At 46.3% G+C, this 72,089-nt stretch overlaps 1 protein-coding gene across 1 annotated transcript; it reads right to left on the bottom strand.

Moving 5' to 3' along the window:
* Positions 1-27,431: 27,431 nt before the first annotated feature.
* LOC146186994 (uncharacterized) lies at positions 27,432-39,305 on the bottom strand. The gene is made up of 2 exons (XM_084608158.1): positions 35,207-39,305; positions 27,432-27,444 (listed from the first exon to the last, which is right to left on the bottom strand). The coding sequence occupies exons 1-2, from the start codon at positions 39,247-39,249 to the stop codon at positions 27,432-27,434; spliced, it is 4,056 nt and encodes a 1,351-aa protein (XP_084464284.1). The 5' UTR covers positions 39,250-39,305.
* Positions 39,306-72,089: the final 32,784 nt, after the last annotated feature.

Here is a 72,089-nt window from a genome sequence, read left to right as displayed (position 1 = left end):
CAGCAATACGCAGCTTTGCCATATACACTGAACATGTTTCGTCCAATTTAAATTGTTATAAAAAATGACTCCACGATATTTGAATGAAGCCAGGGATTCAATCATGTTGTTTTGAAGAGATAATAATTAGATTACGGTCGAAATTATTGTTCTTGTGTAAAAGACAACGTATTTAGTTTTAGCTGTATTTATTGTGAACTTATCGCCTGTGAACCAGTTACAAACGGCTATTAAATATTTCCTAACTTGACTTTGCCTTTCAGAAGTAGGCCTACTTCTGAATTTGAAAGTGGTGTCATCTGAATACACTAGAACCTGGGAAAACTAAACTGCACATGGAAGGTCGTTTATATAAATGGAGAATAATATAGGCCTGAATTCATACCTTTGGGGGCACCCCAATATTGCTATATCTTGAGTCAAAATTATCAATTACCACTTTTTATTGTCGGGTAAATAAGAAACTAGAAAAGATTTCAAGGTGCCATTAACAACCCCATATGCAGCTAATGTTTTCAGTAATATGGAGTGCGATAGTGGGTCAAACGCATTTTTTAGGTATAAGAAAATACCAACTGTGATTTCGCTATTATTGAGCGCTGAGTTTATCAGCTGGGAAAGCGTTAGAACGGCTGTAGAGGTGTACCTATTTGAGACAAAACTACGTTGCTGGTGACAGATTATATTATTTTGATTCAGAAAAATTTCCAGTTGGATGGAAATTAATTTTTCAGAAAGAGTTTGAATACTACTTAATACTGATATTGGATGAAAGCTACCAGGATCGTTGTGGTCCTAGACTTGTAAATTGGAATAACTTCAGCAATGTTTAGAATCTTCGGAGAGCAGCTATTTCGAATCGCATGGTAAATATGTGGTGTAGTGGGTTGGACAGAATATCGATATTAAACTTTATTATCGCCGTTCGAATACCGTCATGTCCCACTGCTTTATTATTCGGTAGTTCACTTACAACACATGTGATTTCATCGACAGCGATTGCTTTTAGACTGAAATTGATTTGGACTGTCCTAGATAAATTAGTGGGTGTGGATCAGATGGGAACAGACTAGGAAGGGATTCAGCAACATTTGTACAGTAGCTATTGAAATCATCAACAATCTGTACGAAGAGGTCATCAGGGGACATTGGTTCTTTCTGTGCGAGTCCTGTGACATCTTTAACAACTAATCATACTTCATTCGAGCCAATGCCGGGCTTCGTGACTAGGTTGCGGCAATAACTCATTTGCTGTCCTCATCATCGCAAACACTTCTTCCTATAAAGCTTGAACTGACCACGGTAATAGCTGTTTCTGTTATTTTGCTTGAATTTTTGATAAAATGAATCTTTTTTCCTGTAGTGCAACAAGTATACTATGAGTAACCCATGAGCACGCAGCTTCCTTATATTTGCAACGGTATCATTCATATGTAGATTTCGGTATTTAGTTTGACACAGAACAGATGAAGTTCTCGCCTTCTGTATTCACGTCACTGTCGTACGATGTTTCGAAATGCATGCCATATAGGAAGTTTCGAACAGTGGCACAATTCACTCGAGTCCTCACATCCTTGAATTGCGTTTTGCAATGCGGATACACGTAACAACGTGGTAAGAACATAACGTTGAAGATTTATCTGGGACAGGCAGGTACATCACAAACGCCAGCGCGCACCGTCGTATCACTGTTACAAAACGTATGATGAATAAGCGACGCAGATTTGTGTGTTATTCGAGTTAGTGAGGAAATAACATTTTGAAGGTTAAATGACTGCATGAGAAGCAGGCACTTGCATTCAAAACAACCATAATTCAAGAGATAAGTATTAAAATCCCCCCTTATAAACGAGTGGAGAATTCGAAATTATCATGGGGTTAATGAATGATGCCATATCAGATAAAAAGTATTTTACACTCGATTTAAGAGGCCGGCAAACTGCACCAACAGTAACACTACCCCTGAGGTGAGCAAAGAGTGATTCGACAGTACATTCGCTCAAGTACTATTCGCGATGTATTTCAAATCTAAATATTTTTTTTTATAAAGAGCGATACGCCCCTGCGACACGTAGTAGCGCACCTCGGTAAAGATATCAATACATATCCTGGTATTCTAGCAGTTTTGTTTTCTTAAAACCATGTTTGAGTAATTGCAATGCCATTATAAAGGAAAGAGTGCTGAGATAAATAAACAAGAAAACAGTCTAAATTTCTGCGTACACTGCTGACATTGTATTGTAATATTTATATGTTTGCCCTTTTATTCCCGATTTGTTCGATCTCCGTAATACCTAAAGCTATCGTCTTCCAAGTCGTCTGCACTTGTCACATAAAGAACATGCGTATTGTAATCCGTCCATCACAAAGCCCCTGGTCTTCACCAGTGGTGCTAGTGAAAAAGAAAGATGGCTCGTTTCGCTTTTGTATCGACTACCGGCGCCTCAACAAGATTACCCACAAGGACAACTACCCCCTTCCGCGTATAGACGACGCTCTTGATTGCCTGCAAGGTGCCGAGTACTTTTCATCTCTTGATTTACGTTCAGGTTACTGGCAAGTACCAATGGCCGCCTGTGACAGAGAGAAGACCGCATTTGTGACGCCGGATGGCCTCTATGAATTTAATGTGATGCCCTTCGGTCTGTGCAATGCGCCCGCCACATTCGAAAGGATGATGGATAACATCTTGCGGAAGTTCAAGTGGCACATCTGCCTCTGCTACTTGGACGACATTGTTGTCTTTTCCACCGACTTCGCTACGCACCTAGAGCGCTTGCGGCAAGTTTTGGTTTGCCTTACAGACGCCGGCCTGCAACTGAATCTCAAGAAGTGCCACTTCGGTGCCAGGGAGTTGACTATTTTGGGGCACATCGTCTCTAAGGAAGGTGTTCGCCCTGATCCGGCCAAGCTGCGCGCAGTGGCGGAGTTTCCTAAGCCGGTTTCGCTCAAGCAACTTCGAAGCTTCATAGGTCTATGCTCCTATTTTCGGCGCTTCGTGCAGAATTTTGCTTCAATAATTGCACCCCTGACGAAACTACTCGGAGGAAACAACGACTTAACTGCGTGGTCGGTCGAGTGCGACGAAGCGTTCAACGCATTGCGCCGTGTTTTGACTTCGCCACCAATCCTTCGCCACTACGACCCGACAGCACCCACCGAGGTCCATACTGATGCGAGTGGCGTTGGCCTCGGAGCTGTCTTGGCACAGCGGAAATTCAATTTTGCGCATAAGAATTTTTCCATCTGACACCCATGTAAATTTCCAGTTTCTGTCCTTCTTAGCTTTCAGAGCCATTCCGAGGAGCACTTTGTCTGTACATAGGTGATTATTAATAGAACTTTGTGTCTCGCCCTGAAATCCCATGTCCGAAACATTCAAGTTTATCCCGCACTGTACGAAAAAAAATGTGACAACTATGTTTTGTTCGTCTTTTTTCTTAGAGGGCATAAGATTAGTGACTTAAATTTCAGACTCATCCACCTCAGAGCTCAGGCAACCGGATATTATTTTCACCGTGGAGATAAGATACTCGCCGCAACCACAGGAACACCTTTTATCTCTATGTTGTTTCTCGTACTATATTGTTGCAGACCAGTCAACGCCTTCCTGGAATTTCTTTAATTCTGTTTATTTATTTACTTAAGAATCTTTTTCAGGAATCTCAAGTTGAAATGCATAAAGGAGTTCGGGTTATGTGGTTTAAAAATTGTGCATAGTACTAATGCCTGGATTTCCAAAGAAATTGTATGCTCGAAGAGGAAATAAAAAAAAAGAAAATTCTGCCAGTATTCCTATGCGGCTAAAGTGTTAAAGCATTCACGCATGCGCCTTAACCTTAAATAATGCCTAACTGAGACAAAATAGAAATACTACACTATAACGATGAAACATTTTGTTCTTTCATTGCCTGCCAAGTTCTGGCGGCATTTTTCACCTAGACAGGACTTCTTTTGTGACATGAATATGGACGAAAAGATGTAACAGGCAAGTTACAAATTGCAAATTTCTTGAACAAGTTCTTTTCTTCCATATTTACATCTGATGATGCCAAAAGCCCACATTGTCGTATATGCCATGGCAACAATCCTGCTATCAATACCGCATGTATATCAGAAAAAGACGCTCTATCGCTTTTACTGAACATTGACACAAAAAAAGGCACAAGGAATTGACGAGATATCAAACAATTTGCTATACAAACATGCTGAATGGTCAATTTTGCAAACACTTTATCCCAAGCAGCCCCACCCATAGACTGGAAGTATGCGGAAGTTATAACCATACCTAGAGCAGAGAACAAATCACTTCTTGCATTGTACAGGCCAGTTTTGATTTTGTGCTCAAGGTACAAAATAATGGAATACATCATTCTCAATCACATATCGGCTTTTTTGGGGGAACGCAATCTAATTGATCCTCGGAAACACAGTTTCCGCAGGGGGGTGGCCACAGTCACACAACTGATTCAAGCAGTGCATGACTTCGCTGCAGCAATAGATAACCAGAGCCAGATAGATATTATAATTCTTGGACTTCGGAAAAGCGTTTGTTTGTGTGTCTAACCCAATGTTATTAAAATTGCTACACGGAATGTCACACTGTTCGCATGGATTGCCGCATATCTTTCTTGCAGAAGTCACTGTGTGTCTGTTGCGGAGTGTGCTGTGATTCTATGTTTGTAAAGTTAGGTGTTCCACAGGGGTCAGTTCTTGGGCCTCTCTTTCTAGTTTTTATCAGTGACATTGTCAACAGGGTGTCCGAGAAAATAAACCTTTTTGCAGATGACTGCATCTTATACTAAGAAATTAAAATTTCGAATGACCAATCTCTACTAAATTCATCATTAGCAAGAAAGAAAACTGGGGCACAACGTGACAAATGAAAAACAAAACAAAAACAACACAAGCAATGACAATAAACGCAAAAAGAAACCCCTTCTTTTTCCGTATTCCGTTAATTGTCACCTTCTATCGTCCGTTAAAGCAACTAGCACTTAGGTATAATTCTCACTTCTGACCTCAGGTGGAATGAGCATGTTCAGTATGTTAAACAAAAAAAAATGCGCAAAAGCTAGGTTACATGAAAAGGACGCTGTAGAAATCTACTCCCGATATAAAACTCGCTTACGAAACTCTTATAAGACAGGTTCTTGAACATGTTTCGGCTGTGTGGGTAGCTTATATTGAACTGAATATTACGAAACTCGAAACAACAACAAAAAAAAAAAAAAAACAGCCCGATTCATCTAGACCTCATACAGTTGGCGCACCTCATCAACTGCTCTAGTGGAAAAAACGTACTTAGAAGCTTTACAACTGCGACGGCATTACGAGAGAATGAAATGTATGCATTTATTCGGTAATAGTTAAGCCGTATAAACAAGCACATATATGTCGAGTCTGTTACACGGCAAGCGTCTGGTCTGCTGATGCAGCAGTACACGCTCGCGATAACCACCTTTGTGCTTGCTTATCTGCTCAAGGGGGCGAACCTTCAATGTGTTCTCGCCTTTTTCATCTTCGATGTTTCTTGTAACGCTTTTTTTTTCTGTTTTAATTTAATTGCTTTGTATACTCACCTCTGCCTAAGGCCTTCTGTAAAGACTGGAAGCATGCGAAGTAAATAAATACTAATGTGTCAAATTAAAAAAAGTTCTTCGTTTGCTTAATTATATAGTTAGCATTATGAAGTTGCGCTGAAAAGAAAACATAAGTTTTCGTTTGAAATATTTCTATACTCACCGCCATGAAACCCCTTTTTTCAAGCGGTAAGAAAAAGATCTTAGTAATAGCAAAAAAAAAAAAAAAAATGGCAGTCAGCAACTGCAGCTTTAGGTTTTCTAGCAATAAAGATGGAGTTTTGAAGCAGCCATTTCAGCTTTTGTAGCAGAAAAAATTGCGATTCGTAGCAAGATGTCAGTTCTTGCACCATAAAAAAAAAGGAAGCTGCATCAAAATTTCGGCTCTTGGAGACAGCCAGTTCACATGTGCACTATGACAGAACAAGACATCCAAAATATTACACCATAAACGATTGCTGTCATTATAGCGCTCCTCAGAAAGCGAAAAAAAAAAAAAAAGAAAGATCCGCAAAATGTATTGGGCAGAGAGCAAGCACTCAGAGTAAAAGTAATAGATATGCAAAAATATAAGCACAAAGCGCAACAATATGATTCATAAAACTAGACGCTCCACCCTTGACGTTCGATTCATCGTCCTTTTTTAAAATTATTGTTTGACCAATGCCGCGGGCTGAACGAACGACATCGGATATCGCCATCTAAGAGTCCAAAAATATTGCACTTCTGGCCAACAAAATGTGACAGTTGGCCAAGCGAACAATACAGGATATTTAGCTTTTGCTTTCACAGTCTTTAAAACCGATGTTTTGAATTAGAAGCGCACGTTTATGGCACATCATTGTCAGCAATGTGGTACATCAGAATGAGTTAAGACGCTGTAACTAGTAAGCTCTTTAATATTATCGAATAAAACTATTTAGCTACTGCAGTTAGGCTCCTTAATTATTCAAACACATTTAGCTTACGGTAACAAGAAGAGAGTGAGAAGTTTGGGCTTAAACTGGACATTAAAAAGACAAAGATCATGAAGTCTTGCCCTATCAAGTCCCGGAGCATCAAGGGACAAGAAGTGGAAGCTGTGACAGATTTTCCCTTCTTGGGCTCCAAGATTACCCCGGAAGGAGACTGCAGCCATGAAATTAGGAGACGCCTGCTTCTGGGAAAGAGAACCATGGCTAGCCTTGACCGCCTAGTAAAGAGCAGAGACATTGCACTGCCAACCAAGATCCGTATAACTCGTGCTATGGTCTTTCCAGTTGTGATGTATGTATGCGAGAGTTGGACTGTGAAGAAGGCTGACCGCCGAAGAAAGGTTGAGGGTTACCGGAGAAGGGGTAGGCAGTGAACGCGATGGTTAGATGGCATCCTCGAGGCGCTGCAGATGAAGTTATGTGATGTTAGGAAGATAGTGAGAGACCGGAGAGCGTGGCGTGATATGGTCCATAGGGTCACGAAGAGCCGGACATGACTAAACGACTGAACTGAACCGAAGTAATATCTATATCAGTTCTTGAAATTTTGAAAATGCGCTTACCCTCGGCGCTGTGGGCCAGCAGATTTTGTTATTACGACGAGTTGCATGCCCGGGATAGGCTGCTTTGGCTTCAAGCCTTTCAAAAGTGCGGGCACTTTGTCGCGATAGGATCTTTTATGTATAACAAGGCGAAGAGTGCATATGTTAAGCTAAGTGCGGTTTAGAGACGCCAGTTTCACTGCGACTATGCAACATCAGGAAAATCTACAATTTTTGGCTATACTTTGGGTACTTCAATAAGAAAACGAGCGGTGCTACTAAGATCTAACTGTGCACTACTCCCACACGATTCAAAATGTCACATACAGTCACATGCCTGACAATGTCATGTAAGGACCGCGAAGTTGACATTTCAAAGCACCGGCTTCAGTTTTGGTCGCGTTCTCGCCAAGATTTCAATTGCCATCTAGCGCAAAAATAACCGAAAAATCTTAGTTGTTATAAGCATATAACACGATGTACCTATTGGCGCAGCATTTTCACCCTTCTATTTTACTGCTTACTTTCTTTGTTGGTGCTGCGTGCTACTTTGTGTGATAAATCGTTCCCACAACTACGTACTTGACGGAAACGCAGTGAAAAGGTGGGACAAAGCAAGGCGAGGACAGGATGGACACGCTCCTAAAATGGGTAGCGTCTGTCGCATCCTCGCCTTTGTCCCGTCTTCTCGCTACGTTTCCGTTGATCATTATGTCTGACCTACTGTCCCTGCGGTTTACACTGGGGAATTTTTTGCGCATTTACTGATATCTCAAATAATGAAGATATGTATACAAAAACAAAATGCTATCCCGTACTTAAGGTGAACATGCTGGTTCTCGCAAGTCATGGACATTGCAAAAAGCATTTTACAATAAGGACTATGAATTTCATAACTGCTCCCCCCACCAAAACAAATGCCACGGTGAATTCAGGTGTTGAGTCTTGAAATTCGCTACCGGATAGATCTTTTTATAAAGTATTCTACAACAAAGCTTCCCTATATAATGCACATATTTTAAAAGCTGCCGCCTTTATTCTTTATTCAATGATTACCCTGATTACCCCGAGGGCGTTACAGCAGGGGGTTTACAGAGTGGAAAGAAACACATCTTCATTTATGGAGCACACTTGATGACTTGAAAGCCGATTCCATTCACTGATGGATCGAACAAAAAAGGAACTGGCATACATGTTAGTTCTGGCACTGTATTCCAAAATTTTAAAACAATGATCTGTGCGAGCAGAAACATAATGTGGCCTATGTAGGTATATTTTCTTTCGAATACCTGTTTTGTTGTGGTAAATTTGGTACAACAGTTTAAGTCGCAATTTCCTTCTTCGAGAGGATCTTTGGGATCCCTGTGCATGGGATGTATTTATAGGAAATTTTCAGTCAACGAAATTGTAGTACGAGTACCAGCATAACTACGTCGGAATCCTCTTAAAAATATGGGAGTTTAAAAATGTGCCAAACTTGCTATGGACATGAAAACCATTTGAGCTATGAGATTTTAAATGAACGCTGAAATGATACCGAATTAAAAATAATTTAGAAAGAAAAAACTAATAAAACGTCTCTCTACAGTGACATACAAAAGTATGAAATAAAGTACGAACTTCAGTACAAGTAAAAAAAAAACATGTTAAAGCACAGTAGGTTACAAGAATCATTTATATCTATATGAAAGAATGATCCACTTGACATATCAGGGACTGAAAGGTACAAGCAGTCAAAGGACACAAGGAACACACAAATTAAACTCATACTACACAAGGCAGTAGACATTTATATGCAAGTATAATATCGAAGATACAAGTAGGAAAATAGAAAACTAAATTCTAATAATCACTAACACTCACCTGCAGGGCTACTCACAGGACCAATGCAAAGACTGGCTTGTACAATAAAAAATAAATAAATATGCTCTCGCTCACTCTCTAAACTGAGTTCTCTATGGGGGATTTAACATCACTTTAAGCAACGTGCGACCAAAATTCCTAAGTTTTAACTAGAAGAAACGGCTACAAAAATGAGGTGCTCATTAAAACATACATATTTAACAAGCAAAGCGACACTGAATAGGCAAAGGGGAAGTGGTATTTTTTCATTATTCTGCTGAACAAAGTGACAGATGAGGAACACAGTAATCTTAGGCAGAAGATTAGTGCAAAAGAGAGCAGTGGGAGGCTGCCCTGTTCATGCTAACATCGAAGAGGTGCAGAGTCTAATTAACCGGGCCAGAGAAGCAGTGCAAGCCTTTGGCATCTTGGAGTGGGAAAGCTCACCACTAGTTTTGAGAAATAACTCTTTTAATTCAAAAAGCTTCTATCTACAGAAAACACAAGAAAAAAACAATATGCTATTAATGCAAAGCGAACCTTCACCTTCGTGAAGTATTACATTACATTCCACGTATATTCTTCTGGTTCAATTCGGCGCTGGTGAACATCCCCAAGGTCTGCTTGCCTTATGTGTGACTGTTTGGTTGTGTGATGTACAAATGAATAACACAAATAGACAACAATTACAAGGCTACACAGTCAGTGATGCAGCTCAGTTGCTAAGCACCATGGGAGGTGGAGGCCATAGATTTGATCTCCACTGCCAGCATGTGGCTACCTTTTACTTTGCTTCGAAAAAAAAAATTATGTAGCATCTTGAACTTTTCTTGAGAATCTAGAGAAATGGAGAAGTTTTCCAGAGGGAAATACCATAGACTAATAGGGGGTCTTTTAGTAGCTTTGAATGAGTTTGGTCAAAAACATTCAATAACATGGGTAGGGAGAACACAAATATTATCTAAATTCATAACACAGACGATGCAAAGGACTTCAAAAGTTATGGGCCGTTCAGATTAGTATCAATTATGCACCATGGATCACTGCCTTGTCGTGGCGAAGGGGCTTGCGAAACTCGATGAAGTCGTGACCTCTGCTGTGTAGGGTCACCCAAGATAGACAGGTCACGGCAGAGAGTTCTGACAAAATGTGATTCACTGGAGAAGGTAATGGCAACCGACTCCAGTATTTCCTGCCAAGAAAACCCTATGGCCAGTCACAATACCATTAATGATATGGCGCCGGAAGATAAGCCCCACAGGTTGGAAGGCATCTCACACGTTACTGGGGATGAACAAAGGGCGATTCCTAGTAGCTCCAGGACGAATGAAGCGGCTGGGTTAAAGCCAAAAGGACGCTCATTTGTGGATGTGTCGGGAAGCGACCGGAAAGTCCGATGTTGCAAAGAGATATATCACATAGCAACATGGAATGTAAGGTCTATGACGCAAGGTAAATTGGATGTCGTCAAGCGAGAAATGAACAGATTGAACATTGATATCTTGGGTATCAGCGAGCTCAAGTGGATCGGAATGGGAGAATTCAATTCCGGCGACCACTATGTCTTTTATTGAGGGCACGAATCCAGGAGAAGGAACGGGGTGGCTCTCATAGTAAAAGAATGCCTTCCTGAATATACAGTGCCAAGCAGTTGAGGACAACTGCCAATTCAGGAACACAAGAGGTCTGTATAAGACAATCAAATATATCAAAGGAAGCTTCTGTGCTAAGCTGGGCGTGATAAAGGACAAACGAGGCAGGGACCTCACAGAAGCCTCAAAGATAAAGAAGGGGTGGCAGGAATACACAGAAGGACTGTACAAGAAGGACCCGGATGTGCAAACCCAACATAAGACGGCTGTGATTACTGATCTCGAGCCGGGTATCCTGAAGAGAGAAGTTGAATGGGCCTTAGCCAGCCTTGCTAAGAACAAAGCTAGCGGAATTGATGGCATTCCAGCTGAGTTGCTTCAAAACCTCAACCATGACGACGCTGTTAACGTTCTGCATACATTATGTCAGCAAATTTGGACAACCCTGCAGTGGCCACAGGATTGGAGGAGGTCAGTTTACATCCCCATTCCAAAGAAAGGCAGTGCCAAAGATTGTCCCAACTACCGCACGATCGCGCTTATTTCGCATGCTAGAAAGGTGATGTTGAAAATCCTCCTACGTAGGCTGCAGCAGTATGTGGATCGGGAGCTTCCGGACGTGCAAGATGGGTTTCGCAAGGGCAGAGGAACTAGAGACCAGATTGCCAACCTTTGCTGGATCATGAAAAAAGCAAGAGAGTTTCAAAAACCCATCTACTTCTGCTTTATTGAATATGCGAAAGCGTTTGACTGCGTAGATCACAGCAGATTGTGGCAAGCTCTCCAAGAGATGGGAGTTCCAAATCACCTAATTTATCTCCTCCGGAGCCTGTATGAAGGGCAAGAGGCCACAGTCAGAACTGGGCATGGTCTTACTGATCGGTTTCCGATTGAGAAAGTAGTGAGACAAGGCTGCATACTGTCGCCCTGCCTATGTAACCTATATGCTGAGTGCATCATGAGGAAGGCCGGTCTGGACGAGTCATCAGCTGGAGTGAAGATTGCTGGGAAACGTATCAACAACCTTAGATATGCGGATGATACCACTTTAATAGCAGAAGGTGAAGTGGAACTCAAGAGACTTCTGATGCGCGTACAAGAAGAGTGTGAGAAGTTTGGGCTTAAACTGAACATTAAAAAGGCAAAGATCATGGCGTCTTGCCCCATGAAGTCCTGGAGCATCAAGGGACAAGAAGTGGAAGCTGTGACAGATTTTCTCTTCTTGGGCTCCAAGATAACCCCGGAAGGCGACTGCAGCCATGAAATTAGGAGATACCTACTTCTGGGAAAGCGAGCCATGGCTAGCCTTGACCGCCTAGTAAAGAGTAGAGACATTAGTCTGCCAACCAAGATCCGTGTAACTGTTGCTATGGTATTTTCAGTTGTGATGTATAGATGCGAGAGTTGGACTGTGAAGAAGGCTGACCGCCGAAGAATTGACGCGTTTGAATTGTGCTGCTGGCGGAGAATCTTGAGAGTTCCTTAGACGGCCTGAAGATCAAATCAGTCGATATTGTCGACCATAAACCCTGACTGCTCAGTTGAGGGTCAAATTCTAAAGTTAAAGCTCAGCTACTTTGGTCATCTGATGAGAAGAGAGGAGTCGCTGGAGAAAGATTTGATGTTGGGAAAGGTTGAGGGTCACTGGAGAAGGGGTAGGCAGCGAACGCGATGGTTAGATGGCTTCCTCGAGGCGCTGCAGATGAAGTTATGTGATGTTAGGAAGATAGTGAGAGACCGGAAAGCGTGGCATGATATGGTTCATAGGGTCACGAAGAGTGGGACACGACTGAACGACTGAACTGAACTGATTAAGATAATTGATAGTGGAATCAGGGCGATCTTAGACTTCAATCAGCCAAATGAGCAAGAAGGTTTTCGGAAAGGATGGTCTACTGTCGATCATGCCCATACTATCAAGCAGGTTATAGAAAAATACCCGGAATGTAACCAACTCCTATACATAGAAATCATTGATTACGAAAAAGCGGTTGACTCAGCTGAAACCTCCGCATTCATGCAGGCATTCTGAAATCACGATGTAGATGAACCGTATGTGAAGCTACTGGTAGGTATTTATAGTGGCAACATAACAACATTGAAAGTAATAAAAGTACCGTAAGGAAAAGGTTTAGGCAAGGAGACACGATCTGGCAATTAGTATATACAGGTGGTTAAAGGAAGCATTCAGAGACTTATTATGAGAGCAGTTAGGGATAACTGTTGACAAAAATACCTGAATAATCTGCGATTCGCAGATGGCATGGAATCGCTAAATAACACAGGGGATAAACTGGAAAAAATGATTGATGACCTATACTTGCTAAGATAATATTGAACAGTCTAGGGAAGAAACAGCTGTTTACAATAGGTACCAAACATTAGCAGTGGTAGGCAAATATGTATACTTAAGACATGTAGTAACTGCAGATCCGGACCATGAAAGCGAAATAACCAAGAGAATAAGAACAAAATGAAGCGCGTTTACCAAGTACTCACCGATTAAGACTAGAAGCTTACTGGTATCGCTCAAATGAAGTGCATATAACAGTTGCATCTTACTTCTACTCCTCTATGGGGCTGCAATGTAGAGGGTAGTGAAATGGCTCCTACTTAAGGTCAGGACAATGCAGAGAAAGATGGAATGAAAAAAAGGCAAGTGTAATGTTAAGAGGTAGGATGCGGGCAGAGGGGGGAGAGAAATAACTCGAGTAAATGACATTCTAGTAGAAATCAAGGAGAAATGGGCATGAGCAGGGCATTTAGCGCGAAGAGAGGATAGCTGATGTTCTGTTAGGGTAACAAATTAGATTCCAAGGGAAGGAAAACGTAGCAGGGGGCGGCAGAAAGTTGGGTGGGTGGATGAGGTTAAGAAGTTGTCAAGGATCAAGTGGATGCAGCAAGCACATGACCTGGTTAGTTGGAGTAATATGAGAGAGGCTTTCGCCCTGCAATGGGTTACTAGTGACTGACATTTAGAGCTTTTGAATGTATGCACATTTAGAACAAGTGTCAATCTCCTGTGAAGGAAGTATGAATGCGAAACCCCTGAGAAACGCAACACGATTGTAGGGCAGAGTCCTTTGTTGCAGGCGCAGAAATACCAGTCTTACACCTGCACCACTCTAGAATAGCTCTGATGAGTGTTATTGCTTTTCTTTTTGATATACAAACAAGCTTTTGCAGCTCTTTCTGTCTAAAAATGAGAAGCAAGATACCTATATTCAGCAATATGTCATCAATGTCTCGTGAACAGGAAAAAATACCTATAAAGTATCGACAAATCGGTTTTGCAGGAACATTCTTGTTCAAGTAAATATTTGAGACACCGTAGTGGACCATAATGAACGTTAGGAAAACAAGTAGCGATGCATATAATTACAGAGGGCTAGCGAACAAAAGTGGCATCACGTGCAAGTAAAAAGATGCAACAGTGTGAGCCACATTTCTGTACAAACACTATCGCAGAAATGTGAATGGTAAGCACAACAAGTGTTAAATGTTAGTTATAGCTGAGACTTTGCAAGCAAATCACGAAGGAGGCTTCCAGAATCCCTTTGACTAACACAAGCAAATTAATGTCAGATTTGAGTAGTTCTCAATCACATCTGATTATCTACAATAGTTCGGATACATGTAGAGCAGGGCAAACACCTACGCCATTATTCAGCAAGTAACCGCAGATGTCAAGCGCTAATTGTGGCCACCGTAACCCTGTGAACTTCCTAATAGTAAATATAATAAAATAATGATAACAATAATATATATAGTTCAGGTACATGTAGAGCAGGGCAAACACCTGCGCCATTAATCAGCAAGTAACCGCAGATGTCAAGCGCTAATTGTGACCACCTTAATTCTGTGAACTTCCTAATAGTAAATATATATATATATATATATATATATATATATATATATATATATATATATATATATCAATCAAGGGGAAATGAGGGTGCTCGTTATAATACATGAAGGAAAGAAGCCAACAGTCGGCGAGGCCAAGGAAAGCGTTGGGGATGGTACTTTATGTCTTTTCTTTTTAATGTTTACTTGGATAATCACAGAAATTAGTAATGTAATCTGTTAAGGGGAAAGATAATTAGACACAAAGTAGAAGAAAAAACAACGTGCCGATGGTGGGATCCGAACCCACGACCTCCGAATAACGCGTCCGGTGCTCTTCCAACTGAGCTACATCGGCCGCTGTCCCCCCTGCTACTTTCTTGGGTATTTATGTTGTCTGTATACGAAAATTGAGAGTGTTCACCAGCGCCACCCTCAGCCATAGCGGCGGACGTGGGACGTCCTTTGTTACCGCCAGCGTCACGTAGAACGTGATCAAGAGCGAGGGCGAAAGCTGTACTAGAACCCTCTTACGCTACCTATGGCTTCAAGACTGCCAGAACCGAGACCCCCGTAAGCTACAAGCAGATCAATCAAGGGGAAATGAGGGTGCTCGTTATAATACATGAAGGAAAGAAGCCAACAGTCGGCGAGGCCAAGGAAAGCGTTGGGGATGGTACTTTATGTCTTTTTTTTAATGTTTACTTGGATAATCACAGAAATTAGTATTGTAATCTGTTAAGGGGAAAGACAATTAGATACAAAGTAGAAGAAAAAACAACGTGCCGATGGTGGGATCCGAACCCACGACCTCCGAATAACGCGTCCGGTGCTCTTCCAACTGAGCTACATCGGCCGCTGTCCCCGCTGCTACTTTCTTGGGTATTTATGTTGTCTGTATACGAACATTGAGAGTGTTCACCAGCGCCACCCTCAGCCATAGCGGCGGACGTGGGACGTCCTTTGTTACCGCCAGCGTCACGTAGAACGTGATCAAGAGCGAGGGCGAAAGCTGTGCTAGAACCCTCTTACGCTACCTATGGCGTCAAGACTGCCAGAACCGAGACCCCCGTAAGCAATAAGCAGATCAATCAAGGGGAAATGAGGGTGCTCGTTATAATACATGAAGGAAAGAAGCCAACAGTCGGCGAGGCCAAGGAAAGCGTTGGGGATGGTACTTTGTCTTTTTTTTTTTATGTATACTTGGATAATCACAGAAATTAGCAATGTAATCTGTTAAGGGGAAAGATAATTAGACACAAAGTAGAAGAAAAAACAACGTGCCGATGGTGGGATCCGAACCCACGACCTCCGAATAACGCGTCCGGTGCTCTTCCAACTGAGCTACATCGGCCGCTGTCCCCCCTGCTACTTTCTTGGGTATTTATGTTGTCTGTATACGAACATTGAGAGTGTTCACCAGGCTGAGGGTGGCGCTGGTGAACACTCTCAATGTTCGTATACAGACAACATAAATACCCAAGAAAGTAGCAGGGGGGACAGCGGCCGATGTAGCTCAGTTGGAAGAGCACCGGACGCGTTATTCGGAGGTCGTGGGTTCGGATCCCACCATCGACACGTTGTTTTTTCTTCTACTTTGTGTCTAATTATCTTTCCCCTTAACAGATTACATTACTAACTTCTGTGATTATCCAAGTAAACATTAGTAAAAAATAAAAAAAAGACATAAAGTACCATCCCCAACGCTTTCCTTGGCCTCGCCGACTGTTGGCTTCTTTCCTTCATGTATTATAACGAGCACCCTCATTTCCCCTTGATTGATCTGCTTGTAGCTTACGGGGGTCTCGGTTCTGGCAGTCTTGTAGCCATAGGTAGCGTAAAAGGGTTCTAGCACAGCTTTCGCCCTCGCTCTTGATCACGTTCTACGTGACGCTGGCGGTAACAAAGGACGTCCCACGTCCGCCGCTATGGCTGAGGGTGGCGCTGGTGAACACTCTCAATGTTCGTATACAGACAACATAAATACCCAAGAAAGTAGCAGGGGGGACAGCGGCCGATGTAGCTCAGTTTAAAGAGCACCGGACGCGTTATTCGGAGGTCGTAGGTTCGGATCCCACCATCGGCACGTTGTTTTTTCTTCTACTTTGTGTCTAATTATCTTTCCCCTTAACAGATTACATTACTAATTTCTGTGATTATCCAAGTAAACATTAAAAAAAAAGACATAAAGTACCATCCCCAACGCTTTCCTTGGCCTCGCCGACTGTTGGCTTCTTTCCTTCATGTATTACAACGAGCACCCTCATTTCCCCTTGATTGATCTGCTTGTAGCTTACGGGGGACTCGGTTCTGGCAGTCTTGAAGCCATAGGTAGCGTAAGAGGGTTCTAGCACAGCTTTCGCCCTCGCTCTTGATCACGTTCTACGTGACGCTGGCGGTAACAAAGGACGTCCCACGTCCGCCGCTATGGCTGAGGGTGGCGCTCGTGAACACTCTCAATGTTCGCATACAGACAACATAAATACCCAAGAAAGTAGCAGGGGGGACAGCGGTCGATGTAGCTCAGTTGGAAGAGCACCGGACGCGTTATTCGGAGGTCGTGGGTTCGGATCCCACTATCGGCACGTTGTTTTTTCTTCTACTTTGTGTCTAATTATCTTTCCCCTTAACAGATTACATTACTAATTTCTGTGATTATCCAAGTATACATAAAAAAAAAAGACAAAGTACCATCCCCAACGCTTTCCTTGGCCTCGCCGACTGTTGGCTTCTTTCCTTCATGTATTATAACGAGCACCCTCATTTCCCGTTGATTGATCTGCTTGTAGCTTACGGGGGTCTCGGTTCTGGCAGTCTTGAAGCCATAGGTAGCGTAAGAGGGTTCTAGCACAGCTTTCGCCCTCGCTCTTGATCACGTTCTACGTGACGCTGGCGGTAACAAAGGACGTCCCACGTCCGCCGCTATGGCTGAGGGCGGCGCTGGTGAACACTCTCAATGTTCGTATACAGACAACATAAATGCCCAAGAAAGTAGCAGGGGGGACAGCGGCCGATGTAGCTCAGTTGGAAGAGCACCGGACGCGTTATTCGGAGGTCGTGGGTTCGGATCCCACCATCGGCACGTTGTTTTTTCTTCTACTTTGTGTCTAATTATCTTTCCCCTTAACAGAATACATTGCTAATTTCTGTGATTATCCAAGTAAACATTAAAAAAAAAGACATAAAGTACCATCCCCAACGCTTTCCTTGGCCTCGCCGACTGTTGGCTTCTTTCCTTCATATATATATATATATATATATATATATATATATATATATATATATATATATATATATATATATATATATATATACATATATATTGTTACGGGAAATATTCACAGTACGGCAGTCGTCCCAATCACTGAGGATGATCACAGCACAGCACTCATCTGCGTCTTCTTCTTCTGGGAGTCTGTCGCACTTCTTTTTCGTCAGCACGGCCAGCGAATACTGCTCAGTCACACCACCCCCCCTCGGGAAAAGCACAGTCCCAGTGCGTTCTACCGTTCTGAAACAGAACGTGCATAATATGGCTTTAGGTGGGACACATGCACTATTTCAGAGGATGGCGCTCTGGACGAGGATTTCGGAGGCACAGATTCAACTTCGTATGTGACGTCTGTCACGGGGCGCAAAACTCGGTAAGGGCCTGTGTAACGGGGCAAAAGTTTTTCACACAAGCCCACGCGACGGCACGGGAGCCACAGCAAGACGAGTGACCCAGGAGTGTAGTGGACATCACGGTGGCGACTGTCGTACCGGAACCTTTGAGAGTCTTGGGATGCAGAAAGCGTGGCATGAGCTATCCGGCGGGCATCATGAGCGCGGGCTACGGCATCACTGGCTTAAGTACTGGTGGCGTCTGCCGCGGGTAGTGAGGTGTCGAAGGGCAGTAACGGGTGTCGGCCAAATAACAGATAAAATGGGGAGTATCTAGCGGTAGAATGGACTGATGAATTGTAGGCGAATGTCACAAAGGGTAAATGAACGTCCCAATCCCGGTGGTCGTCAGACACATACATGGAGAGCATGTCTGTGAGGGTACGGTTTAGGCGTTCCGTGAGGCTGTTGGTCTGGGGGTGATAGGCTGTGGTGAATTTGTGACGGACGGAGCACGAACGGAGAATTTCGTCAACCACTAGCGACAGAAAGCAGCGGCCACGGTGAGTTAGTAGTTCACGAGGGGCACCATGATGTAGAATAACGTTTTCTAGGAGGAAGTCAGCGATGTCTGTGGCGCAGCTGATCGGGATGGCTCTGGTAATAGCATACCGCGTAGCATAATCGGTGGCGAAGGCGATCCATTTGTTCCCTGAGGCGGAAACTGGAAAGGGCCCAAGAAGGTCAACACCTACACGGGAAAACGGATCAGTGGGTATGGGGATCGGCTGCAAATGGCCTGAAGGCAAAATTGTGGGTTTCTTTCGGCGCTGACCCAATTCACATGCGGCAATGTATTGCTGGACGGAGCAGTAGAGCCCCGGCCAGTAGAAGCGTCGGCGCAGGCTGTAGTATGTGCGAGAGACACCCAGGTGGCCAGCTGTTGAAGCATCATGAAACTGGTCAAGGATGGTGGAACGCAGATGTTGAGGAACGACGAGCAAAAGGTCTGCGCCGTCTGGTCGCATATTGCGTCGGTATAGGGTGTTCTCGTGGAGTACATTTAAGGCAAGAGATGGATCAGGTCGGTCTCAGGTCAGACGGATGATAATGGAATGGAGCAAATTATCTAAGTGTTGTTCGTCGGCAATGTTAGAAAAGGCCGACACAGACAAGACACATGCGTCATCGTCAGAGTCGGTAGGACTAGGGGAGTCGACTGGATGACGGGACAAGCAGTCTGCATCTTGGTGAAGCCGGCCGGACTTGTACACGACGGAAAATCTATACTCTTGTAATCGAAGCGCCCAGCGCCCCAAACCGCCTGTAGGATCTTTGAGGGAGGAAAGCCAACACAAGGCATGATGGTCTGTTATAACAGTAAAATGCCAGCCAAACAAATAAGGGCGGAATTTTGTAATAGCCCGAACAAGTGCCAGGCACTCTCGCTCTGTGATAGAGTAATTTTGTTCGGACGTAGATAAGAGGCGGCTGGCATACGCAATCACCCTTGTGTGGCCGTGTTGTCGCTGGGCAAGTATAGCTCCAATGCCGTGGCCACTTGCGTCGGTGCGGAGTTCAGTATTGGCAGATGGGTTGAAATGGGCCAAGACGGGTGGAGTTGTGAGAGCAGCAATAAGTTCCGAGAAAGCTGCAACTTGCTCAGGCCCCCAGGAGAATGAAACGTCTTTCTTTAGGAGATTGGTGAGAGGATAAGCTAGCGCTGCGAAATTCGGGCCGAATCGTCGGAAATAAGAACATAGGCCAATAAAGCTTCGAACATCGCAGGATGAACATGGAGGGGAAAATCTCTGATGGTACGAATCTTGTCGGGGTCAGGCTGAACGCCGGCAGCATTAACCAAGTGACCAAGGACTTTGATTTGGCGGTGACCAAAGCTGCACTTTTTGGAGTTTAGTTGCAGTCCCGCGCGGCGAAAAAGCGCTAGGATTGTAGAAAGGCGACGGAGATGGCTTTCAAATGTCGACGAGAAAACTATTACATGTTCAAGATAACACAAACAAGTGGTCCACTTGAAGCCTCGGAGCAAAGAGTCCATCATACGTTCGAAGGTTGCTGCGAAAGGCCGAAAGGCATGACTTTGAATTGATAAAGGCCGTCAGGGGTGATGAACGCTGTTTTTTCACGGTCTCTCTCGTCGACAGAGATGTGTCAGTAGCCGGAACGAAGGTCGATGGACGAAAAGTAGCTGGCTCTGTGCAAAGGATCGAGCGCGTCTTCTATACGCGGAAGAGGATACACATCTTTTCTGGTTATCATATTTAAATGATGATAGTCAACGCAGAATCTCCAACTGTTATCTTTCTTTTTGACCAACACAACACGGGATGCCCAGGGGCTGCTGGAAGGCTCAATTATGTCGTTCGCCAACATTTTGTCGACCTCTGTTTGGATGACGCGTCGCTCGGCAAGCGAAACATGATAGGGCCGCCTGTGGATAGGACTGGCGTCACCAGTGTCAATGCGGTGACTGACAACTGTGGTTTGACCCAATGGGCTGGTATCGAAGTAAAAAACGTCACTGTAGGTGAGCAAAAGCTGTTTTAACTCTGCGGCGAATTCAGGCTGGATATCAGCTGCAATCATGCTTTTAACAGGATCAGTGCGCGATGTAGAGGACGAGGGAGGTGTTGCAGGGACGGCATTTGGATTATCAGTGGTCAGAGCTGAAATGGCACAACCGGGCATCGGCGACAGCTCTGCTAGTGAAATTCCCTCGGGCAGAACTTGAGTTGATAAGCTGAAGTTAAGGACCGGGAGAGTGGTACGGTTCTGGGAGATATGCACAATCAGATGAGGAAGGGTGACGTGCCGCTGCAAGATGACATCAGTAATGGGACACGCGAGATAGTCGCCGTCTGGGACGGGTGGGAATGGTGATATAGGGATGTAGACGGCAGCTTCAGGAGGAAGGCGGCAGAACTGTGCTGATCGAAGGCAGGGTGAGCAGAAGAGGTATTCTGTGCAGAGCGGAAGGTCCAAGCGAAGTAGGCCGGTAGAGCAGTCAATGAGGGCAGAGTGGGCTGTTAACAAGTCAATGCCAAGGATAACGTCGTGGGGGCATTCTTGGAGGACGGTGAACAACACTGGAGCATGACGACCACCAATGGTAACTCACGCTGTGCACATGCCAACCAGGGCAGCAGGGCTTCCATTGGCGACGCGAACTGTGGGCGAGACGGCTGGAGTAAGGACTTTTTTGAGGCGACGGCGAAATGAGGAGCTGAGAACGGACAGTTGGGCGCCGGTATCAATGAGAGCAGAAACGGGAACACCATCCACAAGGACGTCGATGCGATTATTTTGTAGGGCAGGGGTCAGCAGAGGTTTTTCAGTCCGGGTCACAAATGCAACGTCACCTCCGGGAGCTGCATTGGTTAGTTTTCCGGTATGTGGCTGGAAGAGGACGGGGACAAACGGCGGCGAGGAAGAGGAGAACGCGAGCGTCGGGTCTGCGGGGATGGTAAACGGTTGGCATCACGAGCAGGGACACCGGGGTCAACAGTGGTCTGGTCGGGACGAGGTGAGGTATAGCGAGGGGCATAGTCTCCGCGGCGGTCGACGTAGGTGAATCGACGAGGTGGCGTGTACCAACGGCTACGGCAGTGACGGTAAATGTGGCCAACGCGGGAACAAGTAAAGCAGATGGGACGATTGTCATGGGTACGCCACTAATTCGGATTGCGGTACCGATATCGGGGCGAGAAACCGGCGGTGGGTGAGGAAGCTGCAATTACTGGAGGGGCAGGTCCTGAATCCACGGTGTCGGTGCGGCAGGTAGAAGGAAGACCCATATTGGCAAGCTCTTGGCGAACAACAGCCTGAATAAGTGATATTGTAGCCAAGGTATTGTCGGGGGTAGGCGAGAGTGAAGCTGCAGGAGTCATTGCCTCGAGCTCTTGGCGGACGATGCGGGTCAAAGTAGTGTCATTAGGTGGCGGTTGAGGAGGCGGAAGATGGACACAGGAAGAGCTGGCAGCCGTGTTCGGTAGACGGTCGAAACGATGAGATATGCGCCTCTGTTTCGCTTGTTCGAAATGTCGGCACACTTGTAGTACAGAGTCCACGGTGGAACAATCCCTGCATAAAATGAGGTTGAAAGCATCGTCGGCAATGCCTTTTACTATGTGGCCGACTTTATCCTCCTCAGGCATGGCGTGGTCGACGTTGCGGCACAGGAATAGGACGTCCTGCATATAAGTGATGTAAGACTCTGTAGACGTTCGCGCGCGAGAAGCGAGCGCCTTTTTCGCGGCAAGGTGACGGCCAATGGGTTTTCCGAAGAGGTCGTGGAGCTTCTGCTTACAGATGTCCCAAGATGTGAGGTCCTCTTCATGGGTCTCAAACCACACCCGCGCGGTCCCAGTCAAGTAAAAGATGATATTAGCAAGCATAAATGTGGGATCCCACCTGTTGTGCCTGCTGACTCGTTCGTATAGGGCCAGCCAGTCGTCGACATCAACGTCGTCGGTCCCACAGAAGGTTCCGGGGTCACGGGGATGGGCCATGACGACAGCAGGTGCGGCGGCAGTCGATGTAGCGGCGCAGTAGTCATAGTGGTGGTAATGATGCGTCGGCCGCTGCGGAGATCCAGCTTGTGACGGGGATCGAAAGATTCACCTCCACCAAGAGATGTTACGGGAAATATTCACAGTACGGCAGTTGTCCACACCACTGAGGATGATCACAGCACAGCACTCGCACAGCACAGCACTCGTCTGCGTCTTTTTCTTCTGGGAGTCTGTCGCACTTCTTTTTCGTCAGCACGGCCAGCGAATACCGCTCAGTAGCAATATATATATATATATATATATATATATATATATATATATATACGAAAGTAGTACGCAAATATGTATACATAGGACAGGTATTAACCGCAGATTCAGACCATGAAAAGGAAATAACAAGAAGAATAAGATTGGGATAGAGCTAATTTGGCAAGCACTCGCAGATCATGACCAGCAGCTTACCGGCATCGCTCAAGAGGAAAGTATACAACAGTTGCATCTTACCTGTACTCAACTATGGGGCTGAAACGTGGAGGCTGACCAAGAGGGTTTTACTTAAGTTGAGGACAACCCAGAGGGCTATGCAACGAAAAATAGTAGGGGTAACATTAAGAGATAGGAAGCGTGCAGAGTGGGTCAGAGGAATAACTCAAATTACCGACATTCTAGCGGAAATTAAGAATAAATGGACATGTGCAGGACATGTAGTGCGAAGAGAGGATAGCCGATGGTCGCTTAGGGTAACAAATTGGATTCCAAAGGAAGGAAAGCGTAGCAGGGGGCGGCAGAAAGTTAGGTGGGCGGATGAGATTAAGAAGTTCTCATGGGTCAAGTGGATGCAGCTAGCACAGAACCGGGTTAAGTGGAGGAATATGGGAGAGGCCTTCGCCCTGCAGTGGGTATAGTCCGGCTGATATATATATATATATATATATATATATATATATATATATATATATATATATATATATATATTTTCCTTCTACTTTGTGTTTATCTTTCCCCTAGACAGATTACATTACTAATGTAGGTGATTACCGAGTAAAAATTAAAAAAAGACAAAGTACAACATATTAAGGCAATCTTTGTTCCAATTCTATTAATGATGAATGAACTCCAGACGAAAAGCTGCAATGCGGCAGCTCGAAAATGTTTGAGGCCCAACACATAGACATTGCATACAGTAAGGGGTCAGGCACGCGACTTGAACACTACCACGGACCGAGACAAAAGCAATGTACATGCTCTAAAGAATTCAAATAAAATGACAAAAATAATTCTGCACTTGCAGACAACAAATGTTTAAATTCAAAAATGGGAACTTTGCATATTTGTCTGAATGAAACGCGTTTTAAACTGTTTAAGGCGCAAGACATGAATGTGTGTGTTGCATATGTTTGATTAAAATGTTTAGATGAGATAGTCTGATTTTCACAGTTCGTTCCATTATTGTTGAAAGCACATTGTTCTCTAGATCTTGAATGTTACTTTAGGCTTGTTTATATCAAACGAGCATAGACCTTCACAAGTTACTGTTAGCTACCACTTGGCTGTGTTTTCATTCTCTTGGAATATCAGCTTATTGTATCGTGACCATTGTACCTGCTTACACAACACATGCCCTGACAATGACCATTTTTTCGTAACTGCAATTACGATATCACTAAAAAGTACTTCCTGCGACTCAATTAATTACGTCTCTTAACATAACGACTATATTTTAGTGTCCTGCTACAGCAGCCTCAATTTAACTATAAGCCTTCTTAATAGCCAAGTTACTACACCGTAGAGGAGTTCTGGCCGCGTACGTTGTTGTACACTTTCTTCTCGAGAAACACTGGCAAGCCGCCATTCATGATTAGAGAGCACCTGTTAAATGTATTCGTCCCCAGTGTCATTTTGCACGGTTTTTCATTCATAGTATGCATCTGCAGACTTGCTAGGTAAAGGAGCATCCCCTTAATATTTCCATCACTGTACTAAATACAGCAAGGTTTTATTTCTTTCTTATATTGTTCAATGATACTTCAGTCTTCTTATATCAAATGAGTATTGACACCTCATTTTGCAAGAAAACAGCAGACGAATATCTTCAGTTTTGGTTTCATGAACAAAACAATGACTAACGTCAAACGTGCGTTTAAGTCGCACGATGCTTGAAAAACGAGCAATATAATCGCTGATATATGGCGTGAATTGACTCCAGCGCACACGCAACCCTACCTAATAGTCCGTAATGACAGAAAGCGACGTATCGGTGACGCTATGGCAGTTTTTGACAGGCTTTGGCTGATCTAAAGAATTGATGTATTTACATCTCTTGTTCGTCAAACTGGAATGATTTTGAAAAGAGCATGGGAAAGCAGATGAAACTGCAAATAGTTTAGGGGTCGTAGAGGACATACAAGTACTTACATCTGCGGACCCTTAAAATTAATATGCAAGATAACGGCGTCTATACACCTTTAATATTTAGTCCACTTAGTGTGTCCCAAATTTGCACCACTGCTTAGTGATCCATGTCTTTGAAATGAGGGCTGGTATACAGCCAGTCATTCACAATGCAAGCGACATATATTTCAAAGCAACAGTATTCCCGAGTTTTTTTTTTTTCTGCTGAGTTCCGAGAAGGCTTATGCGAGCGAAGTTAGTTGCGAACTTCGATAGCTTCGCCCTTAGATCCTACAGCAAACGATACACATCTTAGTGACATCTGCAGAGAACATTGCCCTTCCCACAAGCGACGAGCACATTCAAAATGGCGAACGAACCAGCATTGGAATTCCGAAATAATTGGTCCAGCTACATTTTTTCTCGCAGAGTTGGAGAGGAGTTTGGTCCTCTTAACAAGACTTTTTTTTTTCAACTTTATAACAGATGAAGTAAAGAGCTTCATCTTATTGTTGCATTCAGCCTCGGCCACTGTAAGAATTTTCTAACTGGCATCAATGGCCCTTGCGTTTATTTCCTTGCGGGAACTAAAGTTTCTGCACCGTTTTGTCTTGTTTACATGTTGGTTTAATTTTTTATCTTTGCCAACAAACGATGCATGTGTGCTTACCAATGACGACAAAAATTGAGACAGGAGTCTGCAAATTTGCTGTGTGATGTACTGCGTTCCGTGAAAGCCTTTCTTCACAACTGCATTCATAGTTTTCAAAGCAAAGACAGAGAAACCATAAACTTTGCTCCCCTCACTATCACATAAATGGTAGAGCAGGTGCGCTTTGAATCTCATATGTGCAAATCTGTAATGATGCTAATATTCTGATATGCCTAGACCGCTGCATGGTCATCAAGAGGAGCTGTATCGGAAATATATCTGTTCATGATGTCAGCTAGCCGGCGCCCATTCTTAGGTATCGGAGAGGAAAGAGTACATTGAGATCAAAAGAGGAATAGAACAGCCGCCGTGCCTTTTATTCTGTTGCATTCCAGCACTGGCGCTGGCATCTGGAGCGAGGCAGGCGCGAGTACTATACAGTGGTATGAGGACGCTGCAAGCTTCCTGGCCAAGTAAAAGCTCTTGGTAGAGTGCGCGCCTTTGAGCCACAGGTTTGTGCTTGTTGTGGCAGTTCCTCTTTTTACTTGTGGCGTGTTCAGCGTTTCAAGGTCGACTTGCCATGAGTGGTTCGCCGCTGCTGGTGCTAGAGCTGATTCTGCCCTGATAGATTAGGAACACCTCTGCAGCGCTTCTGGAACATGCTACAGCAAATTGTTCATGTGCAGTGAAACCACGCAAATTTGTTTATAACGAGAAAAAGGTGCTCACTCCGGTCTGAGAGGACGCTTTGATAGTGACAGGAACGTCGTCAGTTTCAAGCAGTGCTGTTATCTGCTGCAAAAAATCACTCCAAGTACTCCTGCATAACGATGCTAGAATATGTGGTCACCGTGGCTCGTACAATGAAGCGTAGTGTTATGGTGCGCTATATTTTGGTAAGTGGCTCATGCCGCAACCCTTGACGACTGTATGCCTACACAACAGCTGCGCAAAGAAGCCGCCGGCGGCGCACGTGTCAGAGTGAGTCGTGGGCGGCGTCCGGCGGCGCACCGGCTCGATCGATGGTGGGGAGGCTGTTGCGAAACAAGAAGCGGAAAGCGGGGCCCGAATCAGAGCCGCGCAGACAATGCGATTACACGCTAGCCGGGGGCGCCTCCTCCCACTACCCGGTCGCTGACAAGCGCCATTGCCGGGGAGCAGCAGCAAGTTCATTTCTGGTTCATTTGGCGGCACCCGACCCCGCAGCCGCCGCGGTCCCGCCGGGAGCGGCGCCTCAGCGTACTGCCACGCGTGGCTCGTGGCCTGAACCGAGCGTTGACTTCGGGGTAGAGGCTCCCACCCCGCACGTGACAGCTGCGCCTTGGGTACAATTCGCAATAACTATACGCTGAACACCGGCGTAATTGTCGCGGTTGCTTTGCACGGGACGCTCTCTTTCATCTCTCAGCACATTGGACCTGTTAGCGAAGAACGCCACAAATTCACGTTTCAATGCATCGCTCTTGCGGAATTTTAATATATATAATTGTGGCTGACCTCTGTACTTGGCGCAACATTGCTGAACGCTCCTTAGATTACAAGCCTTGCGTAACTCTAGGGAGGAATCCCCCATGCTTCCTCAGTTCAAGCATAAGGTGAAGAGAGCCTAGCAATCTCGAAACTGTCCTTGGCCGCGGTTAAGTGCTGCTTGTGTCCGTGTTGTGCAGGAAATAGGTCCGTAATGATAGAAAAAAAGCTTGTCTAAATAAAATAAAAGGTACACGTGCTAACAATCTAGCAGTATAGCGCTCCTCCACTACCGCTCCATATCAACAGCAGCAAAAAATCACCAACTGAGCTTCAAATGGCCAAAAAGCTTCACACATTCCTACCAATGGTGCGAAATGCGTTCAAACCAAGCTTCCCAGCCGAGCCTCACCAGAATCTCCTGCAAGAAAGGCAGAAAAAAAAACACGATCATGCTGACCTGCACGTAATGAAACGCGGTCGCACCACCATTGATAGTCCTCTCGTTAGACTATCTGTCCGAGGGCGGCGTTTCCGCAGCTGCTCTTCGGCGTATTCGATGAAGCATATTTTCAATGTCCCACGATCTGCTTGAAATATGAATCACATGGTATGTCCGGGTTACTAAGAATGGCGAAGTGTTCCGCTCTCTGGTGCCGCAACGGAAAATAGTCCGTTAAAGTGGTTACTGTGAGCGAACGAAGGTTTATGTGGATATATCGCATTCAGCACGATAACGTGAGTCCCGCAAAGGGCGCCTGGCTGTATGTACTGAGTTCCGAGCGAAGTTATAGCCTATGGCATAAGCCAGCATTTCCATTTGACCCACATCTTGCCAACTGGGAGTATTTAATTAATCCATAAAAACTGCATGTTTCTTTCGATGCTCTTCCTTGTATAGCGCCTGCTTTCTGACACATTGTTTATTAAAATTTCTCTGCTGGTCAGTGGTATTTCCTGTTGAAGCTCGTATCTAAATTTGGGCTTTGTAATATCTGTTGTGTGGATTGTGTCATTTGAATCAGTATGCCCACTCAGTGTCACTGCATTCTACGTGACGAATTCAAGTCATCATCATCTTGACTAAACTCATTTCAGGGAAAATGCCTTTCACAAATCACTCCAATCAACGCTATCTTATGCTAGCTACACCTGCTTGAGACAGCTGTGCAGTACTGTGGGCTTGGTATTTAAAGGCTTTCATGCTCTGTTTTCATCCTCTGAAGCTATTTTGCTTAAATTGTTCAGTATAATCTGAATTGTCTTATGACCATTAAAGAGCTAGACAAAAGGAGCCCTTGTATCAGGCTTCGCAGGTTCTGACACTAAATGGCACTGATGCAAAGGCAGGAAAAATCAATTTGACGCACGGAAGCACTACAAAAAGCGACTGCCACTTTTGTAGCCATGTCAATATTAGCACGAATGTTCAACGTTTTCGAGGAGTAACAGGCACATATTTAGACGTATTGTCTCTATCGCGCCACCGTGCTCACTGAAGTTGGCGGCTGTGCTGACAGTGATAGAGCAATCCCTTTCATATGCTTCAAATCAGCGTCGAAAGCATATAGTATACACAGTAATTTGGGTTTGCGTATATATATTGTAGCCTAAATAATCATTCCGCAGTTCCTTGCTTGAAAACGCGAATGCTTGAGCTCAGCATGTAAATTCTTTTATGTTTTGTTGCCTATTCAGCCAGGTGTGACAGCTGCTTGAGGATTTACATCCAAGAGATGTCTAGGCCACACAAAGGAGCAGACTTTAGTGTAATTCAAAATATAAATGGCAGATGGGCGTTCGAGCTCGATGATCTATAACTTATTTTCGCGTCAAATAAAAATTGCTGAGATTAAATGCTTTCAAACCTAGTTACAGAGCGTAAGCTCTGTTATTCTTGGTTACTTGTTGCACTTACCTTGAACCAAGCTAAGCGAGTAAGATATCGGTCGCTGCCGCTTCGATCTTGGCTCGCTTCCGCGCTTGGTAAAAGCTCCTAAGTAACGGGCTAGCCTCCGTCGAAGGTATGGCAAAAGTCGTTCCCGACGTAGCAGCTTCTGCCAACGCTCCCTCTCATCTTAAGCCAGCGCCGAGTATCGTGGCTCGTCACACGGCCACAGCTGGCGACGCAGGGTACGGCGCGCAGCACAGTGGTAGCAGCTGTAGGACGTCTGATGGTATGACGTCACGAGACACCCCCGACGCTCCTCTGGTTTGAAGGTCAACCTATATCTGTGGGTGACCTTGGCAAAACATGGCGTAGTCAAGCTTTTGGCGCTAATTAGGGCATCGCTCAACCTCAGCATAAGGTTGTGTTCTGATGAGGCGCCCGCACCCCATATTTACACACAGCACTAAAGACCTCCGTCATTCTTACATTGAGGTCGAGTGTTACACCTGTAAACGGAAAAGAGAGACAAAACACAAATTTTTAATTTAACTATACACCTTAAAGTGTAGCAAAATCAATCTGTCAACAATTCTGTCAGCTAAGCAAGCCTTAGAATGACAGGTTGCGGCAATAATAGCATTTAGGCGTTCGTAAATTCATGCTTCTCTGAGCCTTCTCTATCCAAAATAACTGCACCAGCGTTGAGAGAAATTGTACGCCACATCAAACCAAAGATGACTTTGGTTTGATGTGGATATCAGGTATTTCCAAGTGCTAACTTTCGCAGCGAGGATAAAGCCATAGTTACACATTATGTATGCGCTGAATATATATGAAATAGTAAACCAAATCGGTGTTTTGGCACGCTGGAAATGTTTTATGAATAATGTTTACATGGAAAAGCCTGCACCTTCCGGAATTACTCTCGACGCCGACTATCTTTGGCCTGCCATGCGCCGCTGGCCTACTGCCGAAATGGCTTCTGGACCGCACTGTGCCGTGAGCGGCAACCTTTAGTGCATCGTGGTGTACTTTTGCAATTACACTGTTTTCTGTCTAGACCTTGGTAAGCATAAACGACTAAATATAATATGTCTACAATCTTTTTGTGTATTGCATTCAGTATTTTAATTTACTCTCATTACCACCGAACCGAGTGTGCATTAATTAACACGACCCTCTACCGTTTGACTCAAAACTAATCTGAAAGGCAGAAGAGAGGCAGTGCATACGACTCATGATGTAGTTAGCGCCAAAACGAGTTGTTTTATCGTTTTTGTTACCCATGATTGTGACTATGATGTTTCCTGCTTTTGCACCATATATCATGTTACTCAAAATTTTCATCAGAAGTACCGTGCCTTACGCTTTTCTTGATGGTACCATGTATGTTTCTTTTTACTTTTACGAGATAGGCATATATAATGTGTTTTTCCATTAAAGTTTTCATTGCGAATTATCGCTGGAGTTGTGTCGTTCTCTTCCCTTGGTCCTTGTTTTTGGCATTAACAACATCATGAATCAGATTCAACTCGCCCCATTTTCCATCTTATTACTATGTACACAATACTCTTTCTAAATTTATTAATAGACAGAAACATAGCAAAACTTGTTATGAATATGTCGGCCAAGCTCTACGGCCAACAGATCGTAGGCTGATTTATTTGTTGCTCTATCCAGAATAGTAGGACGAGGCGGTATAGAAGAAAATTCTTACCTGCTGAAAACACAGTCACTGTAAGCACCCTCCATAAGCTGCCAGTCTAATAGACGACCAAAGTCTCGTCGTATTTATTTACGTGCGTAAGTGAGATGCTTCGTTTCAGATGTGCAGCCGTACTTTTTCTTCTCTATTATTCCACTTCGCCTTACGGGCCTCTTTGAAGAAAGGTGAAATTCCTACCTCCTCTCTCGAGGCTTCATTAGCAAAGCGGACGCCGAGGAGGTGTTGCGGCGACAGAGCAAGTGTACGTGCGAAGGGTCATCCGCTCGAGCAGGTGCCGAGGGCGCAACCGTCCTACTGTGTGCGTCGCGAGGGCGTAAGAGCACGAATAGTGCTCATGCTTTGCACACACGCTGCCTAACCGAAAGAACGGAGGTCGGCTAGCAAGAGGACAAAAATATAGTTTAAAGATTCGCCACCCGAGGAAGCAAACTACTTATCCCGTTAGGCGCAGTATTTCATCGGCAAACCATGCAATAAAACATTATCATTTTGGGGCTTTGGTAGGAGTGCATTTGTATTCTTATATGCATAATAAAGTTCATCTTTTATTTATTTATCTGGCCGTCGCAAATACCTAAAAGTAATTATGCAGTTGTTTGTATAAATAGATATCAATAATAACGGCCGTTTGTTTGCAAAAATGTCGCGTCATCGTTCGTTCTTAGCCATCCGTAGAACAAAGTGTACATGAACATGTGTGATATATTAACGTTTCCGTTTAAGAGAAGGTTAGAATGAGTCCGGGAGCTGAATTTAGGGCAATTACATAGCAACAAAATATACGCTCAAAATATTTGGAACGCAAAAATATCCACTTCAGACTCACTATATTAATTATAATTTATAATTATGGCATATTAAAACTATACAGTGATTTGACGACCGCGATTACAACGACAATAATGTATTTTTGCCTTGCAAGAATGTCGAAAAATACGATATGGAAGCTTTCATGCATTAGGTGCAGAATAATATTTGCTGCTGATTATTTATTGTTATGCAGTCCTGGAGCAAAGAATTTCATTGGGAAGACAGAAAATAATTGCACTTAGTTTAGCAGAACTATGATGTTCTTTTACCGGTCAAGCGATGATGGCCTTTAAGTCCCGGGAGTTTTTGTTTTTTGCATAATACAAATTGGACCAGAACGGCATATATCTTTCTCTACCTTCCACAGACACCAGTTTGCCCTGTGATTATCTTTTCTTCACTGTGAATGCCTTCGCGTCCCTGGACTCTATACTGAATATGCCTTCGATGAAAACACCGTTCTATACGCACCACATCACCAGCCTTGAATTCATCAAGAAGCGCGCCACTTCATATCAACGCTTGCCATGACGTCATTCCTACCGCCATATACTTAACCGAACGTCGCTACTCTAACCACTCATGGGGCACGGAGACAACACAGCGATTCAAACGCACGTCTACCGTTACTTCACGGTGCAGGTCAGTTGTTAGCCGTCTCTGCACAGCAAGAAAAAAAAATTGTGGACCTTTGTTTATTGCTTTGCCGTGCCAGAAACTGCTCATTTCAGCGATATCCGAGTGCACTGGTGTCGTAAGAAGGTTACTGCTAATCACTGACGACATTAAGCAGAATTCTGGCCCTGATGCGAGGGTTAGTACACAAGCTTCAGTTCTTAGCTAAATATCAAAGGTACTTCGAGACTTACACTGTACAACTGTTACGAATTTCTTCAAGAATATGTTACTGAAATAGTCAAACCACAAGCCTGATAGGACGGGAACTAAAAGAAGCTGACCGAGTGATGACCCGTCTGGAAGAAAACGTGTCTCTTATCGACAAAATAAGAACTGATCTACGTAGCTCTTCAGACCTTCGAGAAATTGGTGTGGTGACTGCTCACAGAGCGCTCGCAGGCAAAGATCAATGACTTCTTTCGTGGAAAATAAATTTTTAGTTCTCTCGGGATTTTTTGATGAGTAACAATTTTTATTTCTTGGGTGCTACCGGCACCGGTCATTGTTGTTGGCCGAAATTTATTTTGGGAGCATTCAGGATTCGCAAGTATGATGCAGCGGTAGCTTTTTTAATAGCGCCGCACTTTATAAATGAATGAACCAAATTTTAGGACCGAGAAACGCCTAACTCGATTTAAAGAAGTTCCCCGTTTAACAAAATAATTCACCACTCCCATCAACTTCGTTAAATCGAGTTTCAACTGTACCTATTAAATCGATGACCATCGATATTTCCGATGGTCATCGAAATGCGCCGCTCCCACACGACACGAACGAATAAAACAATCTGCCGGGCTAGTCGGCTGCAATCCATTTGTATCACCAGCTGGCACACAATCAGGAAAAAATAGAAGGAGATAAGACACAGTGGTGAACTGTCAACTATATTTCAAGAAAACTGAAACCTGCACTAATATACACATGCCAAGTATTCCACTCCTCAGGAAGCCCTCATAGAAGGAGTTTGTGATGCCATCGATAATCACGATAATGTGGCCTTCCCGAATGAATGTGGCATATCCGCAGATGATTTCATTGAATTGCTATGTGCCAACCTGAAATCGACAGTAACTGAGTGGAACGGTTCGAGGTTCATCCAGAAGCAAGGCATATATATTGGATCATACATCGCCCCCATCTTGAGCGACCTTTTCCTAGCCATGCATGACATATTTTTGAAGGATTAACTACAAAACACTTCAAGCGTTCTAAAAACGTTCAGATACGTTGACGACTTCTTGTTTCTCTTAGATAGTGACACTGAGGCACTTCAGACAGAAGCATCTCAAGGTATACATGGTTTCCCGAATACTTTATCGCCCCTTGTAGTTACTAATAAATTCTGAGAAAAAAAAATGATATGCGGTTTCTAGAGCTAAAAGTGTTTTTCGAAAAAAAAAAAACACGCGTGTTGGTTATTTGAACCAAAAGCCCTCTTCTACGGGGAAGCGTATGCAAAACTGGTAAAAAGGAACACTGTGAAGTCTACCTTTAAAAACGCTCTCACAAAATCGTGTGAACACATGCTGCAGGACAGCTTTTCTAATCAAGTGTTTAGGCTGACACAGTCAAGTTACCCACAATCTCTCCTTGTGTCTGTAACAGTGAAAGTCCTGTGTCACGGCTCCGGAAGGGGTGCGAGACGCCTTCTCGAACCGAGGCAAAGGTAGTTGGAACTCTGACGCCCAGCGTTAGCCGGTTACGTTCAGCGTTGTGAATGAGAACAGAGCCACGAAGTCAATGATGGAAAAACAACTATATATTCTTAGTATTATACACAGGATGATACGACGCAAGCATTTACAGGCATTTAAAACAACACAGTTAAGGTAGCGTACATGAGAAAACTAGCAATTAGAAATACATCAGTCAAAATTCTCACTATCAGGATACATGCAAATTGAACACAGATGTTTAAAACAAGGTAAGACGAGCGTAGAAAAAAGTTCAGAAGAAACTAGGAAACGGGCATATTGTCCGACGAGCGCGGCGGCACTCCACTCACAAAGACGACGCAGATGGGGAGCTCTCGAAGGCGATGGTCCTTCCGGAGCCCTGGGGCGAAGTCTTCGTGGTGCGATGCGGCGGCGGTTCGGGGAGCCCGGAGTGCTTGGAGGCGAGAGGCGCACTGCCGTTGAGTCCGAGTCGGCTTCTTTTCTAGCCTTCGGTTGACAATGCGTAAGACACGCCCACGCAACAGTTCCCTCCCCAAGTCAGGGTCCGTAGAAACAAACACGCACAAGTGCACACGCAGGAAGGGGCACGTAGGCCCCGCAACTTCCACACTGCATGGCCGCCATGTTGCGGATGAAAAAACGTAAGTCACAAACAAAACAACCAAAAAAGGATGCACGTCCGCCAACAACTTCGGCCCTGCTAGGGGTGACATTGTAAAACAAGCTGGGAGGACGTCCCCGCTCGCGCACTGCGAGGGGGTTTCTCTAACTGCGCGGAAACTACCCCGCGACGAGAACGTGCACGTACGCGTGCTCTTGACATTACCGACAAGGCAGAGGCAAACAGAATACACTGACATATATCAATAAACTCTTCTAGAATATACTACATATGGTTAATTGCCATATTATGAAATATAAATGCGGCTACTTTTGTGACACGGCCCCCCACTTTCAGAATATTATAGAATAATATTCTAAAAACAAACAAAACGTGGCACGCAGGCCGATACAACTCATGGACATGCACTATACAATAAGTAACACATAACAAGAATGAAGTTCAGGTAACATAGAGGAAAATAACCATTAATCCATAATGCATGCAAAATCCTATGAACACTACAGTCGGCTAAGGTAGTCCGCCCCGACGTTCTGACTACCCTTAATGTGTTGCACGCGGAAACTATACTCCTGGAGGAGCAAGCTCCAGCGCAGAACTCGGCTGTTCAGTTGCCTACTCTTCTGTATATATGCTAGCGGCTGATGATCGGTCTGAACAAGAAATTCGACACCATATAGATAAGTCGAGAACTTTTGGACGCCCCAGACCAAAGCGAGACACTCTCGTTCAATCGTGCTGTAGGCGACCTCCCTAGCGAGCAACTTTCGGCTCGCATACGCGACAGGGTGCAGCGTTCCCTCGTAGGGCTGCAGGAGCACAGCACCCAAGCTAGTGTCGGAAGCGTCGGTGCGCAGAACGAAGGACTCATTGAAGTTCGGCAGCCGCAAAATAGGGGGATTGGATACACAATGCTTGAGCTTGCGGAAGGCTTCCTCATGTATGGGGTCCCACTTCACTGCATTACTTCCGCCCTTCCGGGTCAGCTGGGTGAGGGGTGCGCTTATCTCCGCATAGTTGGGTATAAACTCTCTGTAATAGCCGGTCAATCCCAAGAAAGCTCGCACCTGGCGCTTGGTCCTTGGTGGCTCGGCCGCTTGTATTTTATCCAGAGTTTTTCCCAGGGGTGCCAGCTTGCCTGCTCCGATTCGGTGACCGAGGAAATCAATTTCCGTCATCCCGAGTTCACACTTGCTGGGTCGCACTGTAAGCCCGGCCGCTTCGATTCTTGCAAATAGCTGTTGCAGTGTAGCAACGTGTTCCTCCCAGGTTGCGCTGGCGACGAGTACGTCGTCGTAGTAGTGCTCTACTCCGTGAATGCCGCCTACCACCTTGCGCATCAGTTTGGCGAAAACTGCGGGCGCTGTCTTGATGCCGAACGGCATGAAGCGGAACTGGTAGAGTCCGGACGTAGTGGAAAAAGCCGTTTTAGCCTTGTCGTCGTGAGACAGCGGGATCTGCCAATATCCCTTCACGAAGTCCACCTTTGAAAAATATCTCTTGTCTCCCGCTGTGGCAAAAACAGCATCGGCTCTGGGCATGGGCTCCGAGTCTCCGATCAGAACATCATTCAGCCTCCGAAAGTCGATACACAGGCGATTACTTCCATCCGGCTTTTTCACCAGAAGTACGGGAGAGTTATATGGGGAGACTGACTTTTCAACAATTCCCAGCCTCTCCATTTCTTGCACTTCGCTCTCGATACCTTGCCGTGTTGCGAAAGGTAGAGGATACTGTTTAACGTGAACGGGTGCGGTTGTCGTGAGCGGTAGCCTGCATTCCATCCATTCTGTTTTGCCAGGGACATTGGAAAAAATAGCTGCGTGCCTCTCCATCGTGGATAAAAGGAGCTGTTTCTTCGCGGCATCGAGGTGCGGCGATAGCTTCACATCTGCTACTCCCTCCGTTTTTTCAAACTCTGGAACAGGCAGCTTACTGTCCTCCTCAGTTTCAGTCATGCTGCTGATCACCAGGCACTGTCTGTTGGCGGGTGCGTTTCCCCTCTCTTCGTATCTTTTCAGCATGTTTGCGTGAAAAATCTTTGACCCGCTTGCCGTGTCGATGACGTAATCGGCGTCCCCTTTCCTGGCGGTGACCTCGAATGGGCCCTTCCATTGCAGCAACAGCTTGTTGCTATCAGTTGGCAGCAGAACTAACACCTTGTGACCAGGTTCGAAGTTTCGGTCCTTCGCCTTGCGGTCATAGAACTTCCTGTAACGGGTTCCTGCCTTTTCAAGTTCTTCATGCGCCAAACGACATGTTTCTTCCAATCTGTTTCTGAGATCGAGTACGTGCTCGTAAGTGGTCTTTGCCTCTTCATCTAAGCTCTCGTTCGTCCACACCTCCTTTAGGATGGCCAATGGTCCACGCACGTGTCGACCGTACAGGAGCTCAAACGGCGAAAAACCGAGGCTGGATTGGGGAACCTCCCGGTAGGCAAAAAGAAGAGGGGCTAGGTACCGATCCCAGTCTTTCGGCTTCTCGGCGCACATTCGCTTCAGCATTAGCTTCAACGTGCCGTTGAATTTCTCCACCAGCCCGTTAGCCATGGGATGGTATGGAGTGGTGTGCAGCTGACGAATGGAGAGCAATCGTGCCACTTCCCTCATCAATTCTGAGGTGAAGTTTGTGCCACGATCGCTGAGTACCTCGTGAGGGACACCGAATCGCGAAAACATCGCCACCAGAGCTTCGGCAACACGCTCAGATTCTATGCTTGGCAAGGCTACTGCATCCGGGTAACGTGTGGCATAGTCAATCAGTGTCAAGATGTACCTGTTGCCCTGTTTAGACGGGGGGTAGATTGGCCCGACGATATCAATGGCCACCCGTTTGAAGGGGGTGTCAATGACTGGTGTCTTCCCAAGGGGCACGCGTGGCACTCTCCCCTTCGGCGTGGTACGCTGACAGATATCGCATGATGCCACAAATCTCTTAACATCCGCCGTGATGCCAGGCCAGAAAAACTCTTCTAAAATCCGCTCTTTTGTTTTCTGAGCACCCAGATGTCCTGCCATTACGCTGTCATGCGCCATCTTCAGTACCGTTTCTCGGTGTCGTTCGGGAACGACTAGCTGTCGCACCTGCCGTCCGTCCTTCTCTGTGTAGCATCGGTACAAAAGGCCGCCTTCCTTCTTGAACAAGATGCCGCTCTCCCCATCTCGACACTTTAAATTCTTGCCAATTTGTGTGAAGCATGAGCGCAATGATTGATCCTTCTCTTGATCGGCCGCATAGCTTTCTCCATCCCCTAATTGCCTTTCCGCGTCCGGAGTGCAAAGTTTCTGGAACTTCTGAGGCCTCTTTGCGGCCTGAGCACGAGTCACTACGGCAGCGGTGGTTTCAACGACCAGATCCGTTTCAATAGTAGTATTTTCGACTATTTCAACGGGATCATCAGGAGCCCTGGCACCCTCTATATTACCCAGGATCAGGTCATATATTGGATCCTGCATGCACAGTGCTACAAGATTTCCGCTGTAATAAGGGGTCTGGACCTGCACCTGCGCTTCGGGGAGCATCTTCACTGTTCCGTCGACGAGGTATACGGGATTACTCGTCCCCGTTAGCTGGTCCTCCGCTACCAAATCTCTCCGGATAATCACGGTGTTGCAACCGGTGTCACGCAACACAGTGATTGTTTTCCCGTCCAAACTTCCCGCAACCACGGGCAGCCCTTCTACTAAAAACTTCCGCCGCGCCGTTCGCACCGCGCTGACAACGGGAATACGGCTACCATTCTTCAGTTGAACGTATCCCTCGCAAATGTTTTCTTCTACTTCCCTCGGAGGGGAATACAAACAGGCTGCCTGGGTTTTGTCAGGCGCCCCTTGCCGACACACATTCGCTCTATGCCCTCTTCGGCCACATTTGAAGCAGTGGAGGATATGGTTGGCAGAGTCGCTGCTCCGGCAGTGCGCGGCATTGTGTCCCGCCCGGCCGCAGAGATAACATCTCAACGCTCCCCTCTCGACGGCCTTCCTTTCGGCGCCTCCTGCTTTGTTCGCTTCCTCCTGGCTTTCTTTCCTTCCCCTCGCTAAGTTGACACCGCCTTGCGCGTCCAGGAATTGATCAGCGAGGTTGATCATGTCTTGCAATTTTTCTGCCTTCCGTTCTTTTAAGTACAACGACATGCTGGCGTGACAACTGCTCAAAAATTGCTCCTTAATAAACAGCTCACGCAGCGACTTGTACTCTAGGGGGATTTCGGACAGCTCCACCCAGCGGTCTAAGTAATGGCTTAGACGCGCTGCATATTGTGCGGCTGTCTCGCCGTCGGCTGGTTTGCCACCCCGGAATTTCTCACGGAAGCCCTCGACCGTAAATCTGAAACGCTTTAAGAGCGCCGCCTTCACCTTCTTATAATCGGAGGCGTCTTCCGGCGTGAGTCGCCCGAAAACGTTCAACGCCTCACCGCTTAGGCATGTGCTTAATGCCGTCGCCCATTGATCTTCAGGCCACTTCTGGCTACGGGCTATGCCCTCAAACCGCCTGATGTAAGCATCTAGGTCGTCCTTTCTCTCGTCAAATGAAACAAGCAACCTGCTGGGGTTAAGTCGGAAACTGGGTTCCGCTACTACGTCGCGACCATCAGCCCTTACTACGGAATCATCTCCCGCCTGGCGAAGCTCTAATCTTAGCTGAAGAAGCCTGGCTTCGAGTTCACCAGCCTCTTTTGCTGCCGCGCGTTCCTGTTCCGCGGTTTGTCTAGCGAGAGACCTTTCCTCCCTCTGCCTAGCTTGCTCATCCTCTATCCATTTTCTCAGTTCCACTCCCGAGAGACCTAACTGTCCACCTATGGATACTAATTTCTCTAGATCCATGTCACAAGTGCATAAAAACTACCAAAAAACCGAAAACTGTCTACCCGCAATGCACACTTTTCAAATGTCACCCTTCGAGCTCACTTCATGTTTCGAGGCTCGGTGTCCTTCCACAACGCTTACTTGTTACGTCAAAGTACCTGTCGCGGACGTCAGAATTTGTCACGGCTCCGGAAGGGGTGCGAGACGCCTTCTCGAACCGAGGCAAAGGTAGTTGGAACTCTGACGCCCAGCGTTAGCCGGTTACGTTCAGCGTTGTGAATGAGAACAGAGCCACGAAGTCAATGATGGAAAAACAACTATATATTCTTAGTATTATACACAGGATGATACGACGCAAGCATTTACAGGCATTTAAAACAACACAGTTAAGGTAGCGTACATGAGAAAACTAGCAATTAGAAATACATCAGTCAAAATTCTCACTATCAGGATACATGCAAATTGAACACAGATGTTTAAAACAAGGTAAGACGAGCGTAGAAAAAAGTTCAGAAGAAACTAGGAAACGGGCATATTGTCCGACGAGCGCGGCGGCACTCCACTCACAAAGACGACGCAGATGGGGAGCTCTCGAAGGCGATGGTCCTTCCGGAGCCCTGGGGCGAAGTCTTCGTGGTGCGATGCGGCGGCGGTTCGGGGAGCCCGGAGTGCTTGGAGGCGAGAGGCGCACTGCCGTTGAGTCCGAGTCGGCTTCTTTTCTAGCCTTCGGTTGGCAATGCGTAAGACACGCCCACACAACAGTTCCCTCCCCAAGTCAGGGTCCGTAGAAACAAACACGCACAAGTGCACACGCAGGAAGGGGCACGTAGGCCCCGCAACTTCCACACTGCATGGCCGCCATGTTGCGGATGAAAAAACGTAAGTCACAAACAAAACAACCAAAAAAGGATGCACGTCCGCCAACAACTTCGGCCCTGCTAGGGGTGACATTGTAAAACAAGCTGGGAGGACGTCCCCGCTCGCGCACTGCGAGGGGGTTTCTCTAACTGCGCGGAAACTACCCCGCGACGAGAACGTGCACGTACGCGTGCTCTTGACATTACCGACAAGGCAGAGGCAAACAGAATACACTGACATATATCAATAAACTCTTCTAGAATATACTACATATGGTTAATTGCCATATTATGAAATATAAATGCGGCCACTTTTGTGACATCCTGAAAGAAATGAAGCGCGAACGGGAGACACAAGATGCAACGCGTCAGCCGAACAAAAGGTTTGCCGTTCAGCCGTACCTGCACCGAATATCCCATAAACAGAAGAAAAAGGGTAAAAAATGTAGCGTATACGTTGTTTGTTCAGCCCCAGTTTGCCTGTCAAGCCTGTGCAACAGGGTAAAATAACAAAAGTGACAAGTGGCTGTTCAGTTAGGCACCGAGACCCTTTTGTGGCCTGTGAGCAGGGCGTGGTTTACTTGATTCCTCTAGCTTGCGGTAAGACATACATAGGCCAAACAGGAAGAGGTGTAAATGAAATGTTAATGGCACTCAAGGACGGCTTATCTGGTGTGCCGCCTAGAAATTTGCCTTCCCACTGTCGGAATCGGGACAGCAAAAAGAAATGGATTCCTCGATGTGAAAAAACAACAATCCTAGAAGAACATAAGAACCAACTGACGCGCAAACGTTTTGAAGCCCCGTTCATTCCAGGCCTTAGGAAAGGTTGCGTTAGCACCCCTTCCATCTCACTATCTGAAGAAGTCACTTTTCTATCTGGTTTTATCTTATTTCTGATTTTCGGCCCCCTTCATATGTTTCTTTTTTCGTTCTAGCCGTGTTAATTGTTAGCACTCATCTATCGTTCCGCTAATCTTTTCAGTTTTCTCACCCTGTCATGTATTAACACCCCTGTGCCCTCAACCATGTTGTTCTACTTTTTTCCTTGTTTTGCATTTGTCAGTCTTGCGCCTGTCAGCCCTGTTTTTTCATCCTTTTGACAACGTTGAAAGTTCAGCGCTCTGTCCTATCTCCTTTTTACCTGATTGTGTGCGCACTGCTGATACAAATGCCACACGGCAAATTTTTATAATCGTTGAGCAGTGAGCATGTCATCTCACAGGGGGCGCCACGGGCGGGTAACATCTAAAATATGAAGTGAAGGGGATAAAACGCGTCGGATATCGTACTAAAGGCTATTTTGAATTGAAACTTCGCTACTCTCAATGTTCCTTGGCATTCCAATGGTAATTCACAAACCTCATTCAGTCAAAATCAATCGAGTTCAATGATCCCTGTAAACCGGAAGACCACCATGTGGCAGTAGCCGATCCCCATGTATCGCGTTCGATCGACGGACATTGAAAGTGCCTGTGTGACAAGGGTATTAGTTCCTTCCAAAACCAAATGTTTCGTTCTGTACAATCGATAAAGTTAAAAAATAAGGAGAGCCCTGTCAGCGGCAACTTTCCCTCCGTTAACAAAGCTCGCCAAAAAAAAAAAAAAAAAAAAAAAAAACACGGCACACAACTGAGCGCCCTTTCCGAGCGAATTGATTTTTGCGCGGCCCTCAGCAGCGAAGAAGGCCATGCGAGAGACTCCGCAATTCCATGGTGAGCTATGCTGGCTTCACTGCACGACAACCAGTGCACTAAATGTCCCCTTTTGCAATACAGAAGTACGGCATTGTAAACAAGCGCACGAACATTAAGCTCACATCCAAAGGAACTCCCCTTGTCAAGCTGATTTGCAACGTTAGCGCTGACAGCAGCGGCCCCAAGACTGCGTAATCACCCCCGCCTACCCCGTGGGTATGCCATTAGGAGAAGCGCCCCTTGCATGGGCACGGTGCCCATTTCGATATACCGAATGTTCCGCTGAGCGGAAGTTTGATAACCGGAAACAACAATATTATATTTTTACATGAAATTTCCAATGAAATGTTTTGAGAGTTTGATATAATCAATAATTCGCTATTCCGGGTTTGATATATCCTAGATTGACTTAAGATTTCTTCAGGGATCACTCTCAGGGCTGCCGTGTTAAAATCCGCGACACAAAAAAGCGTCCGCCTGCTCGAAATAAAGAATTGACTGAAGCAAAACCGCAACTACCATTCCTTTGGCTGATGCATCTGAACGCTACGAGCCTGCTGAATACGGCTGATGATCTGATGATTTAGAGCACGTATTATCTACCTGCATGTACTTACTGTTAGAGGAAATTTGTTAACGTCGGAAATAGAGGATAGCGAACGGATACGTACTGACCTCAACGGACCGCTCTACATACCGCCAAACGCCAGCAGTGCTAGAAATGTAAAACCTAATCATTATAATTTGATTATTTTAAATTATTTCTGTTGTAAGACACTTGATTTAATTATTTATGTATTGTAATACCCTAACCACTGCAAAAATCATTACAGTGGGGGGAACAAAACACAATTTATATTAAAATCGTGCAGCAAAACAAAACAAAAAACGCTAGAAAAAAAAACACCGAAAAAAAAAAACTATATATTAACTCGAGAGACAAGACGCAGAAAGGAGTGAATTGCTTCTAGGCAACGATTTTATTAACGACGTGGCACATGCGGTGACGGATAATGATGTTTCCTCACGGGCGAATTGACAGTTACGATATAAAAGATGAAGAGGGTTTGTTTGAGCGCCGAATAGTTTTTGTTCAGATTGATACATAGCCTGGACTTCAAAGGTTAAAAGATAGCCTCATTCATGGGCCGAGTGTTGGTAAAGTGAATCCATTCGAAGAGGAGGGAGATGTGAGTGCCATGTAGTTCAAGTTCAAGGACATCGTCTTCCACGGTGTTAGCATATACATTTCAACAAACTGCAAGAGAAGAAACGAACAATCTCTGAATCTCACGGAATATTACCCACCTAACACAAAGAATTAGTCACCAAAGATGGAAAGTACCTAAAAATTTCTTTCTAACATCCCATTTATTAAGCCTCTAACGAGAAATCCTTGGTGAAATCCAGAAATAAATATCTCGGCAGGGTGTTAAGTAAATGCATAGAATCTTAATTGCATCTTTTAGTGTCGCTTGTCAAAGAAAGATGGTAGCTCTTATCGCATTTTTAGCGATTACGTGACTAACTATTCTTTGGGGATTGAGACCGCTTAAAATAGACTTTTAAATCCGTGTCTACTGCCCATTAAAAAAAAACTGTTTTGCAGTCCGATTTGTGGTCTCAGACACAAGCAACAGCAATGGTAGAATTTTGAAATAACATTGAACTGGTGTCACTGCTTGTTCTAAATATTTAGGAAAAAAATGGCTCTCAGACCGGACACATACTAGACACCTTTTTACGCAGGTATGCGGAATGGAGCGGGCATTATCTATCGTTACATCTAAACCTTAGAGAAAAAACGATTCCTAATAACTGATTCATAGCTAATTTGGTGCAGTTCATAAAACGAGACCGAAAGACAGTTGAAAATAACAAGCCAATCTCTGTATTAGCATGGGTTGCAAACTTCGGAAGCACTGAACAGGTTATGCGCAGTTTGTATCATCATCTTCATCATCATCAGCCTGATTATACCCACTGCAGGGCGAATTCCTCTCCCATATTCCTCGAATTAACCCGGTCCTGTGCTAGCTGCATCCCCTTCACCCCCGCAATCTTCTTAACCTCATCCACACACCTAACTTTCTGCCGCCCCCTGCTACGCTTTCCTTCCCTTGGAATCCAGTTTGTTACCCTCAGCGACCATCGATTATCTTCTCTTCGTACTAGATATCCTGCCCAGGCCTCTTTCTTCTTCTTGATTCCTGCTAGAATGTCAGTAACTTGAGTTATTTCTCTGACCCAGTCTGTACGCTCCCTATCTCTTAACGTTACCCCTGCCATTTTTCGTTCCGTAGCCCTCTGCGTTGTCCTTAAGTAGAACCCTCTTCGTTAGCCTCCTTTATAATCAACAAGTTTGAATCATCAAAAGCTTTCTTCTCAATCAATATCATTATTGTTTGGTTTGTGGCGTTTAATGTCCCAAAGCGACTCAGGCTATGAGAGACGCCGTATTGGAGGTCTCCGGAAATTTGGACCACCTGGGGTTCATTAAAGTGCACTGACCTCGCACATCACACGGGCGCCTTGCTTTTCGCCTCCATCGAAAAGCGGCCGCCGAGGCCGGGATTCGATCCCGCATCCTTGGGAACAGTAGTCGAGCGCCGTAACCACTGCGCCACCCCGGCGGGGCTCAACATCATTATCGAAAAATATTTTCAACTGTACCACAGCTAATAAATTCAGATAAATATTTAGCTAATGCCCTGTGTCATGTTCATAATCATTGCGAGCACTTGTACCTGTCGATCCTACAGGGCAAAGGCCCCTCCCATATCTTTCCAAATAACTGGGTCAAGTGCCAGCTCCATCCATATTTGATTGCCGTAAACTTCTTAATCCCATCCACGCACTTCAATCTCTGCTCCCCCCCCCCTCCCATACATTTACTTCACTTACCTTGAAATACAGTCTGTCACCCTTATAGAGACGATCGGTTGTGTTGTGCTTGCATTTCGTGAACTGCCCAAGTCCATTTCCTTCATTTCAGATATAATGTCTAATTCCACTTGTTCATTGACCCATTCGTCAAGCTTGCTGTCAACGTCGCATCTACAATTTCAGTTCTATGGCTCTCTGCGTGGTCCTGAATATATAGGCTGAATATTAGACTCCAAGTTTCTGCTCCATAGGGGGGTAGTAGTAAGATATAGTTATATACATTCCAGCTCCTGCTATCTAATAATTAAAATATAATAACTGGTTGACAGGGAAGAAAAGGCGCAGTATCTGTAACACTTGTTCTGTGGCTACCTGAATCACGCCGTAAGGGAAGGGAGGAAGGTAGGAATAAAGGCGGAAATAGAGAAAGGGTTACGGTATTGGAGGGCTTCGGAGTAATTTCGAACACCTGGAGATCATTAACGTGCACTGAAATTGCTCAGTACACGGACGCCACTTTATTTCGCCTCCATCGAAATGCAGCCGCCGGCGGTCGGGATTGAACCCAGGAACTCCGGCACTGTAGTCAGGCATTCTGAACCGCTTTACCACTGATTGATTTATAGGCGTCGGGGCTAGGTTGGTTTTTGGGGAAAGGAAGGAGCAGTACCTGTCCCAAGTTTTGGTGGACACCTACACTTCACCATGTCAAGGCCACAATGCAATTTATGTTGCTATATTTGGTTTGGTTTGCAGGGTTTAACGTCCCAAAGCGCCTCAGGTTGTGATCGACGCCGTAGTGGAGGACTCCGGAAATTTCGACCACCTAGGATTCTTTACCGCGCACTGACATCGCACAGCACACGGGCGCCTTGCTTTTCTTTTTTGTTTCAGCTGAATGTCTGGGGAATAGGTGGCGCGATAGCTGGCTTCATTAAAGGTCATTTCGGCCCAGCGAGGCTAAATCTGAAGCTTAACTCCGTGCAGGAGAGCTTGCGCTTGGAAACAATACCGACAGTGAAGCAATACCTGCGACAAAGCTCATCGACTCTAAATCGCGTCCGCATGGAAAAGTAATACTTTGCGTCGTGTCGCCTTTTTGGGCACTTTTTGGAGCACTTTTGCTCCTATTCGTTGTGGAGCCGTGGCTCAGCCTATCGGCTGAACGCCGGCGTCCCACGGCGGGAAGACCGCTCCTGGCGAACATGGCAAACGCTAACCAGCAACGCGGCTACGACCCGGAAGGCATGACATGGACAACCTTGCCACAGACCAGCCGAGAGCAAGCCTGCAGTGAAAATGTGATCCGGGCTTTTGAAAAGCGAGCCCAGAAACTCCAAGCCAGCGCGCAAAGGAAGGTAACGTCAGCACACGGAGGCCGCCACGCGCACCCGACTCAGAACCCGGTGAGCGCGCAACGGAGGCCGAACGCAAGTCAGAGCTGCATGGAAGCCCAAGTTTCTGTGCAGATTCAGACCAGACGACGTGGTGCTAATCATCAAACCACTAACGGCCACAAACGTGAAGAACTTGCAACACGGCGAGTTAGGCCTAGCCCTACGACAGCGAGTCGGGGAGGCCGATTCAGACAATGTTTACTTCACAGTGTCCCCGGACCAAAACCGGATCATCGTGGGCACGTCGAGCATCCATGCGGCAGACAGACTGGTCGGCGACTTTACAATCCGAACGCAAGGGCAAGACCTCTATCTGCGTGGACACGTAAAGCAAAGTGAGGACAACGTGGTACACGGAGTCATCACTGTGGCCAATCCAGAGACCACCGAATCCCTGCGAGGGAAGGTGAGAAGCTTTCGCGGAGAGAGCAATATCCTGGAGATCCGAAAGTTCGGCACTTCGAACAAAGCAAGGGTCACCTTCGAAGGGAAGTACAAGCCCAGAGCTGTGCTGTACAATGCACAAGTTATACCGGTAGCCACTTACCGTCGCACCATACCCGCATGTAACCTGTGTGGCACGGTGGGACATAGGGCAGACGCCCGCCCGACACCGAGGCAAGAAAACTGCGGACTCTGCGGAACGCAAGCGCCGTTTGTGGAGGGGTTGCAGACCCCTCACGAGTGCAATCCAAAATGTGCGGTATGTGGCGGCGAACACGCCACGACTGCACTGTGGAATTCCGAAGGAACGAGCAGCGACAATCCAGTAAAAAGAACAAGAAAAAGAAGAAAAGCAAGAAAAAGACAAGCTTCGATTAACATGGAGCCAACTTCTAAACAAAACAATCAAGAGACGAACTGAGCCAGCATTGTCAACAACGGTAAGCAGCAGGTGAGTGGGGTCGCCCCTCCTCCTCCCAATACTGCATCTCCACCTACACCCAATTTGGTAGATTGAAGAAAACAGATAGCAGCTCTAAAAGCGTAATAGAGCTGCTAACCAGCAAACTAGAAACTGCACTAGCTAAATCTCAGCCGCCTCAGCAAGAGGAGGCGATGGAAAGCGACGCAGAGCCTAGCATGGAAAACAAACTAGAAGCTATGATGAGGAAGATACAGGAATCCATTCCCTCCATAGTATCACGACAGATAGCGAAAGCGATGACGATTCGCAAGTATGCTAACACAAGGAGACCCACGAATCCCGTAACTCACAAGATGCGTAGGGTGATCAGTGAGCGTGAGAAGCTGCAGCAGCTCCCCCTCCAGAATAAGAATCTTCAGGCACAACATGGCGGGACGAACTAAGGAGAGTCCTATAATTTTAACACAGTGGAATAGTCGAGGCTTTAAATCAACGACTAAGAGAGCGGACCTTATGATGCACCTTTCCACGTACGAGCATACTCCGGCAGTGGTGGCCGTACAGGAGCCAGGCGAGAACGCGAGCCTCACAAAGTACAAAACGTTCCAACTCGACTCCCTAACATGCATCTTCGCGCACAAAAATTTCACAGCAAATCTGATAGATCTGGAATTACAAGCCAGCTTTTCATACGTGATGGTGACCCTCCTGCCCATAAAAAAGGATGATCCGCCGCTCCACATCCTGAATGTGTATTGCCCACCTAAAGCAAAATATGTAACCTTCACACTCCTGAGTAGGGCTGTCAGGGAAGCGGGACGAGACCCGTTACTATAGTGTTAGGAGATTTCAATGCGCAGAGCCTCTCATGGGGCTACAACCGAGAGGACATACGAGGACGGAAGCTAGCGGAGGCAGCGTCCACATTAGGCCTAACCCTACACACGGACCCGGCGTACCCCACGCGAATTGGAAACTCGGCGCAGAGGGACACTTGTCCGGACTTAACTTTTTCAAAAAACGCGAGGCGAGTGGAGTGGACGAATATGGAGGAAACATTCGGTAGTGACCACTGTCTGATCAACATAACGATCCGCACTAAACCCCTTACCAGACCGATGGGGTAGACTAGGATGCCGGACTGGGCAAAATTTAGAAAATAATATAATGTTAGTTTTATCCAGGAGCAGGGATACCAAGCCTGGACCAAACTGCTGCTGACCAGTCTCCGTTCGACGGAAACGCGGGCAAAGCTTTCTGAGGCGATGACGGATGTGGACACCCACCTCCTTCACCTCTGGGAAGCCAGACGCAGCATGGTTAAAAGATGGCGCAGGCAGAAACATAACCGCAAACTAAAAACCCCGATCGCGGCGATAACAAAAGAGGCGGCAGAATACGCGGCGCAACTCGCGGACGCTAATTGGGTAGAGAGGTGCAACGCGGCAGCTAGGCAGATGTCTGGCAAAAACACATCGCGTCTCTTCCGAGCTCTCATAGATCCAAACCAGACGCGCACCGAGTTGCAGAAACACCTGCAGAGAGCAATACATGCATTTCAAGGAAATACGGCCCAGTTAGCGCTGAAGCTCCGAGACCAGTACTTGAGCACCCAAGGGGAGAAGCTTACAGGTACATATATATATTATGTTGAAGCATGAAAAGGAAAGAAAAATAAAGAGCCTCTGCCCGTGTCACTTAGTAGAGCTTACAGGTACAGTAGAGACGAAAATATTGAGCTAGATGAACCTTTCAAACTATACGAGCTCAAGGCAGCCCTAGCGAGAATGAAACGCGGGACCGCGCCAGGAAAGGATGGGATCACGGTAAAACTCCTAGCAATCCTGCCAGACCACGTGTACCAATCCCTGCTAGAACACTTCAATTCGATCTGGACGGGCGAAGTTCCTCTTCCCACCGAATGGAAGACGGCACTCATAACTTTCATCCCAAAGGCAGGCAAAGCCATAGATACGGACAACCTCAGGCCCATTTCTCTCACGTCGTGCGTAGGCAAATTGATGGAAACAATGGTCAGAGACAGACTTTCCGAGTATCTTGAAAGTAAGCGAGTCTTCGCCGACTCGATGTATGGCTTCAGGCCAGATAAATCGCTCAGGACGTCCTGCTACAGCTTAGCAGAGAAATATTAAATCCAATAGAACATCCTTCCGGGGATAAGATAGTGCTGGCCCTAGATCTGAAGGGAGCCTTCGATAATGTGACGCACGAGGCCATCCTGACACACCTTTCGGAGACGGGGTGTGGAAAGAACGCGTTTGAGTATATAAAACGCTTCCTCTCAGACAGACAGGCCTACGTGAGGATCCAGAACGCAGACCACGGTCCCTTTCTATTAGGCACGAGAGGTACACCAGAGGGAGCGGTGCTATCCCCGCTTCTTTTCAACATGGCAATGAAAAATCTCCCGGTCCACCTGAAGAAAGTCTCGGGTGTGCAGTGCGCGCTGTACGCGGACGACATCTCCAGATGGGCCACGCCGGGCTCTCGGAGAAATGGAGGCCAGCTTGCAGGAGGCAGCCACCGCTGTAAATGACTACGCGAAAACATGCGGCCTTCAGTGCTCACCAAAAAAATCCGAATTCGTCCATATTCGTCCCTCCAAAAAAATGCACAGACAAGATAGATTGCGACTTGGATCAGAACCAATACCCGAGAGAGGGGAAATTAGAGTACTGGGCCTTTTCATTCACCAGCGTAAGCTAGCGACGACCAGGCTCGACAAGCTAAAAAAGGTGGGAGACCAGGTGGGCCGAATGGTCCGCAGAGTCTCAAACAAGAAAGGGGGACTGAGAAGCAAAGATGCTCTACGGCTGGCCAATGCCTTTGTAACAAGCAGAATCCTGTACTCGACCCTCTATCTCCACCTCAAGAAACACGACGAGAACATCCTCGAGGTGATCACGCGCAAAATAGCGAAGAAGGCCCTCCCTATAGCCACGTCGAACCTGAGACTTCAAGGTCGGGGTATGACGAACTCGTTCGAGGAGCTGAGAGAAGCCCACCTCACGAGTCAATACACGCGACTATCCGTCGCGTGTATTGACTATTAACCCGTCTACACATACAACACACGACTGTAACCGAGGAAAGAGTAAGGCTTCCCCAGGAGTGGCGATACGCCCTGCACGTAGAACCACTCCCCACTAATATGTCCATGACGACCACGAGGGTAGGCGCATGGCCAGGGCAGAGGCCTTAGCTCATCACTACGAAGGGAAACCCGGAGTGTACTCTGTGGACGCGTCCGGCCCGCACCAAGGCGGGTGGTACACGGCGGCAGTGATCCAAGAGTCCAAAACGGTAAACGGGCTCACATTGAAAGCCCGAAGCGTAACACGGGCAGAGGAGGTCGCCATCGCGTTAGCAGCAACACACACTGATTCCAAAACCATCATAACGGATTCGCGAGGGGCGTGTAGGAACTTTCAACAGGGCTGGGTCCCGTACCTGGCCTACCGGCTACTAAAAAACAGCTCGGACCTGGCCTACCGACTACTGCAAAACAGCTCGTACGTGGAAAGTCCATCCCGCCGCTTCATAGTCTGGGCTCCGGCCCATTCTGGGCTAGAAGGAAACGAGGCAGCAGATGCCGCCGCCCGTGCGCTTTCTAACCGGGCAACCTCGTCTCCTTCCTTCTCAGAAGAATTCACACCAGCCTACACTTTCAGAGAAATTACGCAGCTGTACCAAAACAGACACAATATTTACCCCCACCCGTGTAAATTGTTAACAAGAGCGGAGGAACGCGTGTTTCGTCGCCTCCTTACGAATACCATGATGTGCCCGGCGTCACTTAAACACTTTGACAGTGCCTTCTCCGGGGAGTGCCCGCACTGCGGGGAAATGTCCTCGGACCTTTTCCACATGGTGTGGGCGTGCCCCTCCAACCCTGCCTTCGCACCTAACCAAAAAACTACCCGGGAGGACTGGCAGGCGACCCTACTCGCCTGCTCCTACCTGAAAGCCCAAAAGGCCTTGGTCAAAAGAGCAATGGCGGCAGCGGAAGCCACTGGGGTCCCGTACTAGGGACTCCACCTAGTGTTTGTGAGGGGAAGGACACTTAGCCTGATCCCAAAGCATCCTTCATGTAACTTCATATTTTATTAAACTTTTTCACCACCACCACCTAAAGTTAGAGGTGGACGCTGGCGGCAGGCAATATTATTGAACACGAGGAGGATATAAATACACCACGAAAAAACAAGAAATGTCTGGTCCTAGTTCCTTCACAGTTTCTCAGTTTGATGACCCGCAGCCTGCGCTACCGCACGAAATATGCAGGACTAATGCCAATGGTGTGAGCAGCGCTACTTATCATCATCATCAGTAATGTATCCCTTAAAGATTGCATCAGGGACAATACATAAGGTGTGGAGAGGCAATGGTGTGAATATATAGCCATACATAAGAACAAGTTGGAAAATGGGCGAGCTGATTTGCTTCAGCTGCCTTGGCCGTAGTGATGTACCGTCAAAAGTTTCCCCCCACAGATAAATTAGGAAGTATCCGTTGCCAGTAATAGTCCCGTACAAATGCTCGCTGCTCAGAAATGCTTTGACACTAAGAGACCGGGCCCTCGCCTTGTTTAAGTATTTATTTATTTATAATACCTACCGGGCAAAAATGAAAATATTTTAGGAGAGAGGAATATGCAGAAAAAACCGAATCAGCACAATGAACTCGCATATTTGCATGCACCATAAACACGCAATGCTGTATACCCCGAACCTGAATAAAACTTCAGCAGCTAGTACATGCCGTGAACACCTGCCTGTTCGTGTTATCCGCGCTCTTAAACCATGCCTCATTTACACCACGAATCTGCTTTCTTCAATGAGCTGCGTGAAGAGGTTTTGAATAAAACCGTCATATACGATATTACGCTATTGCAGCAATGCATAATTTAATTAATCTATATACATTTTTAGTGAAGCGGGGCATTGCGCAAAACCTGTAATGCGTTTAATGAAAAATCAGGGATTGCATTAAAGGTCGCGAACCGCAGATCGGTGTGTGCTAGGTGTTCTTTACTCCCGATGTACAATATAATTTTTTTATTTTTAAAACTGCTTGATTATTACTATTGGCTGTGATGGGCCAAGAAAGATTACAATGGTAGATGTGTGATGTAAAATATGCATGGTATATATTGGATCATAACGAGACTTTGTAGGAAAGTGCGGAAGCGCACGACCGCCTCAGCTCCTGCGGAGATCTTTTTAGATATATTATCGACATGCAAGTCTCAGCTTAGCGTGCTGCCAAATGTGACTCGAAGTAGTTAGTGTTATTCTACGATTTGAATTTTCTGTTCTTCACAAGTTATAACACGATTTGTGGGAAACCGCTTTCTTTAGCTCTGAATTTCATTGTTCTAGTTTTATATGCAATAATATTTAGTCCGTTTGATCCTGACCACGGTGATAAATATAACAAGTCTCTTCACACTCTCTAATGACCATGATCCCGTCCAGACCGATCATAAGTACAGAACTGTCATTGGCGTATATGACAAAGTTTACTGACCTGCTAATAAGAATAATGACATTAATAATACACGAGAGAGATCCTAAGTGGCTTCTTTACGGTACATCATTATTAACTGACAGAAAACACAATTGCTGTTTCCCACGCACAGATATCAGAACAATAAAGAATCGTAAAGACCATGTGGTACCAAATGCCCTGGCAACAAAAATGCACTTGTTCGCCAAAAATAACAAAGGTTTTACATGAAATCAGACTAGTTGAAAAAAGGAGACACACAACTTAGTGGCTTAATATAGATGTCTTTATCAATACTGCTTCATTCTGAAATATGCTATAATATTCGTGTTCTGAGGTGCTTCCTCCTGTTTACCGTCATTTTGAATCAGTTTAGTTCTGTTTGCGCTACTACTGCCATTAAGCAGAGCAATTATATCAGGGCCCTCACTACCGCACCTGAACGTTATTAGCGCATGAGCCGGGACAAAGGCTGAACGGCCGTTAGGGAAAGCTTAAAGCGTTGTTTATTGAAAATTTAGGGGAAACCTCCAAGGCTGAGTGGATTTGTAATAAGGGAGTAATTACTCATTGACATCCACCCAAGCACAGCCATACGGCTATAGAGGAAAGCTATACAGCTCTCTCTCAGAAACTTCGTAGCAGAAGAAAATTTCTTTCTGATCCAGGTATAGAACCCGGGAACATCGCCTATCCGGGGCAGTCGCTCTACCAGTTAACTAGGACGGTAAGGAGAGCCGATGGTAGGGCGAGAGCAAATTGATCAATAACTCGAAGTGGGACCGCTGCTGATCGAATATTTAGGGGAACCCCCAAGGCAGCGTAGATTAGTAATAAGGGAGTAATTACTCACTGACATCCACCCAAGCGCAGCCATACGGCTACAAAGGATAGGATAGGCGGTGGTCTCGGGTTCAATGCCCGGATCAGGACGAATATTTCTCTCACTAGTAAAATTCCTGAGTAAGCTGTATAGCTTTCCATTATAGCCGTATGGCTGCGCTTGGGTGGATGTCAATGTGCAATTACTCCCTTATTACAGCGTTGTTTATATCAAACTAAAATGCACTGTTCTTCGAAATCTCGTTTGGCGATGTATTAGCAAGAGATTAATAAAAATGTACATCAGGCGAAATATGCATAAAGAAAAGCATTGACAACCATAGAAAACGCTTTTCCGTATAATGCAACTACCCCTAGTTGAAATCACTGTCCTTAAGGTGCCCGCACCGGAAATGAAATCGCCAATGGTTTTCTGTTAGGGAATTTTGATCAATGTAAGTTTTTACATGTCGGTATATCTGAAACTAGATAAGCGCTTCACTTGCTCCAGCGCAAAAGCGTAAGCTGTTCTAATATGACAGTGGGGCAAAAGCAACTTCCGGCGTTGACCATCAATAGGAGCTCACTTAATAGTTGGCATGTCTTGCTTACAACACTCACTTTTGATGCGGGAAACGACATGTTGATCGATCTGAAAGACGCGTTGGCAAAGGGACTCAAGGATTGTTCCAATTAGGGTGCAAGAAATTTAGGCCACTATTCTAAGAGACCGCTATAATAGCCTGCTTTTGAGGGAACAGGACAAATAACTTACAAAGGATACTCAATTACATGCTCGAGAGCCGGGAAAGAAGGCACGTTACCAACATTTCGTTCGTGTCAAATAATGCCATTTTTTGCGCGCGCGCGTGTGGTGTGTGTGTGTGCGTGTGTGCGTGTGTGTGTGTGTGTGTGCGTGCGTGTGTGTGTGTGTGTGTGTGTGTGTGTGTGTGTGTGTGTGTGTGTGTGTGTGTGTGTGTGTGTGTGTGTGTGTGTGTGTGTGTGTGTGTGTGTGTGTGTGTGTGTGTGTGTGTGTGTGTGTGTGTGTGTGTGTGTGTGTGTGTGTGTGTGTGTGTGTGTGTGTGTGTGTGTGTGTGTGTGTGTGTGTGTGTGTGTGTGTGTTTAGCGCGGGGGCGCAGGGCACAATAGTAAAGTAGGAAATCAGGCAGTGCCACGCACTATCCTGTTATCAGCCCATAAGCTAGAAAACGCTCGGCGACAGCAAAGTCGAATAAATATTGCCGGTGCCATATTACTAACGGAAGGCATTCATAATGTACAAACACCTTCAATGTTCCGCGGCCACTAGGTCTGGGCTAAACGATTGTGTTGGGTCATATACGACTGTCGCAAAGCTCAATATTTATGTGTCGAGAAGGACAAATAATATTCTCAAGTCCAGTATAGCTTCGTAGGCGTCTCAAGTGCAAGATAATGCCTACAACTATGAAACCGAGCGATCTCCCTGCACACCGAACTAGCAACCTTTACAGAAAATGGAGCGATAGTGATTGTACTGCGCCTCACAACAATGCTCTCACTTTTCGAGAAGTTAGTTCCAATGTGCATACATCTGTGCTTCGTCTACCATTTTTTACGCACATCGTGCATTCTATTTTGGAGAAATTCCAATTATTATTCGGTTTAATGACAAATATTAGCCGTGGATGAGTAAGCGGCGGCTAGGCCCTAATACTCTTTTGGGCGCACCTGCTGCAGAGGTTGAACCAGAAGAGCGTCGGCGATTGAGGTTATAGTGTGTTTTGTATTCAGAGATAAAAGTGCGCTGCCGCCCGAAATTTCTTCCGTCTTCTGACGATGCCTAAGCGTGCTTAGAAACCAGCCGCTTTTCCTAGAAGCTATCTCTTGCAAAAGATACAAGCCTAGAAGCGCGCCGCATTGTGTCTCTAAAGATGAAATCAGAAAGTATGGTGTTTATTAAGAATTGAGAAAATTGCATAACTCTCCTAGCATGCAAACTCTTTAGTTGCCGCAGTTGGAATCGGATGAGAGATGAAAGAACAGACCTGGCCTGAAGCGCCGCAGATTGCATGCAACATAAAACTACTACAAGAAAAAAAAAACGGCCAGTTAGAAGAGGAAGCAGCCCCGCGAGTGAGCAGAGGGGTCGCGGAGCTGGAAGCGCAACAATCGACAGCGCCGCCTTTTACAAAGGTGCATAAATTTCGGCGGGACGAGCGAAAGCAAAGATACGCGTTGGTGGCTAACACGGTTAGGCTGCGAGCGTTATTCACGGCCACCGACTCGGCGGCGGACATGCTCGTACATGTAGCGGAATACGAAACCGACAGGGCAGCAACGTAGCAGCAGCGGGGAGATCAGCCGGCGCGAGTTTGCCGCCGCGTTATTCAATCACGGGGGAGGCTGCAACGCGGACGGGGCCGAGCCCCTCGTAACTCAATCAGAGGCGCCTCCGGTGTGTCGGCACCTACAGATGTCGTGATTTCGAATGCGCTCCCTTTCCCGATCTGCAGTTCCCCAGGGCGATGCCTTTCCGGTTCTCTATGCCTTTGTTCATATTTGCACGCAGAGCAGCCATGGGAGATGCAACAAAGGACGCAGAGATCGGGCCTCTTCGAAATCCCAAGTCACGAGCGCCTTGCGAGCGAGCTCGGGTTACAACCTTCGCTAGTTATCGAAATTTAACTTGTGCTTATGACACATGCGCCTACATTCCTCTTCTGCCAAGTCGGCACAAGGTGGACAAGCTGCGGAATCTCTCCACCAGACTTTTAGTTGGCTTTCTGCTACAGCGCGGAAGGAACGCAAAACAGGAATACTCGGACGAGACACGTACCCGCTTATTGTAACTTGTTTTGCTCTCTGCATCCCATCGCTCGGTCACACTGTTTTGCTGAAGCTGTTATGTGAGACCTAACATCGTGCGGGATATAATACACGTTATGCTGTGGCTAAATAATAATAATAATGATTTATTGGCAACACATTTACAAAATAATAACCAGCCCGTTTAAGCTTACATGCTTGTGAACGGAGCTGGGCAGTACATCGTCATTGCATACGTGCCGAGCCATGCACACACACACACACAAAAAAAAGACAAAAAAAGAATATTCAAAAACAGTATTGATACGAAAAATAATGGAATGAAAAGAGCAAAATAAATGACAAAGCATTTACAACGCAAATCAATGAAAGTTAAGTGTCAAAAAAATGTGCTATACAGTATTCCTTACTGATAATGTATCGAGAATGAAACAGCACTGGCGAGCCGTAAAATGCTCAATCGCATTGCACAAATGACCGAATGGACTGTTTAATTTTTAGAAGAGAGGTGGAGTGACGTATCAGTTTCAAATTTATTGAAGATAGAAGGTACATAAAAATCCCGGGTGTTTTTCCAGGAATTTGTATAGACACGGGGAACTATGAATTTTTTTGTATGGCGCAAACATCGCGTTTTTCTATTCTTACATTTGAAAGCTTCAGAAAAGTGGTGCTTAAACAAAATCTCATATGAAAACTGTTTCTCTGTGGACAATATGTCGAAACGAACCATGCTCATTAATACACTTTCACTGTGAAAGTTAGTACCATAGCAAAGGCTAGAGACAATTATTTTTAAAATGCTGTTTAGAATATTTAATTTGTAAGTGGATGCGGACCCATGTACAGTGAGACCATATCTGAGTACCGACTTACCTAAGCTCTCGTAGACCATTTTTCTTATGCGTGCATCACACATCGATCTAAGGGAGAATCGGTATGCACAAACCGTTCTTAAACGTTTGGCTACTTCGGCGATATGAATATTCCATGATAGTGTTCTATCGAACATCATGCCTAAGTATTTTGTGCTGTTCACGAGCGGAATGGGGATACACGAACAATTTCCAGAGCAATTGTAATGCAAGAAAATTGATTTGTAGCTTGAAAATATTTTATGTGGGCTGGTGAAAACATATAAGGTCTGTTTTGGCTTTGTTAATTACTTTTTTATTGTGTGCAAACCATGACAGCGCTTGTATTATATCAGTTTGTAATATATCCCCAAAATCGCTATAAGATGTTCCAGGCAGTACAAGGGCAGTATCATCTGTATAGTATAGTCTAGTATAGTGTGAATTTCAGTGGCAGAGTGGCTAAATCATTGAAATAAATATTAAATAGGAGGGGACCTAGAATTCAGCATAGGGGTGCTCCAGATTTAATGTCTAAGAACTTACTGTAAAAATCTCCTATTTTTACGCATTGTTGTCGATCTTTGAAGTAATTATGAAAAAATGTTCGGTATGGCCCTCTGAAACCGAAATTCTCTCATTTGTCTAGCAAAAGTTGATGAATAATTGTATCAAACGCTTTCTGAAGATCAATAAAAATTGTTAGAACAATATTATTTCTATCAATTTCAGAGCAAATGAGGTCTTTGAAATCTTCTAAAAGGTGAATAGCGCTGTGACCTGAACGAAAACCGTATTGAACGTGGCTTAGTAAAGCAGATACAATTCAACGAAGTGACATAAACATGATCATTCTCAGGAGTCAGTTATAAGAAAGAAAGCCGGGAAAGCTAAAGCCCTCTTCTCGATATTGAATCACCTTTTCGTTGAAAGCACCAGGAAAGTACCACATGTACATAAATAGTAATAAGGAAAGCCAAATATTCAGAACATGTTGGTGGTACATTTAGCATGCTTATTTTTAGTCATTCGTGCAAATAAAGTTGCGAGATCTTCTTGCAATCGACAAGGGCACACTTCTTCAATGTCCAAATTTTCTTACTTGCTGCGACGGTATTATCGAGTTTCTGATGGATCAAAAATAAGAGTCAGAGTTGGCTAATTTCCTTCCTTTAGCTTTCTTGCACCGTGACAAATAATGGATTCGGTCAGTGTGCAGCGTGACTAGGCTTATCCCAGTGTGAAATCTCGCCTGAACGGAAACGGGAGCGTGGTGTAGCCATACTTAAGGTGAACGACAATTTTTGTATTTATTCCTAACACCCAATATCTTTTACTTCGACCTGCACCAAATGTTTGAAGAATATTGCCCGGTGCTTTTAGGTGTCCTGAGGAAGGAGAAAAAGAAGCTGGAGTGTGAAGAGGAGGAAGCAGAAGCTGGCGTCCTTTGGGGACTCTCAGTGCCTGGACTAAAGATAAACACCCCCGTTACGTACTAAGTACGCAACAATTGTGGTGGAGTTGACGGTGTCGATCAACATGGATGGCTGTTGGCTTCGACGAAGCTGCCGACTCACTGGTTTACCGCCCCTGTCATCAAATATGGCTCAAGACGGCGACGCCGGCCGAGCAACACCTGGGGTGGGAAACTGGCAGCATTATCGGGAGCCGCGCACGACGACAACGCCGACAAGTGGTTGATGAACTACGAATGCGTAAGCCGGTACAATCGTTGGGATTAAACCGTGAAACTTGTGGACGTCGTCTTCTTGGAAGAGACGGCGCCAATTTGGTTTGACAATAATGAGTTCCCACCAGCTTGAATCGTTTCACAGCAGAAATAATGAAGTGCTTTGGTGACGGATCCGCAAAAAACAAATGCTCGGAGCAAATGTTGCCGCAGCGAGCCCAGGTACCGGGCGAGACATGCCCAACATATATCGAGGACATTGTGAAGTTGTGTAAGATGGCAAACACACACATGCCCCAGGAAGATAAAGTGGGACACTTGCTAAAAGAGATCGCTGAAGACGTATACACCTACCTTATCAGATAAGGTAGTTTGAACTCGACTGCTGACGTGATCAGCCACTGCTGCACTTTCGAAAACTTGAAGTGCCTCGAGTCACACATAAATTTGGGTGACTAGCCAACGTCACATACGTCGCGAGCGTTAATGTAAGTGCTCCGGAGTCGATGGCTGGTCTAGTGCGTCGGATCGTAATTCGAGAATAATTGATGCACAACAAATAGGCTGCGTTCCAGGAGGAACACAAATATGGCGGCTGAGCACTGAAGGCAGAACCCGCGACCCCATCAGATTGATGGACTCCGGCTCGAAATGCGGCATGCTTTGACGACCACGAACAATATGCCCACTCAGTCTTTTTCCAGCAGCTAATGGGCCGAAGAACCGCCTACACAGGCGGGGTGGTTCGTCAGTAACGCAAGCCCGACTACAATTACCAGCCAGAACAAGTTTGCACCCCCTTTACCTTGACCGGTGGCGCCCACAACCTGTGTGTGCTACAGCTATTGCGTGAATGGACACATCTCCCGATAGCGTCGTCCACGAGGCCTGCTACCACAAGACTGTCGCCTGCTTCCCAACGCTTCTGATCGCCTCATTACGGAATTTTATCCACCGACACCTACACCGACTTATGATACCTACCACCAGGCACAGACGCGAAATTCCTCGTCTACTTCCGACCACAGCCTAACTCCGCTAACCCAAAGACAGTAACGCTTGCCGTCTCCTCGACGGGAAACTAGAAGGCGCGGCCTATGGAGGTGAGGCCGTCGGAGAATCAACGTTGTCAATACCTCTCCCTGCATTTATGTTAAAGAACAAACTCAAAATATGTATTGACAGCATCCTCACCAATGCAATAATTGACACAGGAGCAATAGTCTCTGTTATTGTTAGGATTGAAGAATCGTTTGGGACGTAAAGTTATGTTCAGCATGAATCAAGCTATGGTATTCCGTGATGTTGGCGCCGCGGCGAATCGATGGTGTCTCTGGATGTGTGCTGCGCGAACGTTGTGATTGGCGACCAAGCGTTACGAACTGAATTAACAGTATTGCCGTGTTTCACACATGAAGTAATTCTAGGTGTACACGTTTTCCAACAATGTGGTGGAACTTTAGACTGCCGGAGTGTACAGATCGCACTGAATACTACGCTGATGTCAGCCCTTCTAGAAGCTTCGTCACCCGATTTGGGAGTGTTTTGTGTGTCTGAGATACAGTTGTACCTACGATGTGCGGAGAATTCATTCAAGTTATTTCATCTACAAATATCTGCGAGAATTTCGATACCGTAGTATAATCTACACTTCAGTAAAACACGTTGTTGGGCTAGTTGGTGCATTGCGTGAAGAAAGACTACCCAGCCAAGGAGACGCACACAGGAAAAAGAGCAGACGCAGAAAGAAAGTATCTTTCTTTCAGAAAGGAAGTCTCTTTCCATCTGCGTCTCTGTGTTTTTATGTTGTGCGTCTTCTTGGCTCCTTAGTCTTTCTACAAAACTTACATGAGCAAAGAAGAAGGCCTTAATGCCTCGTTGCATAGTTTCAGTGACCAGAGGCAATACCTTGCTGAGGATCTTCAACTATTCAGACGAGCCAGCCTTGTTACCTCCCGTCATGAAACGCGCTCATTTCGAGGAAGGTGTGTCGAATTCCGTGGCGGCGCTAAGTGACTGTGCCCTCGAAGAGAAAACGCACCCTATAGCAGAGTCTTGAATCCAGGCAATAATAAACACATTTCTGAGAACAAAGGAGGGCTAAATTTTGACTGATCTGCTTTCCAATTATGTTACGCTTTCGACCGTCTCGAATTCATAATTCGATTGATACTGGAGCATCTCGCCCTATCAGACAGAAGCCCTACCGTGTGTCGCCGAGCGAACGTCAGCTTATTGACGAACAAGTTCACGACATGCTCCAGCGTGGCGTGATCTAGGAATCTTCAATTCCGTGGGAGGCACCAGTTATTCTTGTTAAAAAGAAGGACAACACATGGCGCTTCTGTGTGGATTATCGTCGGCTTAATGCTGTAACCAAAAACGTTGTGTGTCCGTTTCCACGTACTGGCGATTCAGTTGACTGTCTTCACTCAGTGTCATACTTGTCCTTGGTAGACTTGAGGTCGGGGTACTGGCAGATACCGATGCACCAGAGTGACAAAAAAGACGGAATTTGAGACACCTGACGGTCTTTATGAGTTCAACGTAATTCCCTTTGGATTGTGTAATGCGCCTGCCACATTTAACCAATTCATGAACACCATTCTGCATGGACTCAAGTGGAGAATTGGTGCTATTTAGACGACGATGTGATTTGCGGCATGACGTTTAAGGAGCACAATAGCCGCCTTGCCATCGTTCTTGACTGCATTGATTGAGAAGGCCTCGTCCTCAACTCTAAGAAGTGCAATTTTGGCGAACGCCGTACCATTGTCCTTGGTCACTTGTTTGATAAGGATGGCAGTCAGCCGGATCCTCAGAAGATTGAGGCGGTAACCAACTTTACAGCGCCGAAATCGGCGGATGAGCTTATGAGCGTTTTAGGGCTATGTTTCTACTTTCGGGGTTTTGTGCCCAGATTCGCTCCCCATATCGCCTACCCACTCACTTTTCTTTTGCACATTTGCACTGCTGACTGTGATTGTGCATTCTGTCATCTCAAATTCCTTCTAACACCAGGACCTACGCCAGCTGTGCCCTTCTGCGCCCATCGAAGTTCACACCGACGCTAGTGGCGTGGGCGCTGTGGTTATCTAGCGCCATGGCCGCGATCAGCATGTGGTAGCTTGTGCTAGTCGTTCCTTTAGCAAGTCGGAGCGTAACTACACTGTTAGTGTTAGTCCCTGAAAGTAATTTTCGTGGTGTAGATTTCGTTCCTACCTCTATGGAAATGCTTTTACCGTCGTCACAGACATCATTCGCTCTGCTGGCTTGTAAATTTCGGTGAACCTTGCGGCCGGCTTGCTCGATGGGCATTACGTATGCAAAAGTTAAACTTCACTGTGGCATACAAAAGCGGCCGTCAACACGCCTACGCTGACTGTCTTTCATGCTCGCCGCTTACGTCAACTGGTAGTGACAGTGACAACTTTGATGACTACCTGGCACCTATTTCAGCAACGTTTCTTGATCCTCAGCTATTCCAGACAGAACAACAAAACAACCAGTTTGGCGCCACTATTCGCTGCCGCTCATGCTTCAAGAGATGCGCGTTTCTGCGCTCGTGCCGGCCTACTTTGCAAGAACAATTTCAACTGAACTCCAGAGATGTGCGCTTTCTGCTCGTCGTGCCGGAAAATCTTCGCATTCTTTTTCTAGAAATGGTGCATGACGATGCCAAATCTAGCCACTTGGGTGTCGCCTGGACCAGAAAGGATTTTACAGGCCGAAAATGCGTCAAATCATTCAGCACGTCAAATTATTCAGTGTATCAAGTGCCAGCTGTACAAGCTCCCTACTTCCCATCCACCAGGACCGCTACACCATATTGCACTTCTAATCACAACCTTTGAGCAGGTGGGTATCAACCTCTCGGGTGCTTTTCCGCGGTCTTCGAGCGGTAACTGGTTGCTAGTGGTATGTGTTGACCACCTCACCCTATATTGAGAAATAGCCGCCTTACCCTCAGCCACTGCTTCCAATGTATCCCTATTTCTTCTGCGATTCATCCTCGTGGGACATGGCCCTCCTCGAGTTCTGATGAAGAACCGTGGGCGCCAATTTACAGCTGAGGTTATTGAAGAGCTATTTCGCCTCTGTGCCTGCGATTACCGTCATTCAGCGCCGTATCATCCTCAAACGAACGGGCTTGCTGAAAGCACCAACTGCACTCTGACCTCTATAATGGCGATATATGTCGACTCCGATCACAAGAACTAGGATGACATTCTCCTTTTCTTTACATACGGGTATAACACTGGGCAGCATAAGACTACTCTCTGTGTCAGATAAGGGCCGTCTAGGCCTTCTTGACACAAAAGAAAATATTATTAGACACGGTTGAGCGAGCAATGTGTGCGCATTAGGTATATTTATAGATTATTCTTAGGCCTTCGACACCATTACCCATGAAACCCTGTTATTAAAGTTTCAATACTATGGCTTCCGGGCCGTTTCTCTTCAATTTGTAAAATCCTATCTTCAATGTCGTCGCCAGCAAGTTATCAATAATCATCTGTCTGATGTCCGAGAAGTTCACGCAAGAGTACCTCGGGGAAGTATTTTGGGGCCTCTGATGTTTTCTTTGTACATAATGATCTGGATAACATTGACAACACAGCAAAATGTATCATATACGCTGATGATACGAGCATACTTTTAATAGGGTCTGATTCCGAGCCTCTTATTTTAAGCGCAAATCTATTTCTAAGTAAACTACATTCTTGAAGTACCGTTAATTTGCTCGCCATAAACAACAGTAAAGCAAAAACTGTTTTTGAGGCCGAAACACCGTAACATAGACACACACAGGAAATACTCCATCTCGGCACTGCAAATATTCAAATAGTGTCGCAGGTTTTAAGTCTCGGTGTTGTATTAAAAACAATATGTCCTGGAATGCTCACATAGATGCAGTTGCAACTAAAATTTGGCGTATTACAGGGTACTTGTACAAATTGCGATATTTTGCACCTGTTTGCATTAGGCGCCTTATTTTCAGTGCCTTGTTTACTTCGCATATTAACTACTGTCACCTAGTGTGGGGTACAACTACTTCGTCACATATTGCTAAACTTCACGTCATTCAAAAAGGCAATTCGTATGGTTGCAAACGCTGCGTACGACAGCCACACTGCACCTCTAATCAAGGTACTGAACATTGTCACACTTCGTGACTCTCTGGCTTCCAGCCCCATAACATTTTAGAGCGCAGCTCTTTGGCGCCCGTTCCTGGGTTTCGCGTCGTCGTCAGCGTCGGCATCGGCGTCGACCGCGTCGGCCTCGTAACCAGCATCATCCCATTTCGAGCCGGCGCTTTAAAAAAAACTGATTTATTTGTAGGAAGGTAAAGGCACGGTAACTGTCTCACTTATTTTCTGTGGACACCGCAACCGCGCCGTAAGGGAAGGGAGGAAGGTGGGAGTGAAAGTGGAAAGAGAGGAAGAGGAGCCGTAGTGGAGGGCTACGGAGTAATTTCGACCACCTGGGGATCTTTAACGTGCGCTGACATCGCACAGCACACGGACGCCTCTTCGTTTCGCCTCCATCGAAACGCAGCCGCCGAGGACGGGTCGAGCCGGCGCTTCGGCAACCGGAGCCTCGCAAAAAGAGGGGAGGGGGGTACACTCAGCGGCGAACGAAGGGGGCAGGAGCGCGGTGCTGTTTCGCAGGTCTTCGCTCCTCACCTGGTCAGTTTACTTTGCCTGCATTCAGGAGGACTGTTAATGCACGCAGCTTCGCTGCGTCGCCTATCGCGCAGTCTTGCTGATCGCTTGTCTTGTTTAATACTGTGATTACTTTTCAGAAGTAGTTTGTTGCTGAGCTCACAGTTTAATGAGACTGTTATGCATGGTTGTGCTGTCTTGCCGCGCTGTCTTCGCCACCCCTTGCAAGCGCGCACGATAAGTCATCGATTTGTGTTTTTACGCTGGTAAGAGAAAACGGGCTTCGGCAACCGGAGCCTCGCAGGAAGAGGGGAGGGGGGTACACTCAGCGGCGAACGAAGGGGGCAGGAGCGCGCGTAGCAACCGGAGAGCACGAGGAAAGGAAAGGGGGTGCAGGAGGCAGCGCTAGCAGCGACTGACTGATGGCGCTGCCGCCACTAGTGAGTCAAGACAACGTGACTGCGTAGATTGATTGATTTATAGGAAGGGAAAGGCGCGGTAACTGTATCACTTGTTTTCTGTGGACACCTTAACCGCGCCGTGAGGGAAGGGTGGAAGGTTTTAGTAAAAGTTGAAAGAGGAGCCGTAGTGGAGGGCTAGGGAGTAATTTCGATCACCTGGGGATCTTTAATGTGCGCTGACATCGCACAGCACACGGACGCCTCTTCGTTTCGCCTCCATCGAAACGCAGCCGCCGAGGACGGGTCGAGCCGGCGCTTCGGCAACCGGAGCCTCGCAAAAAGAGGGGAGGGGGTACACTCAGCGGCGAACGAAGGGGGCAGGAGCGCGGTGCTGTTTCGCAGGTCTTCGCTCCTCACCTGGTCAGTTTACTTTGCCTGCATTCAGGAGGACTGTTAATGCACGCGGCTTCGCGGCGTCGCCTATCGCGCAGTCTTGCTGATCGCTTGTCTTGTTTAATACTGTGATTACTTTTCAGAAGTAGTTTGTTGCTGAGCTCACAGTTTAATGAGACTGTTATGCATGGTTGTGCTGTCTTGCCGCGCTGTCTTCGCCACCCCTTGCAAGCGCGCACGATAAGTCATCGATTTGTGTTTTTACGCTGGTAAGAGAAAACGGGCTTCGGCAACCGGAGCCTCGCAGGAAGAGGGGAGGAGGGTACACTCAGCGGCGAACGAAGGGGGCAGGAGCGCGCGTAGCAACCGGAGAGCACGAGGAAAGGAAAGGGGGTGCAGGAGGCAGCGCTAGCAGCGACTGACTGATGGCGCTGCCGCCACTAGTGAGTCAAGACAACGTGACTGCGTAGATTGATTGATTTATAGGAAGGGAAAGGCGCGGTAACTGTATCACTTGTTTTCTGTGGACACCTTAACCGCGCCGTAAGGGAAGGGTGGAAGGTTTTAGTAAAAGTGGAAAGAGAGAAAGAGGAGCCGTAGTGGAGGGCTAGGGAGTAATTTCGATCACCTGGGGATCTTTAATGTGCGCTGACATCGCACAGCACACGGACGCCTCTTCGTTTCACCTCCATCGAAACGCAGCCACCGAGGTCGGGTTCGAACCCGGGTACTCCGGCACAGTAGTCGGGCGTCTTACCACTGCACCACCTAGGCAGGGCCGTGACTGCGTAGAAAAAAAACTGATTTATTTATGGAAGGGAAAGGCGCGGTAACTGCCTCACTTGATTTCTGTGGACACCTTAACCGCGCCGTAAGGGAAGGGAGGAAGGTTTTAGTAGAAGTGGAAAGAGAGAAAGAGGAGCCGTAGTGGAGGGCTAGGGAGTAATTTCGACCACCTGGGGATCTTTAACGTGCGTTGACATCGCACAGCACACGGACGCCTCTTCATTTCACCTCCTTCGAAACGCAGCCACCGAGGTCGGGTTCGAACCCGGGTACTCCGGCACAGTAGTCGGGCGTCTTACCACTGCACCACCCATGCGGGGCCGTGACTGCGTAGAAAAAAAACTGATTTATATATGGGAAGGAAAAGGCGCGGTAACTGTCTCACTTGATTTCTGTGGACACCGCAACCGCGCCGTAAGGGAAGGGAGGAAGATGGGAGTGAAAGTGGATAGAGAGAAAGAGGAGCCGTAGTGGAGGGCTACGGAGTAATTTCGACCACCTGGGGATCTTTAACTTGCGCTGAGGATTTATTTATTTTATTTATAGGAAGAGAAAGGCGCGGTAACTGTCTCATTTGTTTTCTGTGGACACCGCAACCGCGCCATAAGGGAAGAGAGGAAGGTGGGAGTGAAAGTGAAAAGAGAGAAAGAGGAGCCGTAGTGGAGGGCTACGGAGTAATTTCGACCACCTGGGGATCTTTAACGTGCGCTGACATCGCACAGCACACGACGCCTCGCCGTTTCGTCTCCATCGAAACGCAGTCGCCGAGGTCGGGTTCGCACCCGGGTACTCCTGCACAGTAGTCGGGCGTCTTACCACTGCACCACCCCGGCGGGGCTACTTGCGCTGAAGAACACCGTTGCCGCCATGCAGAAAGAGGAGGATGGGGTCCCCCCTCTTCCTGCGTTGCGGCGAGGGTGCTCTCCGGCTGCCTAAACACCGGCTTGCTGTCAGCGTATTACGGTGCGTGCAACCCGTTCTCACTCGCTTTACCAGTCGCTCGTTCCCGCAACCTTCCGATAACCCAATTGCTCTCCTCTTTTCTCCGACCACAAAGCTTCTTCGTAACAGCCAACAACTTTTAGTGGAGTATTTCTTGATGGAATACGTGTGAAAAAAAAGTTGTCTGGCATTATACATACGTGTCTTGCTCGAAATCTTTGCCTCAATCTATCGAAAAGGTGAAACAGCTAATCAGCTGCGCTCAAAATTTGGATTTTGAAGTAACGTAATCATTGGCAATTTTTTTGTTGGAGGTACGGAGTATTTTCATCCCATCCTGGCCTTGGAGCTTCGGCACCTAGCGTCTGCTTACGTCGTCGGCAGAGGGTTACTGGTTCGCTCGCCCGGCTTTTCCCCTCCTGTCAGACTTAACCGAGCTCCCCGTACTTCGCCATTTAGTCCCCCGCCCGGACCAAATACACGATAACTGCACGGAGGGAACGGAAGACATTTCTGTTGAATCGTACCGGCTGCATAATGCCTGTTGACGTTTTTCGGTTCAACATGAGGCGAAGCATTGATTTGTGCAACTAGGGGCGTTTTCTAGATTGACATCCAGAAGCCTATGGACGGGCAGTTGGATTGATCTGCATTATTCGAGTTTTTATGACATAGGTACTGACAGTGTCTCTCGTTTTCGGAGGAGGCTGCTGCGCACCAAATTGGTCCTGCACTCCCCCGGAGGGTCCTCCTTTCCGGCGCCGCGTTCCTGTCGCGGCTACCCGGGTCGTGGATCGTGTCATGGAACGATCTACCCCGGCATTGCGCCCGTCCAAGGCGCAGTGCTTCACATTCATGATGCCGGAACCTGTTCCGGCGAACAGCCTCATCGACACTATCGAGGAGGTTGTCGTAGTAGGGTGGCTGCAGTACCTGCACCACCTCGGATGTCTTTGTTTCCTGGCCTCCGCGTCCTCCACGGCGCAAGCGACCAAAATGATGGCGAGAGGTGTCCTGCATCTCACCTGAAAAGAGGTGCCACTGGAGCAGATGGGAACTTGGGTGGCAGATGGGTGGTTTATGTGACAGTTTACCGTCTTCCCCCGTGCGTCAGCGACGAGGCTCTAGCTGCGGCGCTTTCCCCGTACGGAAAGGTCCGAACCGTCTCAGAAGTAGCGTTCACGTCTAGGAGCCACGTCCGGAATGGGACGCGGCTGGTCAAGTTGGAAATGACGCGGTCACCCCCCAACTTTCTGGTAATAACTGGGACCCGCGTGATGCTGGTGTAACGAGGATGGTGGCGGTTGAAAACATTTATATAGGCTACAAATACAGGAGGTTACGCATGAGCTGACCCTGAAGGGGCCAACCCTCACAAACACTAGGTGGAGGTCCCTAGTTCGGCATCCCAGTGGCGTCTGCCGCCGCTCGGGCTCGCCCGACTAAGTCCCGTTGGGCCTGCAGGTCGGAGCAGCCGAGCAGGGTCGCCTCCCAGTCCTCCTGGATTGGGTTGGGGTGAGGGGGGATAGCCGAATTTGAGCGGCAGGCCCACACCATATGGTAGATGTCCGAAGACACCACCCCACAGTGCGGGCAGCTGCCAGAGAAAGCAGGGTCGAAGTGTTTTAGAGCTGCCGGGCACAGCAGTGTGTTGGTATAGAGGCGGAGTAAGAGCCGCTCATCCGCCTTTGAAAGGCCTTTACATGGGCGGGGGTAAAGGCTGTGGCTCATCATCATCATCATCAGCCTGACTATACCCACTGCAGGGCGAAGGCCTCTCCCATATTTCTCCACGTCACCCGGTTCTGTGCTAGCTGCATCCACTTAACTCCTGCGAACTTCTTAATCTCACCCGCCCACCTAACTTTCTGCCGCCCCCTGCTACGCTTTCCTTCCCTTGGAATCCAGTTTGTTACCCTAAGCGACCATCGGTTATCCTCTCTTTGCACTACATGTCCTGCCCATGCCCATTTCTTCTTCTTAATTTCCACTAGAATGTCGGTAACTTGAGTTATTTCTCTGACCCACTCTGCACGCTTCCTATCTCTTAATGTTACCCCTAGCATTTTTCGGTCCATAGCCCTCTGTGTTGTCCTCAACTTAAGTAGAACTCTCTTGGTTAGCCTCCACGTTTCAGCGTCATAGGTGAGTACAAGTAAGATGCAACTATTATATACTTTCCTCTTTAGCAATACCGGTAAGCTGCTAGTCATAATCTGCGAGCGCTTGCCAAATGCGCTCCATCCGAATCTTATTCTTTTTGGTATTTCTTTTTCATGGTCCGGATCTGCGGTTACTACCTGTCCTAAGTAGACATATTCGCCTACTACTTCTAGTACTTCGCTACCTATGTAAGCTGCTGTTCCTTCCCGAGGCTGTTGAACATTACCTTAGTCTTCTACATATTGATTTTCAAGCCTACCTTTCTACTTTTCCTGTCTAGGTCATCAATCATTATTTGCAGTTCATCCCCGAGTTGCTTAGCAAGGCAATGTCATCAGCAAATCGCAGATTACTGAGGTATTCTCCATCTACCCTTATACATAACTGCTCGCATTCCAAGTCTGTGATACTTCCTTTAAGCAAGCTGTGAATAGTACTGGGGAGATTGTGTCTCCTTGCCTAACACCTTTCTTTATTAGAATTTTGTTACTTTCTTTATGCAGAACTATGGTTGCTCTGCAGCCACTATATATCTCTTCCCGCACTTTCACGTACGGCTCGTCTACCCACTGATTTCGCAATGCCTGCATCACCGGCGAGGTTTCAATTGTGTCAAATGCTTTTTCGTAATTAATGAGTGCTATGTATAAAGGCTAGTTATATTCCGAGCATTTTTCTATCACCTTATTGATGGTATAGATATGATCGATAGTAGAGTACCGTTTCCGAAACCCTGCTTGATCCTTTGCTTGATTGAAGCCTAAGGTTGTCCTGATTCTATTAGCGATTACCTTAGTCAATACCTTATACGTAACAGACACTAAGCTGATTGGTCTGTAATTTTTAAGGTCCTTAGAACCCTTTCTTATGAATGAGGATAATGTTTGCATTCTTCCATGGTTACGGTACCGTCGATGACACCAGGCACTGCGTATACAGGGTGGCCAGTTTTTCTAGCACGATATCCCCCCAGTCCTTGAGCAAATCTGTAGTTATATGATCCTCTCCAGTTTATTTCCCCCTTATAATAGTTTCTAGTGCTTTCTTGACCTCGTCCTTCGTCACTGGTGGAACGTCTGACTGTTTTTCCCTACCGCCAATCTCATTACGGTCCTGACTACTTTGGCTACTGTAGAGATCTGTATAGAACTCCTCGGCTACTTTGACTATCTTTTCCATATTCGTGATGACGTTGTCCGCCTTGTCCCTTATCGCATACATCTGGTTTTTGCCTATGCCCAATTTCTTCTTTACCGCTTTAAGGCTTCCCCCGTTCTTTACAGCATGCTCAATTTTCTCCATGTTATACTTCCTTATATCGGCCATCTTGCGCTTATTGATTAGCTTTTATATCTCGGCCAGTTCGAGCCGGTATGTTGAATTAGAAGCTTTTATATTCTGGCGTTTCTTAATCAAACCTTCGTTTCCTTAGACAGCTTACCGGTATTCTCTCTATCATACTGCCTACTTCTACCGCGCACTCAGTAATGATATCTCTGAAGTTATTGTTCCTTGCTTCTAGGGTAATGTCGCCATCCTCGGTTAGAGCTGAATACCTATTCTGTAGCGAGATCCTGAACTCTTCTTCCCTCCCCGTCACCGCTAATTCGTTGATGGGTTTCTTTCTTATTAATCAGTTACTTTCCTTCTTCAGATTTAGGCTAATTCGGGACCTCACCATCCTGTGGTCACTGCATCGCACTTTCCCGATTACCTCAACATCTTGCATAATGGCGGGGGTTGAACACATTATGATGTCGATTTCATTTTTAGTCTCCCCGTTCGCACCTTTGATTCGTAAGTTACTGCGCTCTGCAAACTCAACTAGTAACTCCCCCCTGCTATTCCTAGAACTAATGCCATAATCACCTACTGCGTTGTCTCCTACCTGCTTTTTCCCTACCTTGGCATTGAAGTCGCCCATTAGTACAGCATACTGCGTCTTTACTTTTCGCATTGCCGATTCTACATCTTCGTAGAAGCTTTCAACAGCCTGGTCATCATAACTACATGTATGTGCATAGGCCTGTACAACCTTCATTTTATGCCGCTTATTAAGCCTAATTACGATTCCTGCCACCCTCTCATTAATACTATAGAATTCATCTATATTGCCCGCTATATACGTATTGACAAGGAAACCTACTCCTAGTTGTCGCCTCTCTGGTAAACTTCGATAACACAGTACATGCCCATCCTTCAGTACAGTATATGCCTCATTCGGCCTCCTAACCTCACTAAGCCCTATGACATCCCATTTCATACCCTCTAGTTCCTGTAAGAGCACAACTATACTAGCTTCACTAGCTTTCTAGCATTAAACGTTGTCAGGGTCAGTTTCCAATGCCGGCCTGTTCAGCGAAGCCAGGCATTCTTAGCACCCCCTGCTGCGTCACAGGTCTGACCGCCGCCGTGGTCAGTTGTTCCGCAGCCACTGGTGACTGAGGGCCAGGGTTTTGTGGAGCTTTTCATGAGGGGTTGCGGCCAATTACTGCACCAGGGTGGCCAACTCCTGTTCTGGTGAGGGAGTGCATTGCCGGAGGTGTTCACCGGCATCAGGTCGCACCCCAAACCTGGTTATGCAATTCCATCGACACGCGGAATTTTTTTTTCTTTTAATCCGGTGGAGAATTGCGCGACACCGGGATTTGAACCCCGGTCCTCTTGCATGCGAGGCGGATGTTCTACCGCTACGCCACCGCTACTACCAATATAGGCTGTGACTATATTGGTAGTAATTTACGATATCTTTGAATGTATAAGCCGGATTAGGATCAGCGTCCTGGTCGGAGGGGGAGGAGGAGGAAGCTTCCCGGAGAGAGAGCGCGCGGGCGGCGGCGTTGGCAGCCTCGTTTCCCTGATGAGCAGGAGCCCAAATAATATATCGGGAAGCGGGGTCCCCAATGTAGGAGCTATGTTGAAGTATTCGGTAGGCTAGATGAGGGGTCCAGCCCTGTTCGACGTTAGGAGAGGCCCCTCGCGAGTCAGAAACTATATATTTTTAGTCATAGTGGGAAGCAGCCAATGCTATGGCGACCTCCTCCGCATGAGTTATGTTGCCCTGATGCTAAGACTATTGACTGTTTTCGCCTCGTGGAC

Source organism: Amblyomma maculatum, chromosome 6 (genome assembly GCF_055883805.1).
Source record: "Amblyomma maculatum isolate TAMU_Amacu chromosome 6, ASM5588380v1, whole genome shotgun sequence".
In the NCBI taxonomy this organism is placed as follows: domain Eukaryota; kingdom Metazoa; phylum Arthropoda; class Arachnida; order Ixodida; family Ixodidae; genus Amblyomma; species Amblyomma maculatum.
The sequence above is the reverse complement of the archived record's forward strand: the minus strand, read 5'-3'. Positions and strand labels throughout refer to the sequence as shown.

What these genes read in the sequence shown, in the direction of transcription:
- LOC146186994 (XM_084608158.1), bottom strand. Translation starts at nt 39,249, where the DNA reads ATGGATCTAGAGAAATTAGTATCCATAGGTGGACAGTTAGGTCTCTCG.